The sequence below is a fragment of the Chelonoidis abingdonii genome, chromosome 7 (assembly GCF_003597395.2).
Source record: "Chelonoidis abingdonii isolate Lonesome George chromosome 7, CheloAbing_2.0, whole genome shotgun sequence".
Lineage (NCBI taxonomy): Eukaryota > Metazoa > Chordata > Testudines > Testudinidae > Chelonoidis > Chelonoidis abingdonii.
This window is the reverse complement of record NC_133775.1, coordinates 6,387,131-6,448,078: the sequence shown is the minus strand read 5'-3', so window position 1 is coordinate 6,448,078 and position 60,948 is coordinate 6,387,131. Positions and strand designations below refer to the sequence as shown.

At 42.0% G+C, this 60,948-nt stretch overlaps 3 protein-coding genes across 4 annotated transcripts; 2 read left to right on the top strand and 1 right to left on the bottom strand.

Annotated features, from left to right (window-relative positions):
• Positions 1-838: 838 nt before the first annotated feature.
• Positions 839-24,490, top strand: EFCAB14 (EF-hand calcium binding domain 14). The gene is given in 13 exon segments (XM_032805061.2): positions 839-1,032; positions 1,035-1,050; positions 1,053-1,080; positions 3,351-3,499; positions 6,802-6,947; positions 10,205-10,303; positions 13,265-13,375; positions 14,386-14,478; positions 15,442-15,633; positions 16,707-16,793; positions 18,414-18,525; positions 19,678-19,809; positions 20,663-24,490. Coding segments are annotated over 13 exon segments (1,479 nt in total). The 5' UTR covers positions 839-894; the 3' UTR covers positions 20,839-24,490.
• A 1,133-nt stretch (positions 24,491-25,623) lies between these two features.
• Positions 25,624-26,581, bottom strand: TEX38 (testis expressed 38). Its single transcript, XM_032805062.2, has one exon. It carries the CDS (start codon positions 26,557-26,559, stop codon positions 25,984-25,986), a length of 576 nt encoding a protein of 191 aa, XP_032660953.1. The 5' UTR covers positions 26,560-26,581; the 3' UTR covers positions 25,624-25,983.
• A 6,771-nt stretch (positions 26,582-33,352) lies between these two features.
• On the top strand, positions 33,353-55,467 carry ATPAF1 (ATP synthase mitochondrial F1 complex assembly factor 1). Of its 2 annotated transcripts, XM_032805063.2 has the most exons (8): positions 33,353-33,489; positions 35,459-35,509; positions 36,207-36,269; positions 37,611-37,661; positions 40,478-40,525; positions 44,381-44,476; positions 50,568-50,675; positions 54,176-55,467. In XM_032805063.2, exons 1-8 carry the CDS (start codon positions 33,409-33,411, stop codon positions 54,368-54,370), a joined length of 693 nt encoding a protein of 230 aa, XP_032660954.2. In that variant the 5' UTR covers positions 33,353-33,408; the 3' UTR covers positions 54,371-55,467. The 2 variants fall into 2 exon arrangements, with proteins under 2 accessions (XP_032660954.2, XP_074923690.1); XM_075067589.1 differs by lacking the exon at positions 40,478-40,525 and having other exon boundaries at positions 33,354-33,489.
• Positions 55,468-60,948: the final 5,481 nt, after the last annotated feature.

Here is a 60,948-nt window from a genome sequence, read left to right as displayed (position 1 = left end):
GCTGTGTCAGGGTTGGGTGCCAGCTCCCTGCTGAGACCCTGTCCCATGGAGGAATGGGTGGTGGGCTGCAGGGTGATCTCCCACCTCCATGCAACCCCTGGCCTGTGCGCCCCCCTCCCCTCACTGCTGGAGCCTCCACATTCATTTATTGACAAATTCAATTTGCAGATTTATGAACCAGCCTGCGCAGAATGTGCAATATTTTGGGGCGGCATTCCCTCGGGAGCACGCGCTGCTGTGACGTCGCCATTGCATCACACAATGCAGCCATGATGTCATCACCATCGGAGTCTTACACAGCCCCGCGCTGCCATTGGATACGGCCCAGAGTCCCCTCCGACAGCTGACAGCCCGTCAGATGGGAGATACCACTTGGCCCGCCGCGAGCTGGGCTGGAACCTGCCACTTCCGCCCCCCCCGCTAACTCGCCAGACGGTGCTGCGGGCCCTTTAACGATCCCCCCCCCGCTCCTGGCCGGGCGGGGCGAGGCGGGCGCCGCTGGCCAATGGGAGCGGCCCTTACTGGCAGGTGGGGCCGGGCTGAGGCTGAGGAAAGCGGAGCGGCGGTAGCCGCCCCCTTCTCGGCGGCTGAGGGAGCAGCCATGGCCCAGGCGGCGGCGGCGGCGGCGGCAGCGGGGAAGCGGCAGCGGCCCCGAGCGCAGCCCCAAGGAGCGAGGCCCCGCTGAGAGCCGGACACCGACCGCCCGGGCAGGGACCGGGGAGAGACCAGCCCCCGCCCCGGAAGGCACCGACCCCCCCCCCGGGGAAGGGGGGCTCCTCCTGCGGGCGCGGAGCCGCCCCAAGCTGGAGAGCGGGGGCCCGGCGGCGGTGCTGGGAGTCGGGACCAGCCCCCGGCGCCCCCGTCGCCGGGGCCCCGCCGACGCCGCAGAAGAGGATGAAGAAGCGCAAGGAGCTCAACGCGGCTCATCGGCCTGGCGGGGACGGCCGCAGGAAGAAGCTGCCCAAGAAGGGGTCGGGCCACCGGCTGCTGCGCACCGAGCCGCCCGCCTCCGACTCCGAGTCGAGCTCGAGGGCGAGGAGGACGAGTTCGGGCCGCAGGCACCAGCTCCCGCTTCGCCAAGTGAGCCCCCGCCCCGGCTGGGAGGGGGCGCGGGGCTGCGGCGAGGGGATCGGCGGGGCCTGGGGGAGGAAGCTGGGTTATGTTACGGGATGCGGGGCGGGGGTTGGGGAGACTAGAGGGCGGGGGGGATTTGGGCGGAATTAGGGGGACTAGAGGGGAGCTGGGGAGGGAAGTGGGGTGGCCTGGGGCATTAGGGGGTGGGGGCGGGGGGGAAACTGGTGTATGTTAGAAGGGAGCTGGGACGAGTTGTAATGTGGTTGGGGCAGGGGATTAGTTGGTGTGGTAAGGGGGCTGAGGGTTATTTTGGATGTTATACATTGGGTGTGGAGGGGGCTTAAGAGGGTTAAGAGCAGGGGGGCATAGAGTGGATGTAATAAGGGAGAGGAACTGGAGGTACAATTTGGGAGGAGATCAAGGTTATGAGCTACAGTGTAGGATAGGGGTAATTTTAGGGGAGCTGGTTCTGGGCTGTGAGGGTAACTTGGTCTTATCAGCTGGTTTCGTCAGGCTCTGACATATGAGGAATAACCTTTGAAGATAAAAAGGGGTTTGTGCACTCTTTTGTTGACACATTGTTGTTGCCCTGTTGAGTTGTTCCCTGTTCCCCATCTGTCCTACCCCTTAGCTGATCCTAGTTAGATCCATCTTTGTTCTACTTGGTATCAGTGATTTCAGTTGCTCATTTTCTACCCTTAATAATCCTGGCTCCTGGACTCCTAGTTTTAACCCCTTCTTTACTTGTCTCTTCTCAAACACAGGCAATAAGTCTTAATTATCTGTAGCATGGTTCCCTCATGGTTAAGGTGGAGACCATTCTTCCTGCATAATTTCTGTTTCCAAAAGGTTAGGCTGCCTCTAATAGCCTTCATCCCATCCTTTCTTCCATTTGTCCATATTAGACTGTTTTTGTATCCATGTGTAACTCATTACCCATGTCTAGCAGACATTATCTGGCTGGTGGCATTTCAGATAAAGCTCTCACACAGGCACTGACAGGTCTTTCTAATTTAAATTTACTTCCAAGACTCAGCTCTTCAGTTTTCTTAGTTGCTGGTGGTGTTATGTAAGGCTGTCACTGGCTTCTTCCCATTTTTAAAAATCACTTATCTTCTTCCTGGAATCTGACACTTCTGCACCCACTGGGCAGATTAGTCACACACCTAGCTATCTGGTTTCTGAATGAACCAATCCCCTTCTGTCAGAAGAGGGTTTTGTCTTCCGTGTTTCTAATGCACCAACCACTGTAGTCGTAGACACTGCTTTTATTTTTGATGCTCAGGGAATTATCTTCTGTTTCTACTTCTGAGGAAAAAAAGTTCCTCCATCCTTCCTTGCTTGTCTTCCATCTCAACATCACTGGATGACCACAGTAGCTAAGCTTACTGGATTGTTACCAGGTAGTCTGATGACAAATTGATCCTTAACTCTTCTAAAGTAACTCATTTAATGTCTTTTTAGAATCTTTCATTTTGTAAAAGTCAGTAAGGGCAAAATGATCTTTAGAAAGATTTTCTTAAATAAATTGCATTGTCCTGTATGAAAGAATTCATCCTCATACAACTAGTAGAAACAGATCTGAAATAGCTTCTGGTTTTTGTTACATGTGACATCTGTTGCATGTAAAATATCCATGGAGGTAAATAATAGTGATTAGACAGGTTGAATGGTTATCAGTATATGCACATATGATTTAAATGTTATACTATTAAATTTACAGATGAATTGATGCATAGTGTTGCTGTTATGCTAGGTAGAAACAGAAGATACTTCTGCTGTTGAATAAATTCTGCAGTTAAATATTGAAGATCTTCCAACAATAATTTAAAAGATTTTACATCTCAGGATTACAATACTTTAAAAATATCTATTGTCATGTCATATGATGATTGATCAAGTCCTACCCTTTAAATCTACATTACTTTCCAAACAATTAAACTTTAATTTTGCATTGTAACTCTATTGTAGTAAAGCAGGAAACTCTGGCAACAGAAGAATGACAATTATACTAATCATGGAGGAGGAAGCATGTTTTCAGTCTCATGGATACATTTTACTATGAATGCCATTTAAACCAGATTTTCACTGTCTCCCATTAATCAGCTGTTTACACTTGGAAATGCACTAGGTTGATTCTTATCCCCAGTGAAGCAAACTTGCCATTTTGTTAGGGTGTCAGTTAAGTTAACTTGACTGTAGATCTTCTTACACTTAGAATATAGCTGTACATGTCCCATTGTAGATTCATGATCAATTTTTGATCTTTTACTCAGGGGAGAATACCTGCGATGCTGCAAGTTCTGTTATCCACTATGTGCTTTTGTCATTCTGGCTGCTTGTGTGGTAGCTTGCGTTGGCTTAGTATGGATGCAGGTTGCCCTCAAGGAAGATCTGGATGCACTAAAGGAAAAATTTCGATCTAGTAAGTATATCAACCTTCTTAAACTGAATAACTTAGATGTTTTTTTACCCTAGCTGTTGGGAGAAGGTAAGCTGTGTGTACTATCCTGTGCTTCAGATTGTCACAAGACAAGATCTGGATAGACAAGGTCAGAACCTCGGCTGTCTACTTGTTTTTATGGAGATTTGTATACATCTTTCTTAGAAACAAAACGTGAAAATAGTTCTCAAAAATACCCAGAGGTGTATGGTCTGTGGACTGTTAAAGATTAACATGATTGCAGCACTGTTTTTTAAAAAAAGAAATAAAATCAAACTTTCCAAGTAGTCTTAAGGGATTTTGACACATTAACTTTCATTAACTTTAATGAAAGATGTGTGAAAATCCCTTTGGCTGCTTTAAAATAACTCAGCTTCTTTTCATGTCTTTGAATGCTGCCATTATTTATTGCTTTAGTACAACTTTGGCTATTTCTGGGTATCTTTCTAAAACCTGTAACTCATTACTTTCATTTGAAATTGCTCACTCCAGGACCCATTTTTCTCATCATTATCTTCATCTCTTGTTTAAAACTAATAAGCAGTTGATAATTCTGTACTTAAAGGAACTTAGGTTTACATGAGGCATTCTATTTATTAGTCTGAGTCTTTCTTTGTTCACTCATACAAGGTTGACACAATTGCAGCACGATCAAATCACATCCCTGTGCATAGACCTCCCTCAAACAATTAAGCTTGTCCCCTCAAAGGGATATTGCTGGAAAATCAAAGTATGAACTCTCACAGGGCAAGAAATACAGAACTATCTTGTTACTGTTTATTTGTATTACAGTAGTGCCTCAAGTTCCCAGCCAAGTTTTGGGCCATATTGTACTAGGCGCAATGTACAAAAACACAGAAGACAGTCCCTTCCTCAAGGAGCTAACAGTCGAAATAAATAAGACAGATGAAGATTCTGAGAGAGGAAAATTTTTATTCACGTTTTGCAGATGGCACAGAGGCACCTTGGCAGGGTTAGGAATTGAACCCTGATCTCCTGAGTCTCACTGAAGGGCTGTAATTACAAGACCAGTTTTCCTTTTTGTTCTGTTGAGGTCTATTTTTATTTTAAGAGTTTCATTGTTGTTCCTATTGTACATTCCTGGTGTTGCATTGGGAGTATGCTCAGTAAACTGCTTCTGATAACCAAAACCATCTCTGCTTTACTTTTGTTATAATTACAGAGAAACATAGATTCTTACGGGCACGTTCTTATAACATGACCATATCCCTTAATTAGTGTTTTCCTTTTGATTTAAATGGTAGATGGTGTATTTTTTATAATTATGACTTGTATGCAAAGTGGACATGATGATTTCTGCCATGAAAGCTGCTTCAGACATCGTGTAAGAAAAAGGATTTCACACTTATGATTTTTTTCGGTATGATATTAAGAAAATTCAAATGAAAAATCTCTTGTAACTTCAGATAGGTTTTTTTTTTTTAATCTGACAACTTTTCACTAAAGATACATGGTCGGTGAGGTAATATCTTTTAGTGAACCAACCTGTGTTGATGCAAGAGACAAACTTTTGAGCTACTCAGAACTCTTCTTTGGGTCTGGGAAAGGTACTCTGAGCATCACAGCTAAAAGCAAGGAATCTGTTCCACCTTGTATTTAGCTGTGATGCCTGGAATGCCTTTCCCAGACCTGAAGAAGAGCTCTGTGTAACTCAAAAGTTTGTCTCTTGCATCAACACAGGATTGGTTCAATAAAATATATTACCTCTCACCCACCTTGTCTCTAATATCCTGGGACCAACATGAATACAGTAACACTCTGCCTTTCACTAAGACAGTTTTAGGTCAGTTGTCAGTAGTGATGCTTAGAATTTATATAGTACTTAATCTTCAAAGCATCATTCAGGCTTTAAATAGGTCACTTAAATGCATAATAATAAACACATGAAAATAGGGGAATCAGTAGCATTCATTAATGTGAAAAACTTTTGCAGGGTTTCCTGGAATAGTAAGTAGGAGTGGGAGGACAAGCCATCATATTTCAGTGTGAGCTCTTAAAGTGAAAAGCATAGAAATGCAAAGGACTCTGTCAGAGTGTTTAGGTAAAAACGTTTACTTTCTTTCTAAAGCTATTTTATAAATCCTGATTTACCTATAAGAGCTTCTGAATAAAACACTGTTTGGATCCTGAGGAGTCCATACAGATCTATTATAATCCTTGATCAGGACCCAAAAATGTTTTTTCTTTAAACAAGTTATGAAAAGTAATTTTTTTTAAATAAAAGCTACATAAATATTGGTATATTTTTGAGCCCAAAGAAGTAGGCAGCTAAATGTGGGAAGGCAGCCTTTCAGGATGAGGAAAGTGTGGGACTAGAAAACAGAAGTGTAGTGGGGCTGCCACCCTTTAGGGCTTTAAGGAATATCAGCACGGCATATAGTAATCAAGTACATTTATTTTCCTTGGAGAACCATAAAAAGTCAGTGGGAATGGCTGTTGTTAATTTACTTTTTCTTTTGGGCCCTTTTAAAAATCCCCATCTTAAATTCTAAATAAAAATATAGCTTTCCTGTGGATCATAAATCCACAGGATTCATTGCACTATTTTTTTAAAGGTGTGCTGTTTACTCTTTATTTACAAGTTTCTCTTTAGTCAAGGAATTTTCTGTTTGCCAACTTGTTTTACAAGCAGACTTTTTTAGTGTGTAAGTACATGCGTTTTTTATAAAGGGAGCTTACTCTGTTCAGTACTTCAAGTTCCTTCAAGTGGTATGAAATCACCCTAATCTTTTTGGAATATTCTTCATAGTCAGCAGTCACTCTGTATGTTTGAATCAGGGATTGGGGTAAATTTCATATGCTTCTACGGTGAGAGTACAATTCCTGGCAGTTCTCCTCACTTACTCATTTTGCACAGTTTCTTTATTGCATCAGTTATTGTATATGCTCCCAACTATGATGTAATAAGAAAATAGTGCAAAATGATTGGACTATCTGAAGACATTCTAAAGATTATCAGAAATAACCATAATACAGAGATACTGTAAAGTGCTAACATAGTAGACTCTCTAGTTTTTGGCATTCTCCAAGCATCATGTGTTGGATCCTGTTGGGCCAGGAGCTGTCAATTTAAATCAACACACTATTTCTGGGTTGATTCTGAATATAGGAGGATTATACAGTGGAGGATGTTACTTGCAATGTTCTCCAGCTACTGTAGATGTCACTGCTTATAAACTTGTGTGTTAGCTTGTATAATTTTCACATCTTAGTTTGTTTTGCAGGATTATTCAATTTTTCATTTTTTTTTTTTTTTTTTTTAGTGGAATCTTACCAAAAAACATCATTCCAGGAGATCCCCAAATTAAACGAAGATCTGCTTGATCAGCAGAAGCATCTTGAGAAAATAGAGACTGGAGACATGGGACTAAACAAAATTTGGATAAATATCACTGAGATCAATAAACAGGTAATAGGAACAAATATTTAATATTGAAAAATATTTTGTGAAGTATTTTCAATGTGTTAAATAACTCTGCCTTCTTGACTTTACTGTGTGTTTACACTTCATATGAAAGTAAGAATGAAAATGAACTGTTTGATACTTACAAACATGCTAGCACTCAGTTCTATAAAGACTTAATCTGAGAAGTTATATAGATGTAGGCTGAAATTTTCAAAGCTGGCTAAGGGATTCAGACACTACTCCATGTATTTTTTTCATGGCACATATATAGCAAAATGCCTTAGTCAGCTTTGAAAATTTCAACCTGAGCACAGTGTCATGGATCAAAAATAGTAACTGAATATTATTCATCTGGGAGGAAAAGTTTAAAGGAGATAGCCTAAGGTTGACATTGCTTCATCTTTGTGACAGAGATAATTGTGCAACTTGTCCCTAAATACCTGACATGAGGGCAGCCCCAAGTGTGAGGGGGCTGTTGGAGGTGGGAATTAGCATACCTAATTACATCAGAAGCTGGGGGATGAAAGATATCTAAACCGCAATCTGTCTCCTGTTTATAGTATTGCAAAGGCAAATAAAGAACTCAATGCCTCTATTAGTATATAACATGCTAAAAAAACTGAGTCAGGTTCTTAGCGGGTATCAGTTGTAGCTCCATTGAAGTCAGTGGCACTAGTCCAGTTTATACTAGCTGAGGAACTGAGCCTTTGAGTTTTATCTAATTTTAATTATAGTTTATTCATAAAACGGGCAGATAAGAATCTTAGTGAAGATAAAGGTGTCTTTTGTTGGCAAGATGGAGATTTAGATTCTGTCAGTGAAACTGATTGTTTTCAAAAACAATTTAGCATTGGATAACGTCACTTTGAGCCAGATTTTTAAAGGTGTTTAGGTGCCTAAACATGCAATTAGGTACCTACTGGAATCTCTAAATTTTGAGTGTCCTAGGCACCTATCTGCATCCTTAGGCACCTAAATGCCTTTAAATTTGGCTCTTTGGCACTAATCACTTCCAAGTTTTCAATTATTTTATAGTTGGCCACTTCAGGCCAGTCTGATAGTCAGCCTAATTCCCCATGTATGGAGACATACAAGGGATTTGCTAATTTCCATCACGGCCAGCTTACTGCTAAACCAATATCTTTGCCTTTCCTCAGCTTGGGAAGCTGCACGTATTTTTTTACAGGAGCAGGCTGAATTTATCTGTTTAATAACTGGATTGTTAAATGGAAGGACTTTGTACTTTGTTCACTTCAACTGCAGAGAAGTATAAATTGCTTTTAAAGTGACGTGTTTAGCAAATGACCACAACTTGTCAATATTTTTACTTGCTAATTGACAATTTTGTAGCTTGCATAGATCATGTTTATAAGACAATTTTAATGATTTAATCTTTTTACTTACTCAACTTCTGGTGCATTATTTATAACTAATTTTTGAGCTAAACTATTTTGCACAAATTCTTAGTTCTACTTTCAAAACTTAAATCTGTTAGTCTATAAGTTGTCACGGGACTCTATTTCTTTTCATAACTTAGTTTTTCAGTGTGTTATGTATCTAGCTCCCATTTTTTGTAGCTGTTTGAAGTGCATATTAAGGGAAGGACAGACACAGGAAAGTTGAGCATTTTGTTGTAACAGATACTGTGAATAAGCATGCTAACCAATATGGAACTAGATGATAGTGCATTTCCTGCTTTTAAGCAATTACTGCTTAAGTAATTTTGTTGGTCTGTTAAAGGAAATGAATTGTATAGCAATAGGCAAATACAAATGGAAAAAATTTATTGAAAACAAATATATAGGCTTTAGTTCCTATGATTCTTACAAATAGAGCAAAGTTTTAAATGGAATGTAAGGAGTAGTATTCATGTCTCATGTACTAGAGCTCTTATATAGGCCAACTTACAGTATTAGTTGTGTGTGAGGGCTGGTCTACTGTTGAGGGGGTATCGATCTAAGATACACAACTTTAGCTACGTGAATAGCGTAGCTGAAGTCAAAGTATCTTAGATCGATTTACCTCAGGTCCTCATGGCACGGGATCAACATCTGTGGCTCCCCGTATCGACTCCGCTACCGCCGCTCGCTCTGGTGGAGTTCCGGAGTCAACGGGAGCGTGTTCTAGATGAGATGCGATAAATCGATCGCTACCCGCTGATATAGCGGGTAGTCTGGATGTACCCTCAGTTGTGTTCAGTGTAGTATTCTATTTCTAGTTAATAATTTGACCCCCCCCCATTACACTAGAATCACAGCCCCTCACAATCTTTAAAGTGTGTCTCTTCTCAGCACCCCTGTGAAGTAGGATGGGCTCTTATCCCCCATTGTACAGATAGTGAACGGAGGCCCAGACTGAGTTACAAGCCCGAGGTCACATAGGAAGTCTGTGGGAGAGCTGGAATTGCACCTGGGATTCCCCAGTCCCAGACTGGCATGCCAGCCACTGGGCCATCCTTTTCTGGCTCTTCTTTTTCAGGTGACTGCCAGGTAAAATAAAGTACTTAAAATATCGTACAAAATCATCAGGGTGTACGGTGTCATATCTGAGAGTTCGCTGAACAGTGGAAGTGCAAAAATATCCCGTTTGGACACTTCTGTTAAGGCTTTGCATTTAAAAAGTTTCTATTAATAAAAAGGCATAAGATTCTTTCCTTTTTCAGGTTGCAGTGATATGAATAAAGTAACACAGTAGAGAAGATGTTTCTTCATAGGTCCTATTTTCAGTCACTTGTATCTCATCCAAACAATCAATCTCTTATGCTAGTTCCCAATCCTTATTATTATAATTTAACCAGATGTTAGTGCCACAACAATGACTTTCCGTGTCTGTCTTGTATGCAGATTTAATGTGAAGGAGAAGATAGATATTCTGAATAGTAAAGGAGGGTAGCAATCCATCCAAACAGAAGCAGTCTAAAGAGTGAAATTAACCTGATAGATATACCACAAATTCTCTTTCAAATTCTAAGGTTTGTGGTAAGGATTTCCCTGTGACTTGAAGGGCCCAGGCTGATTAAATTCTTGCATTTGGTTTTATGAGAAGGTGTTAATAGTGTTAGAAACATCAACCATTCCACATCTCCTTGGTGGTGAAGACTGGTTGGGCTAGGGATTCTGCGCACTTCTAAGAAAAATGCATGGCCTCAAACAGTTGCTTGTGTTTAATATCAGTCATAAATTAAAGTAACAGTCATTAGAGGGAAGATTGAAATAAAGTTGCTGTGTTTACCAATTCTAAGTACTTTTCTCTGTTTTTAGATATTGTTTTTGACATCAGCAGTAAATCACCTCAAAGTCAACATCAAGTCTGCTTCTGATTTGATTACTCTTCCTGTTACTGTAGAGGAACTTCAGAAGGTAAGTATTATAAACTGGCTTTTAGTGAACATCACACTAACTCTAAACTGTAGCTGATTGACTAGTTTCCAAATATTTCTGGAAACAGCAGTAACTACCAGAATCTCTCAAAGATCTTATGACTCTGTGAAATACTGTTAGCTTGCGTCCATTTCAGTGGAGCACCTTTAGTGTCACGCTCAGTGATCCTTAATGTATGCTAGAATATGATAGAGAATTTGCTAGACACATTTTAATTGGTAAAACAATAAATATATCTCCCATGAAATGGGTACATCTTTATGTTGATTTTATATGTATATTACCATTTGCACTGGTAATCTTCCTCCATTCACATGTACATGAAAGGCTTGGCTTTGTTTTATAATCCTTGCAACCCTCAATCAATATTTATTTAGCTTTCTTTGGTGGGAAATGGAAACAGATCATTTTTGGAAAACCTTCTTAAACTTCAAAAGTAATGTAATTCTCTGTATGGTTTATTTTTATATTAACAGGTTGAAGTGCAGAAACTTAGTGTCATTTATCCTATAGACTGAAGTGACGATATGAAAGCCCTCAGGGTATCGTGTTTTCAGTATATGCATAGTGAAATTTATTAGGAAGAATGGTCAGTGTACACATACTAATCAGAATTTCCAAGTACAGATCTGCCATTTTATGTTAATGGTTTTCATAAAGCTATTAGCTGACTAAATTTAAATTGATTGGTAAAAGTGTCCTTGGAATCATACAAGGTAAAATTATCCAAGCTACTTTTTATTTTAAATTTTCACTATTTTTAGCTCTTTTTAAAAGTAGCGGACACACACCCCTCTTGTGGTCAGAGTTCTTGGAGAGCAGGGTTCAACGTGTAGAGAATATTTCCAGGCAGTTGATAACCTCCTGAAGGACTAGCTAGATGGAAACAAGTGTAACTGTACATGGCTTTAACTATTATAGTGGTGGTTTCTGTGGCTCACGCCTTAGCTGAACTTTCTTTCAAAAAGAGGAGCTGGCTTGTTCCCTGAGTTAAAGTGGTTGCCTGAACTTTCCCAAGGTCCACATTAGCAGTTTTGTTGGAAGAATATTTATATTATGGGAATACCTAAAGGCTACAGGTGGGATGAAACCCCATCATGCTGACAGTATCCAAGTGGAAGTCTTGCAGTCTACAGACACCGAGTAAAGGTCTGAGATGGGAATACAACATACAAACAGATTAATGTAATGAAGAATTGGCACAGCATGGTTGGTTACATTGTAGGGGTTTTGTTTTTTAATTGAAGTTAGAGATAGGTGTAGGGATTAGGAAAGAAGGGGAAGAGGAGAATATTCATAGCTAGTCACCTGTTTTGATGTGGTCAGGAGACTCTGTTTTGTAGGCATTATATCAGAGATAAGTCTTAAAGTAATCTTCCAGGAGCCCAAGGGCTGCACCTAGTTTGCATAAAACAGAAGATTGCAATCTCCCCAGTTTCCCCATCGCTGCCACCACCACTGACTTCAATATAGAACTCTGGTCTGTAGGGCTGCAGGTTCCAGCATGCAATGCTCCATTTTTGAGCGGAATGACAAGGCTGCATTTCATACTGGAACAAGTGATGCTTGGTCACATCTCACTAAAGTTGAAGGCCCAGGTGACAGTAAGATGGAATTTTGGGAGCTGAACTGGGTTCCAACCCTAAGCTAAGGTATTAGAAATAGTGGCATCCATTTTCACTCTTCTCCTGGATATCCTCTTGCTTGCACTCTTACATTTGGTAAGTGCAGTGTAAAATTGGAATCCTGCCAGGAAGTACATTATGCCTTAACTTTATTTTTACATAAAGTGCTGGAAAAACACTAGGAATTAAATAAAATTGTTTAAATTGTTTTTAGGTTTGACAGCTAAAAAAGTGGTGAAATTCTAACCTTAAAGCTTGGTGTCCTTCACCTCTCTCTGTATGTACATTGCAACACATTGGATCACTCAAGAGGTTGCTGCAGTGCTTAGGTGGTATCATGGTTTTTGAACGCTCTTGTGGAAAAGTGTATGTGGAGCGTCTTAATTTTTGTCTTTGGGTGTTGCTTTGTTTGCTAGGGAAACTGCTACTAACCCCTGAATTGTATTTAAGAATATTTTAAGCCTCCTCCTCCATTGCAGTTAATGTTTCTGAAAGCAATGAGGAGCCTTTTTTTATACTGTTAAACAAGCCTGAAGAATTCCTTTACTGTATCCGGGTTCCCCCTGCAGAAGGGCACTTGGTTGAGGGGAAGTGGTGAAGGCACTGTTGCTGGGAGTCCTGACTTCCATGAGAGTGGAGGGGATGTATTCTGTGTGCTTGTATTGGGATTTACAAGAGGAGAAAATGGTCAAGTTTCCTGAGAGTTGAAGGTGAATAATGAGGTGCCTTAGTGGATATTTACAAGGGAGCTCCTCCACCTGTGTATGAGTTGCTGCCTGGAAGAAGCTTGTTTGAAAATCTAAAAAATGAGTGATAAAGGCTGGGGTTGTTGGCAGAAAGGAGATGAGGTCAACATCTTAATAGGGTACAAGGGAGAACAGGCCATGATGGGCTTAAAAGTGAAGATTAATGGTTCATATTTGGTGTAGGGATGCTGATATTAAAACTGCACACAGAAAAATTAGATTACTTTTCATCTAAGTACTGCTTAACAGCTCAGGAATACTTAGATTCCTGCAGGAGGAGTATGCCCCTATATATCCCCTTAAATCACCCACATGAAAAATGGAAGAATACATGTGGATGGAGGTTATATTATTCTTCCTTGGCATTAAAACATTTTGAGCAAAGACTTAGGATAAAATGACTATTATAGTCTGCAAATGCAAATCTGAATATTCCAGTTCATCACTTAGGTTTCTGGCAATCTGGCTGCGTGGCATTTAATTAACAAAACATTGTTTTGCAAGTTGGTCTTTCAGATTCTGCAGTTGAGGACAGCGGGAATTTATTAGGTTGCTATTTCTGTTTTCAGAGCGTAGCTACTATAGGTAGCACTCTAACCAGTGTTGCTCATGACGTTGACGCTATGCAGGTGACAATTGAAGAACACAAGAAAACCACAGAGAGGCTTCAAAATGATTTGGTAAGGACAGTGCTAATTTAACAGAGTTAAATATTAGCTACATAATCTGTAGTAAAGCTTAATGTGGAACTTGAAAAATAATAAATAGTTAAAGATCTCTGCAAGATGCTGGCTAGTATAATAATATAATAGCTAATAGTCTTCATGTGACATCCATTATACAGTAATGAGCATATTTTCTTGATGCCAAAATCACCATAGTTTTGCAGGACCGGAAATAGTGGTTGCTCACTATGTGTGGGCGTCTCAGGAGGGCTTTACGCCACCTACGTGCTGCAGAGTATAACTTATTGTGGCTTTCAGAACAACAACTGGAGAGCAGTTGGGATTGTGGTTGTGTTGGAAGTGTGCTGGGGTGAACAAGCCCCTCACTTAAATCAAGGTGCATACATAAGAAATACAGGTTCACTAATACCAGCTGAAACTCTCAAATAGCTGAACCTTTAGAAATCTTAATTTACTTTTTAAACATTGTCTTTCTGCCATAGTGGGAACATTTGTAAACTAACTTCTCCTGCTGCAGCAGAAAACACTTCAAGAACACCATAATGCTAATTGATTTGTTCACTTCTACTAATCCTATTTTTCTTTTATAACAGGGTTAACTCTCTAACACTGACAACCAGAGATTTTGTGCAATGTATTGGAAAATAATGGATACTGATTCTAAAACTATGCAGTTCAGTCATAATTTCTTAACTGAAATGTGTATCAAGTGCATGTGTACTTTGAATGCTGCACGTGACAGGGAAAATGGCTGATGTATGGCCACTATTTTAGTGAAACTTAAGTCTGGACCCTACCTATTTAACAGAACAGAAATAGTACACTGTGCTTTGTACTAGCATACTTAAAATATTCCATGCACAACCAACCTATGGTTCAAAATGTGTAATTCTTGCAGGTATTTTAGTAAAATATCGAAGTTATGTCTACAATCTTTGTCTAGCCTTGAGTTTTCGTAGACATAACAAAATATTTATTAACGTAACTTCTGCTTCTTTTGTCAGAATGAATCCATTAAAGAAAGAAGGATATCTTCACTTTCCACCACTGTCAGTCCAAGCATTAGCAATAAAAATCAAACGGAGAATTGTAAACAGGTATTTCTTGCTTTGCCATTAAATGCCAGCAGCATTGCAATGGGTAAAAGTACAATTAATGTTTTCCCTTATGCTCTTCAGTATTGTAATATGATACTATGAAGTGTGATACTATGTTCATGTCGAGGTTGAACTTGAATAGAATCCATGTAAGCCAAATGCAATATTATAATATTTCTGTAATGTTTTCCCATAGTAGTGTTTCTGCATGTAACTCTAGATGGATCTTTATAGTACCTCCTTAAGTGGCATTTTTCATAGCTTTACGAGGAGTACAGTGTGAGTGCACTGCAAAGGCTTAGTGGTGGTTGAACAAGTTAAGGGTGTATCCTGTAGTAGAAGTGTGATTAATGAGTTAAGGACTTGAAATAGAACCTGGCTTTAATATCAGGTGCTTGCCTTTCAGCTTGAGCAAGAGAGGGAGAGGCAGGTGATGAATCATTCTGAAGGTGGTGTAGTACAGAAACAGGGCTTCGGAAAAATGAGTGAACTGGGCATATGAATAGATGAAAATACCTTGGGATGGGAATGAAACCAGTGTTTGTATTTTTAATACAAACAATGCCAACTTCAGAAGTAAACCTTGTTTAAACAATGCCTAGTGCTTAAGCTTTTTGTCTAGTACAGTAATTGTGTCTAACCTAATTTGCATTGAAAAATTAGGTTAATGCACGCTTCAGTTAACTGCATGGCACTTGTAATCAGAGTATTGATTGGCAGCAGTGGGTTTTAGCACTAGGAAATCCAATTTTCAAACTGCAAAAGGCTAAAATGACTCACTCTAGTCTTCCTCACTGTCAGGCAATTCCAAATACACAGTATTTTGTGTGGTTCTGAGGCTCTTTGGAAAAGGATACTTGATTGAACTGGGCCATTCACTGGTTCATTAACTGAAATAATGCTGTGGCAGTGTTTCCAAACAATCGTAGTGGGATAACACAACTTGTTCTCTTTTTATTTCAGGATAACCAGTTCCTGCATGCCACAGTAGAAGAGATAAATGCTTCCTTAGTGGTATACCAAAAGCTCAATGATCTAAAGCTTCTAAGTGTAGATACAGCAATCAGTAATATAACTCAAAGGGTTGCTTGGTTAGAAAGCTCTGTGGTTACTGTGAATACGTTGGAAAACAGAGCAAATTTGTCCACTAGTGCGGTAAGTGCTCAGTGACCACGGGTGCCTACTTGCCTCAGAGTGGCTGAGGGTGCTTCCTGTGCAGCAGTCCCAGTCTGCAAGAGATTAGGGAGGCCTCTAACTGTACTGGGGATGGCCTACCCCAGCGGTTCTCAAACTATGGGTTGGGACCCCAAAGTGGGTCACAGCCCCATTTTAATGGGGTTGCCAGGGCTGGTGCTAGAATTGCTGGGGCAGTGGCTGAAGCCAAATCCCCTGGGTGGCGGGGTTCAGGTTACAGCCCACCTGCCTGGGGCTGAAGACCTCTGGCTTCGACACCCCACCACACCCGAGTGGTAGGATTTGAGCTCAGGCTTTAGTCCTGCTTTCCAGGGTACTGTCGTAATTTTTGTTGTCAGAAGGGGTTGCAGTGCAACAAAGTTTGAGAACCACTGGCTAACATAAAGGAAATGTATCAAGCTAATGCTTTGGGAGGCATAATATTTGATTTTAAAGGAAGTTGCACGTTTCAGCTGCTGTTCAGGTATCCTAAGTGGCAACCTTAAGAACAGTTGTGTGCTGAAATAGAGACAGTTCTTCCACCATCCCATTAAGAATCTAGGCCAATCCCTGAATGCTCCTACCTAGGACTGCCTCTGTGCTAGGGTTTTCCGAGGGTTTGCTTTACAGTAAGGCTATGCTGATGCTACAGTGTGTAGAAATTTAATTGTATAAGTCTCATTAATATTAAGCCATGCAGATAAATTTCAGGGCTGAAATTAAATTTTAGGACTACATAAGGTAAGATTTCCAATGCCATATTTGAAATTTGCATTTAAATACACTGTTTAATCCCATCTTGATCTGCAGGGTCTTGGTGGTTTATTGGAAAGTAGAACATGTGGCCAAGTCCATGCAGGAGATCTTGCAGAAATGTTTCACATAGTGTGGTAACCAGAATTAACCTCTTAATATTAATGTGGTTCTGGTATATATTTGTTGTAAGTTTGATTCTGTCTTACTGCTACATGCCGTCCAGTTTGAAGAAAGCAAACTTCCTTACAGAAGACTTTAAGCAAATATCTAAGCTCTAATACTCTCACCTTTTTCTTCAGGTGGGTAATACAACTACCTCCCCCAAAGTGGAAAGTCAAGGTCAACCAGAGAATGAAACTGCTACAGAAAAAGCACAGAATGCAAAGGTAGGTAAAAAACTAAAATCAGTGTTGATTAGTAGATCATGCCATTAGTCATGTTAAATCACATTTATTTGGTTCACTCTGATACTAATACATATTTTCAAAGACAATGAGGTAGCAGAGTAACCTTCCCATAGCATTGTGTGTGCAGGAAATTAGTTAAGATGGAAGTAAAACTAGTAATAGGGTAAGACCTGCCATCTTGAAATCTGTGGAAGCAGCATGCACATGAGTAAAAACTCCAGGATCCAGGCTTCCAGTAACTACATCTCCCTCTGTAACTTGCCAGGATAGCTGCATTCAACTGGGATATTGCAACTGAAGGAGCATTGATGGAGACTGAGGGGCCAGGGGCTGGGTCGTCTTGGCAGACAGCCCTTGGCACATCAACTCTTTACTAACAGAGATCAAGAATGGCATGGCATGTTTTGTGGCTCAGTGAAAGCCTTCCCCCTCAAGTAACAAACTCTAAAGACTAACTGGGAGCATCTCCAATAGATAAACAAAAGAACACTCTGATTAAGTAATAGCAGCTGAAGTGTTGTGGGTGGGAGTTATTATTTCTGGAAAACAGTTTATTCCTTTGTATTTACTATGTAAATAGTGTTGGAGGGTAGTTGAATGCATTGAATCGTAGAATATTAGGGTTGGAAGAGACCTCACGAGGTCATCTAATCCAATCCCCTGCTCAAAGCAGGATCAACACCACGCATAAACAATGCTTGTGCACTGGTTTAAAAAAAATAACCTGTGATTATCTGAGTGATGCTTGCTGAAGAACAAATACCTTCAGTAACTCTTATGTAATCTTGACTTACATGTTCAGTCTGTGAAGTAAGGGCCAGAGAATAGATACATTGAGTAAAATGTTTGAAAGGGACCGTGTGATAAAACTTAGCTTAGATACTCTTAAAAGGAGTTCAGATGGATAAAATAATTCCTAAGATTCAGTGAGTTGATGTAACTTTTATAAACAAGATCCCAAGTTCAACTGCATGTGGTGGTGGAGTTTTAGTACGTGGCTTAAATCCTGTGTTCGCTATAAGAATTAGCGAAATAGGTCCTATGTGTGACAAACTTGCTCTATATAAAGGTCTGGGTATTTTCAGTTCATTTGTCAGGGATTTAGTAAATTATAACTCCTGCATCCCACTACGGCAATCGTTACTGCACAAATACTTAGAAAATAAGCAGTTGGAACAATGCTGTCCAGCTCTACTAATGTGTCAGAAGCTTATTCTGTGTTATGTTGGGAAAATATAGTAAATGAAGGCTTTAGTCAATGTTTTAGACACGTTAAATTTAGATACAAAATAGTGGTAAATAAAGCACTGGGGAAAAAAAATTTGTTTAGAAAAAATAACGCAAAAGAAATATTTTTGCCGGTTTTTAGATTCAAGTTCTGATATTAGAGACTAATGTGTTGCATAGGAATGAACTTTGATGGGATATAGTTCTCGGAAGATTTTTTTACCTTCATAATCAACTAAACCTAACTTGGCCTGGAATTATGTAGGCTAAAAGTTTACCGATCTGTTGTAAAGTGAATTCTCTTTACCTGCTGTGCTGTACCTGGTGAAGAAAGGTTGCTTATAAGAAATATTTTCCTGTTGCTTTGTGTAGAAAATAGAAAATGTAGATCCTCAGGTGTCAAAACTAAGAGAGAAGCTTCAGCTGATCAATGCTCTGACAAGCAAGCCAGAAAATGAAAAATCTCTTGAGGCATCAGTAAAAGGTGGGAATATTGTAGTAATTGTATAATTCAGAGATTAAGTAACCAAGGTGAATAATTAATAATTTCTTAAGATCTTGGTCAAGGAATATGGATGTTCTTTAAAATAGTAATCGTAAAATCTATTAATAGTAATAGTAAAATCTATGGTACTAAAACAGAACTCTTGCTTAGTGTTCAAAATATAACATGGAGAAATTAAGTGAGGTTTCCCATGGTGCTTAGAAGGGCTCCTAAACTTGTGCTGTGTAGCATTTCCATTTATGTAGATAAATATGTAAAAGCAATACAGGCATGGAATGAAATGATGTTTATCATCAGGATCTATTAAACTATCATACAGTAATTTTATCATTTTAATACTAATTGGTGCTCAGGAGCCAAATTAAGTGTACTGCTTTTTCAATAAAAGTTAGTGCTTTTAAAAGTTTAACATAATGCCAGCGAGACTTACAGCTATACCACTGCACCTCAGTCCTGAACTTCAGTATCTCTGCTATTCCAGTCCTGAGTAATACCAAATGTGTGTCAAATGGCCACTCTTTACTGTAGTAGAACCTTGCTAATTCTCATCTAATTGGTAAACTTGACAGTTCCTTCCAAAAAGTCTCTTCATTTACTGGGAAAGAGATAAGAAGATTAGTGAGACCTATGTGGGAATTGCCATGCCAAATCAGGCTAATGGGCGATCCCCAAAAAATTTAGCACCAGATCTAGAGCAAGAAACCCTGAAGTGGACAATTACGGTATCTAGCCATTAGGAAATTTTGTTCTTTAACCTGCTTAGCTAGAGAGCTGCATATGCCCTGAAGTGCACTCATACTGCAAGTGTTCTTTTCACAGTGTACTAATGTACGTTTCCTAGTATAGCATGAAGTATTAAGCCCACATAAGTATATTTTGTAAGACAATTAGGTAATATGCTATAGGATGGCTTGTTCGCTTACTTGCGGTTTCTCGAAGTTAAATCTCTAATGGGTCTCCCTACTAGTAGTGAGATACAGCAAAATCTTGCTACACTTTGAAACTAGCAAACCACTCTATAGTACATTTGAACCTAGTCTTTGTACCACTGGTCTGTCTTGTTCCAGGCTATTGCTGTTGATTTTAATTGTGTTAAAATTTATAAAACTAATATAAAATAACTTCTAACAGGTGGAAAAATGCAGACTGCTACATCAAAGCCTACAAATCTTCCAAAACTTCTATCAAAATCAGTTGGAGGCAACATGGAGAGAAATGGACACCCAAGACGCTTGTCGTTACCAGGAATTGCCACCATAAAAGGTACGTGTTGGTTTGCCTTTGATTTGCATAAACACTCCCTGTCAGTGCAGACTAATAGACCATGAATAGTTGTGGTATAACATAGCTGAGGCAGAATATGGGACAGTAGTTCTGGAAATGGAACATACAAAAAGTATGTTGACAAGTCCAACGGAGGAAGGATAGATGGAAGAAGACGTGCTTTAGCGATTTGGAGGAGAAGGGGTATTAGCATGAAATGGGAGAAATGTTTTGAGTGTAAGGTATGTCCTGAAAGATACATAAAACAGGGTTGGGGAGAACGAGATAGGAGGAGGAATGGAAGGTGTCAAGGGCACAGGATATAGCTGTAAAATGGAGCAAATTAGTATTTAGATAGAACTAGTTTAGCTCTTAAGTTGGCAAAAATATAATGTTTTAGCTTCAGAAAATGTGCTGAGAATAGCAACACTTGTCCCTCTGTATGATCTACATAACAAGTACAGAAACTTTGAATTAAAGTTTAAATTTAATTAAATTGTCTCAGGGAAGGTAAACTAAGTCTGCATATTTCTATCAGTGTTTGGTTGGGGGAGTGGGTTATTAGAAATAGCGATTAAATGCTTTTGTGTTCAGATTTACGAAGTGGATTCCAACTAAATAAATTCTACACACTTTCAACAGAGCTTACGCTTGCTTTCTGAATTTTCATCATTACTGGCTTATGCTTTGTGTTTAATGTATTGTATGTATACAAAGAACATCTTATAAAGTCTCATGTAGTTTTCCAGGCTTGCAGGGGACCATGCAATGTAGTAAAACAGGAGCAGAACTTGTACTGTAACATTGTGTAATTAAAGTGCTTGCTGCTTAAAACTGTTTGTCCTTCTTGCAGATCTTCAAGATTTGTTTGAAAAGACAGATCAGGGCATTGGTGGAAAGCTATCCTATGAAGATCTCCAAACTCTGGTTGGCTTGGCAATACAAGAGCCACAGAGCTTTAAGGAATTTGATACAGATGGGGATGAAAAATACTCATTACCAGAACTGAGATTAGCTTTAGGTGTATAGCATACATATTTAGAAATGCAGTATTGATGAACTTTACTATAGCTATTGAAAACTGCAAAAGTTATGTCTGCACTTTGCCCAGCATCCTTCAGATCTTTGGAGCTAACTTTATGTACATGTTGCCACCTTTTTAATTTGCGTTCTTTGGATATATTTAAAGATTTTTTTAAAGATTTTATCTATGTCATAATGTTAAGAAGTTCCTTCAAAATTCCAGGAAGATCGTAAACTCAAACTGTTAGGAATCATCAGCCAACATTTTCTTTCCCTTTAAGGGGCATTCTTGTATTTAAATTGGAACATGTGTACATATAGACAAACCCATGTTTTATATTTCACATAGATTTGCCTTAAATTAGAGAGCTGCACTTTATATAGAGCCAGAAGAAATCAGTCTTTTAAAGGTAGGCCTTTTCTGCTTGTAAATATTTGAAATAGAATAAATTATGCATATTTTAGGGAGGGGGGTGTTTTCAGGGCTGTGTTGATGACCATGCTGATTTGTAAACCATAAAAATGCAGATAGTCTGGAGGCAGAGGGTATTTCAGTTTCCACTTGGATTTTAAATGGCCAGTGCATCCAGGGATGGTATTTGAGCTCAAACTGAGGCAGATGCAAGGCATGATTTCTCATGCCATCCTACAGAGGGCTTTCATTTTAAGAGGCAAAGATTGAGAAATTTATTTTTGTTTTACATCCTGAGCCCATCAGCATAATGACATGACTGGGACTGGGTAAGGGACCCAGTTCAGTGTTTCCTTTTAACTTTGTTGCATCTAGGGTTATAATTTGTGGGAGGAGGGCGGCTATAGGGGGGAAACTATTGGACCATTTTAACTGACGCTTAGTTTAAAGCAAGCTTGTTCCCTGAGGCGGCTGCTGGTGGCTGCCATCATGACAAGGTAACTTGCACCCCTGCTACGCTCCATGTACCTGGCAAGCTTACAAGTGCGATATTGATCTCCCTGACTGGTCGTGGTGTTATTTTTAAGAGCTTGACACTCCCAGTTTCTTCCTTCTAATATTGTTTCATGTTATTAGTCAGACCAAGAGCAGTTTGTTTCTAAACAAGCCTCTTTTTGTGCTGCAGTGTCTCCAACAGGATGGGAAAGCCTATAATAAAGAGAACTTGGATGCAGTTTCCTTGCTGCATGAATGTTCATAGTTCTGAGGGTCTTAGATGACTGCGTATTCCTTTCATTCAAAGGGGGACAAAAGGCAGGTGCAGGGTAAGATTGTACAACATATATCTTTTTATTGATGAGTGCAATATACATTTTCTTTACTATAGGTACTGCTTTGACCTTGAAACAAATATCCACACCCAGAGAAGAACATACTAATATGTTCATACTATAAATATTATGAATCTAAACTTGAAGACCGCAATATCTAGAAACTTTTTCTGGAACATGCCAAAAAGTCTTTTGCAGAACATAGTCTCCCACAGGCCAGATCAGGGACAAATTAGACTTTATACAAATCATTTCATGGGCCACAAGCATAATTCATAGCTCTTTTTTTGGTCATTTAAATATTGATTTAGTGGACTGTAAAATATACTGATGGTCTATTGACATGGGCTATCTGGAAGTCTGTTCAGTTAGTTTTATGTGACTTTGAATGGGATGCTTATAACTTTACAAGGAAATATTCTCTGGAAGTAGTCAAATCAGTGAAAGGTTTAGCAAAATGGAACCCTTTCCTAGGTTATCTAGTCTGTTTCACCATCACTCTTCTGTTCTGTTTTGGGCATGTTTGCCCAACAGGGAGATGCTTTCACTGATGTGAAGTTTTGAAATGCAGTATAACCTGGCTTCTAAGACAAGTAGAAGTCAACATTTCCTCCTTTTGACTAGTTTCCTCACCCCTTTTATACACTTCTGTATAAATCCCTGAACCAAATAAAAATTCTAGCAATAAAAAAATAACCATTCTGGTATTTTATTTGTACATTCTGTATCATAGTTGTATGCCAGAATTTGCACGGTATTTTTGGAAGGTTTATTTGTATGAAACAAAACTTAGGTAAAAGGTAAAACTTAGAATTGTCTATAACCGCAACTTTAAATGTTTTCCTTGTTGCAGTTTGTTTTAATTTTGCAGAGCTCTTCTGTGGTAATGAGAAATCTTACTCAAACAAAACTCTCTGGAAAGAGTGTGTGGATCTCCAACCTCTAGTATTTTTATGGCCTGTATATGGCATTGGTACTGAATTGATCAATTATTGAGGCGCTAAGACATGAGACCATTCTGTAGTGCTGGTTAACCTTGGTTAATGGGCATATTGGATACATAGTGCCATCTCTAAGGTCATTAATTGGCATTGTCACCAAGTCTGCAGCCTTACTATGATGATGGAGTAGACACATACAAGGAATTTAACAAAATAGGGTCATTTTAAAAATACAGTGAATTATTGTTCATTGCTGACTAGTTCCTTTTACATTTAATTTTGGCCTGCAGGCAGCCATCCTAATCTCAAAGTATTGCTCAGCTTTCAAATGCTCGAGATTTGTACTGCTTCTCAGTTGCCGCTGATGTCATCAATCCATGTGCTGACCTTGATTTGTTAGGTGAGGCACCAGCAGATTGTTGCTGATAGTCCAAAGACCTTATCTACACTACTGTTGACAAGTCAGTGGTAGCTGCAGGTATGTTAAACACTTGCCTAGAGTTGCTCTGAGCAGGGTGAGATGATTGGCTGGCTGGTCTACATTTCCACCACCTGGCACTAGTGGGAAATCAAGCCAAAAAGTCTAACAGTCTAATCAAGCCACAGTTAGTGTGACTTTTTTAATCATGTTCTGTCAGTGATGGGACTTAATGCTTCCCCCCACAACTAGAACAGCTCTTCCAAAATGAAACAGTGGGATCGTTCATGGAAGATACATGAATCCTAAATTCTAGTCTCTCACTGTCCTTAACTCCATGGATTCCAGTGGCGTTACTCTTTACTTACCCTAGAAAGGCTCAACCATGGTCACTAGGATGCAATACTTAAAGGAAGATGCTGCCAAGAAGTACCAGTGAAACTTTCTTATACCTTGGCTAGTGGAAGCCCAAGCAGGAAAGGGTTAAGTGTGAGAAACAGAGGTGGGTTTAAGGAGATGGGTATACTTTGGGAGAGCAGATGGAGAAATGGACTTGACAGAAGTCTTGGCAGCCGTGGAAGTTTGAAAAAGATTGCTTCTAAGCATTGGGAAAGGGACAGGAGAGAAGGTGCATCACTTTATTGAATGGGCTTTTAAAATCGTTCTGACTTTCATGCTCTTACCTTAGTGATATAGACTTCTGTTTGAAAATACCTATGTGAGAAGCCTCTGGACTCTCCTGTTAAACTAGTGCTAAAGGATTGCACTGGTGTAGGCAACTGGTGTCCAGGATGCTTAAAAACCCATTTTATAGGTTATCCTATAATTGTAAATAATTACCAAGTTGTTGTGCAGTGATTTTTTTTTTTGTAGTTTTGTTTCCATATACATTATATTCTTGCCTGCTAATTTGTTTTTAAACTTAGATTTACTAAACTCAGATTTTAGACTCAACAGTGTATAAGGACCATTTTGTTAATTTTAGTTTACCTGACCTTTCCTGTACAATAAGTGAAATCTTGGCTTTATTTGAATAAAGTTGGACCTATTTTGGAAATGTACAGATCTGTATATGGGGTAAATTAAAGCTGATTTTAGTTACTGAATTCTGCACGTCATCATGTAACAACTGTTTATCGAAATAAAATATTTCATTTTTTTTAGTGAGTACTTGAGTAAATCATTTATGGAATAAACAGCACTAGAGTGATAAGCAGATAAAATAAAAATAAAATAAAAAAGTGAGAAGACATTGCAAATTAAGATCAGCTTAACTTTCCCTGCTGTTTCAAATGTTCAACTTCAGCACATGGGTACTGATGATAAAACCTTTTTATTCTGTTCAGGTTCTTATCCCACCCTTGTTGCCATAGTATCAGAGTACCTTCCATAAGTGCATTAAGCAATGTGACAGACATTTATGTGTAATTTTTTCCTCCATTTTTCCTCTCCAAGGAGAAAATTCTGATTTCAATTAGTTTTTATCTGCTGTGTGTGGTATTGAAGGAGAGAACAAAGAAATGCTTTACACTTGGAAAGTGATGTTGTTTGCGGCAATTCTTTCATCAGTACCTTCCATGTTTGAGATAAAAAGGAGTTATGAATACTTTTTAAAAAATTACAGACAATTTCTCTAGACAAAATTAAGTGTTGTCCATTCAGCTTTCAAACTAGAGGTGGCTGGAAAAAAATTTTTTTCCCGAAAGGGGCATCTCAAACTTTTAAAACATTCAGGAAATTACCCAAAATGTATGTGGGGAAAATTTTGCTCCAGTCTAATATTAACCATGCATATTGTTGATGGTCAAACTAATGTTCTAGCCTAAGTTGATATTCAAACTCCCTCAACCTTCAAAAATTGAAATCCTGGCTGTATTAAAAATCAATGTCAAAACTCTCTGACTTCATTGGAGCCAGGATTTCACCCCTAGTTTATAATGGAACCATGGTTATAACCTTAATTATGGAGAAAATTTCTTCATAATTAAAATAGCAACACAAAACAAGGCTCTGGCATGGATTTGCCACTCTTACCCAATGCAGCCATAGCTGAGGGTATGTGATTTGGGGTGAAGATGAAAAATGCCATACTTGCGTGGCTTTTTTTTTTTTTAAATTCAACCTCAAGAAAAGGGGGAGGGGTCTGCAGCTCAGTAGGTTGCTTATTTTGATACAGTGCTTTGGTCAGGGGTCTGGACATGAAAATAAGAGAAGGTGCATTCTATGCTAATCAGAATGATGTGAAGATGCAAAACAAACTGCGAAGCTGGGCAAATGGCTTTTGTGGAGATTTCATGAGGAATCAAATAGCCGGTTAAATCCTAACTGGAGATGTACATATAGAAGTTGAAATTGGAGTTGTTCAGATTTAATTCCCTCAAAGGGGGAAGTATCTCTACTGCAGCCCCTACGTGTAACAAAGAAGACCCATTTAAGGTGCCTTTTGAAAGTATTCTGGTGACAATAGCTTGTTTTATTTCACTTTAAAAAGTTTTCTTTTATTTCGGTTTCCATCCCAAATGATGGAGTCCACTGTGGGTCTGTCATGAGTTATATCTCACAAGCAGAGTTGCCATTACTGAGGTGGCATCTCACATTTCCTAATGTAACGAGGTCAGGAAGAGAGCTGAATGGAACAATCCTTGACGGAATGGCTGAAAAAGGATAAGAGGTTGAATGATGGAGAAGTGGTGGCAGGCTGGAGAGTGAACAAGCCCATGGCAGTTCCTGAAACACCAGTTTGTATGAACCTGTGAGGGAAGGGAAGAAAGCTCCATCCCTGCCTGTGGTGGTCTCTCTGTCAAAGCTTTTGCCATTTTGCTTTGGGCTAGCACTGGACTCAGGAGTGCATACCTCTGCTTTAATCCCATAATGAGCTTTCTTGTTAGCCCAGTGAACTACTGCATTGGTGAAGAATGTTTCGCTCCTCATCAGTTCAACCCACGCTTTTGCACGTTGCTCCCGCTGGACGACTTTCTTCCAGTGAAAGAAAAACATGCTACTGAAGATCAAGATGTAACATAGCCCTAGGCTCGCAAAATAGAGAGGCAGCCAACCTGAAAAGCAGGAGCAGAGGATAAGCTTTTTGGTGCAGGGATCACGTCTATTAATGCATTTGTGCAGCATCCAGCATGATAGGAGACTTAAGTTTGATTAGGTCCTTTTTGGAGCTATCCTATTTTAAATGATACTAAGTGGTTAGTCATTTGATTTTTTTTTTTTTTTTTTTTTTTTTAACCCACTTCCATTTGGGAGAGAATTTTCCCCTCTTTCCCTTTCTATCTTTTAGTAGCTGCACCTGTTCTGTATGTGTGGATCTTAGTGTTTGAGGCTAGAGTTCAAGCAACATCTGAGTGTTAATTATTCTAAAAATATAATTGGACTAGGAGCTATTTGAGTGAACCTAAACTGCATCTTTAAAACATGTATGTGATTGCCCTGCACAAATGAGCACCAGTTGAACTGGTGTAACCCCCTGTCTGGACATTCTTTCTTTGGCTTAAACTGTTCCTTACTGACTTAAGCTAAGTGTCCATGCAGCCTTTTTTGCAATGGCTTTACTAAATGTGGTTTAAGTAACACCTTTAATCCAACTCTGTATTTAGACTTTCCCCAGGCTATCTGGAAAGCCATGTTCAAATCCCAGAAGTGCCAGTTTAGACTGAACATGCAGTTTGTGTAAAAGTCTTTAGGAAATATTTTTAAAATAACGACCTGTCTACTCTGTGTATAATTATAGAAATGTAGGCCTGGAAGGGACCTTGAGGTCACCAGTCCGTCCGTCCACCCTGCCCTGCCCATGAGGCAGGACAAGTAAACCCAGACCATTGCGGACAGGTGTTTATCTAATCTAACGTGTTCTTAAAAATCTCCAATGACTGGGGATCCACATGTTAAAGACCATATGGTATTTTGGGTAAGGGAAGGGCCTGGTCTCTGGCTCAAAAATCTACCCTGTTGTGCAAAAGTAGCAAGGCTGTTACTATGTGAAGTCCTTGGGGATCCTTCAGTAAGAAATGTAATGTCAGCACAGGCTATTATAGTAAAGGCACCAGGGAACCGATTGTTTTTGGCTAATTGAAAGAGCTGCTTTTAGTCTGTGGGGGCATAAATAGTGCATAGCCAGCAGCAGGGAGACACAAACAGTGGGGTCTGGTTGATGGGGGTTATCACCAGACAAGTAAAAAGGGCCAGTTATGAGCTGGGTGCAGGAATTACAAGGTGAACTTCTGGCATGTGTTCTGAGGAGCTCAGGCTAGACGAACATACTGGGTCCTTCGTGCCTTAAAACCTATGGCTGTGCTGTTACCAAATGCCTTTTGAACATACCAAATCTATCTGCAGTCCATAATTAAAGCTAATAAAATTCATAAATGTTAAAGAATCTAAATTGAAATATTCCCTCTTCAGACAATCACTTGCTAATGTCACCTTCCAAATTTCTGAGCAGCAAGGGTCTTCCTTAAAACTTGTCACAAAATAGCAATTGTACCAGCTTAGCAGTGAGATTCCATTTAACTGTAAGTAGTAGTCTGCAGGCTGGGTGAGTGATCTTATTTGCTAGCCCATTTCACTTACACAATATTATGTGAGGTTTCAGAAAAAAGAACATCTTAAGGAGGTAATAGAAAACTGATGACTAGTTTTCAGATGGTAAATATGGTACTCACAGCTGGGGATAATCATTGTTTACCTACAACGTACTCTTTGAAGAGGTGTGGGTAATAATCACAGGTCTGTGTTGGTTCCTTTCCCTGCTCTGGAGTGGGGAGGAGAGGAGGGATGTTGAAGGCACAAATACACTGAGATTACAGCTGGTGCCTTTGATGTAACAGAACTGCAGCAGCTGAGCATTCTAGATCTCACAATGGAACAATGGTTGCTGCTGCAGCTGCATCAGGAAGAGCTAGAACATCAGCCTGGGGGGGTTTAGGGCACTCCTGGAGCTGTGGGCCTCAATATCTGGTGGCATAAAATAAACCCATTTTGTGACTGTTGGAAATATCTCTTTAAAATGTGTGAAAGTGCTAATAGAAGTGTGAATAAAGCTATGTCTAAACTAGAGACTTTACAGCAGCACAGACGTATCACTGCTGCTGCGCCACTCTAAGGTCTCCTGTGTAGCTGCTCCATGCCAATAGGAGAGAGCTCTCCCTCTGGCATAATTAAAGCACCCGCAATGAGTGGCGGTAGCTATGTTAATGAGAGAGTGTCTCCTACCAACATAGTGGTGTCCACACGGGCTGGTGCTTCTCTCAGTGTAACTCATGTTGATCAGGGTTGTGTGTTTTCACATTTGACCAACAGAAGTTTTATCAACAAAATCACGGTGTAGACAAAGCCTTACTCTATCCAAAGACAGAAATTCCTCCAGCTAACACCGAAGCCAGAGGCTGATCTATCATTGTATACACAGCAGAGACTTGAGGTAGTGTGTTCATAGGCTTGGCAGGATTTGATTTTTGTATATACAGTATATAATTTTGATATCAATGTTTATTTTTAAGCATTTTTTTATCATTTAAATTTTCACAGTTGAGGGAAAGGAAGGCGGAGAGAATTATTTAATGACAGTAGCTGTTGAGATTCTAAAAGTTAAAGCTTTTAAAACACAAACTACCAACAGCGCATATCCAAATATACAAAGTAAATATCCTTACATCCATCTCTAAGTTTAAAAGCAGCATTTTTCCTTACTTTGCTTATCTGTACATTTCAATTGTTATGGAAATACTTTTTGTGGATTTTTGAGTGTGTTTGGGTGAAACTGTTTACAGTCAGGGCTGGCTTTAGGAAGTGTGGGGCCCAATTCGAACATTTTCGGCGGGGCCCTGGCAGGGATGACAAAAAAAAAAAAAAAGCCTTTCATTTCTTCCATGTATTACTTACTTTCCATAACTATATAAACAATACAATTATATATTATGTACATTGCATCATATATGCTGTTGATTGGTTATTAATGACTGCTGTTTCACATGTGTGGGTCCCCATCACTCCCTGGGGGTGTGCACATGTGTGGGTCGCAGCTGCTCCCTGCCCCCCCTCATTGAATCAGGTGTGCAGGGTACTGCCCTGGGAACTGCAGGGCAGCAGTGGGCAGGGCTGACTGGAGGTAGGGTCTGGCTGCAGGCAGAGTAAGGGGTGCGGGGCTGGCTGGAGACAGGGGTGTGTGGGGCGGACTGGCTTCAGGCAGAGCCGCAGGGGGATGCAGCAGGGGTTGGCAGGGCTGGAGACAAGAGTGCGAGACTGGCTGGCTTCAGGCAGGGTGGTGGAGCAGGGGTTGGCTGGAGACAGGGCAGGGGGTGCGGGGCTGGGTGTGGGCAGTGCAGGTCTGGCTGTCTTTGGGCAGGGCCGCAGAGGGGTGTGGCAGGGGCTGGCTGGAGACAGGGCAGGGGGTGCACAGCTGGCTGCAGTTGGGGGGGGTGGGGCTGGTGCGGGCAGGGCAGGGGATGCAGCAGAGGCAGCTGGAGCCCTGGCCCTTTAAATAGCCCCCAAGCCCCCCCTGCTATCCTAGGGCTCTGGGGGTTAAAGATCCCAGGGCTCCCCTGCTTCTACCCTGCCCTGGACCTTTTAAATAGCCATGGGAGCCCTGGGGAATGCATGGGGGTGGCAGGACTCCGGCTGCTATTTAAAGGACCGAGGTGGCAGAGGCAGCTGGAGTCTCGGCCCTTTAAATATCCCCTGGAGCCCCCCGCTACCCCAGAGCTCTGGGGGCTATTTAAAGGGCCTGGAGCTCCAGTTGGGAGAGCAGGGCTGCAGGGTAGGGCTTGCTGCGCTCCGGCCAGAGCTCCAGCTGGGAGAGCAGGGCTGTGGGGCAGCAGAGCTCCCGCCGGTGCTTTGGTCAGGGGAACGGGGCCATGGAAGACCCTGGAGCAGACAGCAATCGGGATAAGTAAAAAAAAAAAAAAAAAATTAAAAAGGTACCTAAGGCGCAGAGCCCTCTTAGGTGTGGGGCCCAATTCCCAGGAATCGGCTGAATCAGCCTAAAGCTGGCCCTGTTTACAGTTACCAGTGATGATGATCTAAATCTTCCAAGCCTACTTACTCAGCACGTCCTCCACTCCATACACAGGCTTATCCTGGCAGAAGCCTCTGGCTTTTTACTGATCATACAGCTAGGAGCCTTTACAGCTGAATCTTACAGCCTGACATAACCCTGTAGTTTTCAGTGGGGGGAAGAGATTTTTCAGTCCCTCACCCAAAATCACTCTATCCCAGATCCACTGTGTGTACTTTGTGAGCAACAGCAGTGGTTCTCAACTTTTCCAGACTACTGTACCCTTTTTCTGAGTCTGATTTATCTTATGGTGTCCTTCCCATGCCCCGCCCTCCCTGTTTAACCTCACTCAAAAACTGATTGCTCACAAAATCAGACATGACATAATACAAAAGTGTCACAGCACACTATTACTGAAAAATTACTAACTTTTTACCATATAATTATAAAATAAATCCCCGGGACTATAAATATTGTACTTAAATTTCAGTGTGTAGTATACGGAGTAGCATAAACAAGTCATGGTCTGTGTGACATTTTAGTTTGTACTGACTTCACTAGGGCTTTTTATGTAGCCTGTTGTAAAACACGGCAAATATCTAGATGGGTTGATGTACCCCCAGAGGAACAGGCACCCCTGCTTGAGAATCACTGGGTAATAGGATAGTCATGTAGCAGAAGGGGCTTGCACAGCCCCATGGGCCCTGCACCCACCTAGCATCCACATGAGGCCCTACAGCCACCTCCCAGATCCACCCAGCTGTTGGGTGGCTAAGCTCTGGGTTCCCAGTGCTGTGTAACGCAGCTCTCCCCCCGTAACCCGCCCCCTCCGGAACCTCTGTTGCCCGGAACCCTGGTACGGGCAGCGCGGCGGAGCCGGCCGGGTTTGGAGGCGGACCCGCTGCATGTGGGGGGCCCACGGGGAGCCGATGGCGGGGGCTCTGCAGCAGGTGTCCGGCCTGTACCGGGGGGCGCTGGCGGTGCGCAGCCGGGCGTGCTGCGGCCCTGGGGCCTGCTCTCGCCCCGAGCTCCGGCTGCTGGCGGCGGTGCGCGGGCCGCCGGGGGGGGCAAGCCCGGCCTGGAGGGGAACCCTCTACGGGCGGTACGGTTGAAAGATCCAGCGCTGGCGCGGTGCGGGGGCCGCGGGATGGAGGGGGCTGCGGAGGAGCGCACCCCGGGGGAGGAGCGGGGCCAGTGAGGGAGATGACCGCCGAGGGGGTGCACCCCCGGGGGATGGGGGTCGCTGGGATGGAGGGGGCTGCTGAGGAGCGCACCCCGGGGGAGGGGGGTCAGTGGGGGAGATGACCGCCGAGGGGGGGCACCCCCGGGGGATGGGGGTCGCTGGGATGGAGGGGGCTGCAGTAGGGTCAGTAGGGGAGATGACCGCGGAGGGGGGGCACCCCCGGGGGATGGGGGTCGCTGGGATGGAGGGGGCTGCGGAGGAGCGCACCCCTGGGAGAGGGGGGTTGCTGGGGAAGAGGGGGCACCCCGGGGGGCCATTGAGGGGAGAGGACACTTCTGAGAGATGAGGAGTTACTGGGGTGGAGACACCCCTGGGAGTTGGGGCTAGAGTAGTCGGGCACTGGGGTTCTGACAGCACTGGGAGCAGGAGTAATGGCACACAAGGGGAGCTGGTGCTTGTTGGGACTTGGGGTTCAGGGGTGCTGGGAGAGGCCTAGAGTTTGGGTTTCCTGGAAGCAGATGGAGCCTTCAGAGTTTGGGGAGCAGCGAGGGTTTGGGGCTCTGACGGGAATGAGGTGCAGCGGGAGCTGTGGAGCACTCGGGTGCGGTAGATGAGACCCTCCAGAACATAGTCTGGGATGTGAGTTTCTCAAAGTTCTAGATATTACAGTGATGTTGAGGGCACATAAATACCTAGTAGATAGAGCTTGACATTGACATAAGGGGGGTTTAGGGAGAAGTTGTAATAATAGAAGTGATATTTGTCTGGGAGGCAGGGTACCTTGTGTAATGCATAAAGGGGTGGGTGAGTGGTCCTGATTTTACATTTTTTTTTTCAGGAAAGTGTTACAAGGGGGTGGGGAGTGGGATCTTGAAAATCACCAAAAAAATATGTTATATAATTTATGGACAGTCCCAAACCCCAAATCTATCACACCTCTGTCATTTGATGCTGCCATTTGACACAAGAATGGCTACACTGGTTCAGACCAAGGATCCCTCTAGCCCAGTATCCTGTCTTCCGACAGTGGCCAGTGCCAGGTGCCCCAGAGAGAATGAACAGAACAGATAATCACCAATGTTCCATCCCCTATCGCTCATTCCCAGCTTCTGGCAAACGGAGTCCAAGGACACCATCCCTGTCCATCCTGGCTAATAGCCACAGATGGACATAAACTCCCAGAGGATATCTAGTTCTTTTTGGGCATGTTCAAGTAAGTTACTGCAAAGCTCTAGTACAGTTTATGTCTGAGATTTGACCTTGGTTCTGACTATTATAAGTACAGCTGTACATAACACCTGGGTTCTAGCCCTGTGTCCTTGATCTGGTTGGATGAACATTTTTTGTCTGAAATTGTTCTACCGCTGTGCTGTAAAATGCCCGGGGCTGTGTCTTTATAAATAATAATCTGTGTTTGAAGCCAAATTCAGCCTTAAAATGCGGCCACACAACTCTCAATTTAGACTACATGGGCTGCATGTATTTATCTGTGGGTATCATTGGCACCAATGTGATCAGTTTAACAGTAAATAGATTTACCTCTTCTACTAGAAAATAGAGCCCTGCACGGATACAAAGTTTGTATCCACATCCAATCCAGGATCCACAAACACGGTGCGCTGATATAAAGCTGATATCTGCAGATTTGCAGGGCTCTAACGAGAAATGCTGAGAATAGAAATCTGTGCTATGGAAAGTTAAGTTTTAAAATGCCAGAACAGTAGTAGCCACTCAAAAGTAGTAATAGTCTCCGTTTTGTTTCAGATCCAATCCAGGTGTTTTTGAATCCCGCATGGAGAAACGAAGTGAAGTGAAAAAGCAGCCAGTGGGACATTCCAAGCAAATGGAATTTATCAAATATATGGAAGAAAAGGCAAGACCAATTTTTAACTTCATTCTGTATTGTGTTTAAATTAGCTTCAAAATGTCATCTTTTACAACTGTAATCCTGGAATGGGAATTACTGTCTGGAATTAAAAATGTTCCTGTTTGCTATTTATATGATGCCTGAAAGTACAAGGCTCACTGCAAATATACTAGACAGGTGCTTGCTCCAAATGGTGATATTGCTGTTAGTAAATGCTGTGTTTGAATCTAATTCAAAGTGTTTGTGATTAGTCTCAGATCCATGAGGGCCAACTCGGTTGACATATTCTCTCACCTTCATTCTCTTTTTATGAATGAAACAAACTATTGAATAGTATTCAATCTGGAATGGGCCTTTATAGGTCCTCTCTGACGTTTCCCAACTTGATGCTGAACAATTAATAAAATGGAGTGATTAAGTAGTTGATTATTAATTACAAAATCAATTTGCTACATTAATTTACTCCTGTTATTGATGTTTACTTGTCCTAATCCAGTATTTTATCTAAGTTAATTGCATTTTAAGCATATTTACTTCTTATTCCCTTCCAGGGACCCCATCTTCTCTTCGTGGGCATGAAGACTAATGCAGAATTAATTATTCTAGAGTATTTTTTCTTTATGTGAAGTATCAGTGCACCACTTACCCAGTCTAGTCTGGTGTATTGATTGTATTGCCTTCAAGTGCACTGCCAGGGTTACAGGACTAACCTTAAATTACCCTTTAAAAAGAAAACCACTTACCATCCTGAAAAATTTTTCTTCTTCCAGCCCAGTTAGGCCTGAAACATTGTTTAAATACTGACTGCTCCACCAGATGACCCACCACCAATCACCACACGCGGAGTGCTGAAATTGTGCTCATTCACGCATTGGGTGGATCACATTAGGACTTTACATTTTTACGAGTTTGAGTTGTGTGGACGTGTACAGGAGTTCAGGTCTGAGTACTGTGGAAATCATCAGCTGCTTGGTTAAGAGCCTGGAGGGACTGATCTGTGGGGAAAGATAAAGGCCCCAAGTAGGATGTATGTCAGTGGTCCTGTTAAAGTCAGTGAGGACATTTATGCTCAAATACCTTGCTGGGTCAGCTCATAAAAAAACTACATATCACTTGGCTAGGCAGAGACTAAAGGAAGACTTATCTTCCTATAAGTATTTGAAATTGTAAACACCAAGAAGGGAGAAGAATTAGGGGTATAGCAAGGAGTAAGGGGGTGAGCAGAGCAAACCTGAGGCTCTGTAATAGGAAGCATTTTCAGTTTTATCTCTTATATGGAGAACAATTTCCGATGTCCATTTTATACTGGTAAATGACCCATTGCTGCCAATAGTTAGTAGCTACAATTTCTCCAGGTTCATTTTCACCACTGTTGCAGTGAGCATGATTTGAAATCTTGTTTTACTAGATCTGGAATATACTTGCTTGCTTTAAAGGGGTTGAAACTAGTTTTGGCCTGTCCACATGAGTAGTTAAATAATTTTCTGTACTGGGTAAGGTGGAGACAGTTGCTGACAAATACAGAAAGCAGTCTGCTGTGAACAGTGTGTAGATGGGCCATGAAAAGTGCTAAAATCTCCTTTGTTTAAGGTTCTTTAAAAGAGACAAGGTTTGGAAGCAATGGGCAATCCTTCATTAGCTATGAGAGTGGGCATGGCATCTGAGCAGGTATTTCCTTCTCTGATTTCTGTTGTTCTTGATTATTTGTAATACTCCTATATGCTTCAAAAACAGCGCAGAGGATCAATGCAGTGGGTATGACCTCATGTTAAAGAAAACCTGTAGGTCTAGTTTTAGGCCTTGTCAATGCCCCTTTAACAACCAAGGTTACTAACTACATAGGTATATCCTTTGGTTTCTTCACTTCCACTCACAGGGCACGTACTGGAAAGGTTTTGTCAGTGGGCATATTATGCTTGCTGGATATGGCAGTATAAATAACATGAAAACAAACAAGGCTTATTTTTAATTTTAGGCAGAAGCCTTGGGCACAAAGGCATCAAAGGAAGGATTCACAAAAGACAAGGTAAGATAAAATGGACCTCCATGTCTGGCTATGATGTGCCTGTGAATCAAGCATGGAGATTAATTTTAAACACTGCATTATCCTTATGCCAGCTGTTGTGTGGGATGCAAGAATCCGAAATTCCTTGTATTATATCTCATTTTAGGATTGTTTTTTAGTGCTGGGGTAGTCTTGAAGTCTTAAAATCCCAGAGTAATTCCTATCCTTGTCTCTGTGAAATATTGGAAGTCTGTGCTATTCTGGGAATCAGTCTTGAATGCACACAGAAATTGATACAAAAAGTTAAGCTCCCTTTAGAGCTTATTGAGGCCTCTCCTAGTTCCATCAGAGGAGATGCGGCAGAGGGACTGTTAATATTTCAGTGCCAGCAATCTCCTTATTTAAAATTGTGAAAGCTACTGACAGAGCACATGCAGGTAATGGTTGAAAGGAAAAAGCACATGGGTCTTGTGGCAGTTAGATTCCTGGAACGGACATTTACCATGTATCCTTATGGACTCTGTTACTTAGCTCGGTATATATTTCCTTTTCTTTTCATTGTAGGGCTGTCTTATAACTTACCATTTTTTTGACAATTAAGTGTGCCAGGGTATGGTTTAAATGAGATGTCATTTCTGAACTTTCTGCAGCCTGGATTTGTCCTGTGTAACATACCAGTGAATTGCCTTCATTGTGAATTCTGTGCTTTCTATTGCAGACACTTGATTCAATACTTAATGTTGAAATGGTGAAAGAGAAAACACCAGAGGAAATAAAACAGGTGATACACTTACATGGAAATGTAACAATTAAGCATCATTCTGGAATTTACTTGGTATTCTGCGTGTGAGGTTGGAATGCATACTAAGAAGAATTGTGAAAATAAAGGCATCTCTTTCAGCCGAACATTAAAAAAATAAAATAAATAGAAACAAAAATAAAAGTTATCTCAGGGTTAGGTAACGTGACATGGAACCTTTCACGCCTTTTGGGTAGATCAGCAGTTCCTATCTCCACCTGATCAGTCAACAGTTGCCTTCCGTGCAACTGACAGCATCCCAACAATTGGATAAGTGTGGTGACTGAATTGCCTGCTCATCAGCTGCAGTCAGAGTTGAAACACATTGATGGGGCATCTTGCGGGAAGCTAATGTTGCCCATGCTGCATGTATTCTGAGGTTCTTCCCAAGAACTGGAGCCCTCTGGTTGTCAGTCTGGTGCCTTTCACTAGCACTAACAATGCTTAGGAGGAGGGGAGGGAAGTAAATTTGTATTAAAAACAGTAAGATTAAAGGTTGTTTCCCTGGTACAGTTGTGGGCATTGCACTGAGATTTATTTTCCTCTTTTTGTCTTTTTAAAAATCTGCTTCCATTCTACATCTCTGAAGCAACCAAACTGAAGCAGAGTTTTTCTGTTTGCTCATCAGATTGTGAGGCAATGGTGTATAAGAGGATACTTTGTGTACACACAGGTCTCCAGGGCTGCACCACACTTCAAGATTTCATATGTTAAAGGCCCTTCTGAAGATTCTGATTAAGTATTAAGGATTTATAGGGAGACAGTGTTGTCTAGCAGTTAGAAAAGAGTTTTGAGAGTCTGGGTTTCATTTCTGTCACTGACTTTAGTAGTGGCCTTGGGCTGGTCATATAAATCACTTTTCCTGTATGCATAATGAAAAGAACTTTATCAAATGCTTTGAAATTTTCAGAAACAAAACACTATGCAAATACAGAGATTCATAACAAATATAAGTACTGTCTTCTGATGGGAAGGATCTTGTGCATTGCTTACTTAGAAATAATCTTTTGCTTGTGTGCTGTGTTTGTGAAAAGTCACATGGTCTGAAGCATTTCTCACCATTACTAAACTGCGGCCACCAAATCTGACCCCTCTGTTTATGGCAGTTGTCTGGTTGAAATATGCATCATTTGATACTAGTAGTCTCAGAACAGAATATATGAGATGATAGCTTTCAAAAATACATGGAAAAACGTCCCCTGCCCCCATGTACTTACAAACGAAGTTTAGTTGATAAATGAATATTTTTAAAGGTGTTTAATATTAAATGCTAGATGCTTGTTTGTGGTGTTAATCATATGTGGCTTCCCTCCTTTCTTACAGATCTGGAAGCAGTATTTTTCTGCAAAGGATACAGTTTATGCAGTTATTCCTGTAAGTAGTTACCTTAACAAAATGTACACCACGAAGATCAGCATAAAAGGCTGTGCAATACAAGCTTCCTTTCCACTAGGTGTCTGTTGCTTGTAACAACTATCACTTAATGAAAGTAAAGTTTCTAAACCCAGTCTCCTTCCTAGGCTGACCAGCCATAATTTTGCATGTAAGGTCAGTAATTTGAAAGTCAAGCTTCTTAGGCTTCCATGGATCCCAGTGGTCTTTGTGTATATTACATGCATAGTCTTCATACTTTCTCAGTTGTTGACTTTCAGAACCACTAATGTCTGTGGTGTCAATCCTTTCTGCAACACTGGGATCAAACCCTTGTCTCCCACTTAGCAGTGTGGAGCAGTGATCTGTTAGACGAGAATAGTTCTGGCTGAAATTTTCCAAAATGGTTTATCCATTTCCAAGAAGAGTCTAGGGGAAAATGTATGGTTTTTCCCATGTTGTTAAATTCTGGCGACCTTTTCTCTGTTGCTGCATGCTTTGGAGCGAGGACTTGAAAATTGGTAGTAAGGTGGCTTTTGTGTCCAGTGTGAGCTTTGTGTGTCCCCAAGGAAATGTGCCCAAATTTGATCAAATCCGTGTTTCAAAGCAGAGCAGATCAAAGCGCACTATGGAACTTTTCATGTGCAGCAGCTGGATCCATTTGGACAGTTAGTGTGTGACAGGCTGCTGCAGGGTAGATTTATACATCCGCTAACCACAGCCTTAGACACTCCTAGCTTTTCAGTGACACCCCATGAGCAGCCTCTCCCAATTCATTCAGCTTCCCCCTGTTTTTCATTTCTAGGCCCTTGGTCTGGAAATGGCTTATTGTTCGATTTAATCTCTCTTCCTGTCACTGCTGTAAACCTGGCTGTTGTCTTTGGGGGGGTAGGGGAACTCCTTATCTGGGCCAGTGTTTTCCCTTTCCTGCTTTGTTTCTTTAACAATCTCTTTTGATCTAACTCCATAGCAAGGAACCCACCAAAAACAAACACAAAGACATGTATCATATTAATAAAATATAATGTAGATAGTTCTCAGTTCATCATAGCTAAGGCTACGATTTAGTCATGGAGGCCATGGCAGTCATGGATTCTGTGACTTCCATGACTTCTTTGGCTTCAGCTGTCAGCAGCTTGCGGTGGGGGCTGTAGCCGGAGCCATGCACCCCTGCCCCATGGCCTGCAGTGGGGGCTGCAGCCTGGGCCCCTGCTCCACGGCCAGGGCTGCAGCAGGGGTCGTGCGCTCCACTCAAGGCTTCCCAGGACCATGCACCACTCCCCCCTCCAGCCCGCGGCGGCAGCCAGGGCTGTGCACTTGTGACTGGGGTTGGAGCCGGGACTGTGTGCCCCTGCCCCGCAACTGCAGGCAGCTCTGGAGTTGGGGGCTGTCTGTCCCCTGTAGCTGGTCAGTCCCCCCTCCCATGGGACTCCTGCTGTCATTCCACCCTACCTAGCCCTGCCCCCCCCCCGGTTATCTTTAGTAAAGTCATGGACAGGTCACAGGCTTCCATGAATTTCTGTTTATTGCCCATAACCTGTCCATGACTTTTACTAAAAATAACCGTGACAAAATCTTAACCTTAATCACAGCTGCTCATTCACTGAGCACTGTCCATCCTGTGTACTAGATGAGGCAGAGGTCCCGTGGAAAAAATGGTTTATGATCCTGTAATGAAAGACTGGATCATGCATATGTGCAAGGGGGTCAAATTAAGCTTGCACAAGAAACTTTAATTCTGACATTTCCTAACTTTTGAGTGCTTGACTTTGCAACCTTCATGTCCTCTTAACATAATGTTTGTGGGTTAATACAATATATATACTTAAAGAGATTGCTGTTGTTGGCAATAAGATGTGTCTCAATTAAAGCTAAGTAGATCTCAGAAGAGGAACAATCTTTTTGGATGCTGAAATGTCTCTGTACAATGTCCAAAAGGAGGCTAGGAGCTTCACAGTTAGAGCCCTGCAAATCTGTGGATATCCACGCACCATTTTTGCAGATCACGGATGGATGTGGATCCAAATTTTGTATCTAAAGCCCTGCATATCTGTGGATATCAACTTGATATCCACGCACCATTTTTGTGGATCAGATGCAGTTACAAATTTTGTATCAGCGCAAAGCTCTATTCATAGTACAGTTGAACAGCACATTTCTCCTGCTCTGAAGATTTTATAATCTAGATTAGCACATAACAGAACAAAGGGGCAAAGAAAACAGCAGGGAGGGGATATTGGGGAACACTTGAACCAATTTATATGGTTATGCAGCATGGTGGAACTCACATATTTCTGGGGAACAATATAACTTATTAAGATAAATATGATGTACGACTCGAATGATGATCTGGCTTGTACTGTAATAAAGAGCAGAAGAGAATCTATAATGTAAGTTCCTATGGGTCAGCAACCTGCCTATTTACTTGTGCATAAAGCACCACTATGCATTCCAGTGGAACTATATTGGGGGGAAAAAAGAATGTGGTGTAGTTCTGAAGTGTAGACATTTTTCAAGAGATAAAAGCTTTGAACTCCCAAGAGTTTGTTACTGGCTTCCAGGGACTGCATTGTCTAGAAGGGGTGCTGATGATACTTATGCAATTGAGCTAACTATAACTTTCCATTTGCTCATTTCTGCAAACCTTACCAATTAAGACAGCCTAACTGTTGCTTAATTGTTAATATTTACATATTTGAGACTGACTGTATATGCAGGTTGAACCCTGTAAAGGTTAATGGAGTGACTGAGTAATAACTGTGTATCCATTATTTTCATGTTGTAAAAGTTAATTAAATGATCTTGTTTCATCTCCAAAGGCAGAGACGTTCGATTTAATATGGAGGCGGTCCCAGAATTGTCCATCAGTAAGTGTAATATATACTGCGTGCATATACGGCTTTAATGGATTTGTCGTAGACAGCAGTTGGAGTAGGAGTTTATAAACTTCTGACCTTTTGTTATGCAGATTAGTTGTCATAACTTGATTGGTAAAAGCCACTTGATCAAATATTTGTATTAACGATCAGTTGAAGACAGCAGGCTGTCAAACCTTTCAGTATAGGCATAATAGGTGAGGATTTCTACAACCAGGCAGTCTCCCAAGCTTAGTTTGATGATGGAGATGTAGCTACATGCCCCAAATTCACCGTACTAGGTGTCATGTGGTTCAGTCGCCTGCATGCCACTCTTTGGAGAAACCTGCCTTGTATGCCAGCTTTATTGACACTTCTGCATAACTATCCACTTTGCTTATGCTGCTTACTGTATTTTCTTAATTTAGTAGCCTTATGGCTAAATGCTTGATTGAAGTTAGTGAGGGTCTTTCAATTGAGTGCAGCTAGTGTTGTGGCAGGCCTGAAAGTGTTAAATATTTTCACTCTACGATGGACCAGATCCCTTCCATTCACAAAGCCCAGTTGACGGCTGCTGGATGGGAAATGGAATCCTGCTTTACAGGCCACAGCACCCGTGGAGCTGTCCTGCAGCTTCACAGGTGTGACAGCTTCTGTCCAGCTGCATGACGTCCGACTCTCCCTGCACATGGCAAGTTCACCCTGTGGATCTGCATCTTTGCAGATTTAGTCCCCTCTCTTGGATTGTTCCCGACCCCTCCCCACCCTGCTGCTGAAGGGGGTGCATAGCGCGTGACGCATGCCCCAAACTCCATGCTGAAGAACCATGTTGTGACAAATAGAATGTAGTTTTGCCCTTTGGCTAACATGATTTGCCATCATGTCCTACAGCACTATTGAAGGAGGCAGTTAGAGCAAGGGGCCGGAAACCAGGATTCTTGGGTTTTGCCCGCAGCTGAACCCCTGACTCATATAAGCTGAAGCAAGACTCTTAAGCTCTGTTTCCCTGCCTGTACAATAAGGATACTCACATTTTCCCAGGTAGCAAGGTTGTTGTGGGTTAACTAATGTTAATTAAACTGATGTGAGATCCTTGGATGGACGTTAAGCTGTGTAAGCACTACTAGTATTAACAGAATTTATACTCTGGTATCACTTGTGTCAGTGACTCATCTTGAGATATAGGTTGTGGGAAAGACGTTCAGGACAAAATTGGGTTGTTATGCACTGCAAAATGTTACTAATGTTGCACTGAAGTTAAATTTTAGTTCCATTAAGGAACGCTGTCTTGTAATTCTGGGCTTGTGTTCAGGTGCATAGCTGGGATATTTTGTTTAGGAGTGACTGACTGTGTGGTTGGTTGTTTGAAAAGTGTGAATTGGGAGTGCTTTGTTTCAGGTGGGCCTTGAGTGGTTGATTGGAGAGAGAGCTTTGAGCCAGGCCAACAGCTTCGAGCCTGCGGCCTTATAAAAAAGCTGCCAGTTGGAGGGCCTGGCTGGAGACCGACTGGCTAAGTGGCAGTTCTGCAGAGAAGGACCTGGGGATTACAGTGGACGAGAAGATGGATTATGAGTCAACAGTGTGTCCTTGTTGCCAGGAAGGCTAAGGGCATATTGGGTTGCATTAGTAGGAGCATTGCCAGCAGATTAAGGGAAGTGAATATTCTCCTCTATTAGGCACTGGGGACGCCATATCTGGATTATTGCGTTTTGTTCCCCCCCCCCCCCGCCCCACTACAGAAGGGATGTGAACAAATTGGAAAGAGTCCAGCGGAGAGTAACGAAAATGATCAGGTGGCTGGGGCACATGATTTACGAGGAGAGGCTGAGGGAACTGGTTTATTTAGTTTGCAGAAGAGAAGAGTGAGGGGGGATTTGATAGCAGCCTCCAACTACTTGAAAGGGGGTTCCAAAGAGGATGGAACTCGGCTGTTCTCAGTGGTGACAGATGATAGAACAAGAAGTAGTGGTGTCAAGTTGCAGTGGGGGAGGTTTAGGTTGGATATTAGGAAACACTATTTCACTAGGATGGTAGTGAAGCACTGGAATGGGTTATCTAGGGAGGTGATGGAATCTCCATCCTTAGAGGTTTTGAAGGCCCAGCTTGAGAAAGCCCTGGCTGGGATGATTTAGTTGGGGTTGGCCCTGCTTTGAGCAGGGATTGGACTAGATGACCTCCTGAGGTCTCATCCAACCCTGTTATATTCTATGACCTTTGTGGTAAATATCAATTATCTTCATTACGTACAAGATGGTGCTTCCTGTGTGATGACAACCCAGAGGCTAAACATGTGGGGGTGCTTAGCGTAGTTGTTTCCAGAAATGAGATGAATGCCCAAGCTATGGAACGGTTGTTTACGGCATGAGTGTGTTGGTACCTTGTGCACAGCTGTTCAAATACTACCTGTGCAAGAGAGTGTGCTGTTGCTTTGGAGAGATTAAGCAGGGGGATGAGGGAAGGAACAGAACAACAAAAAAGAGTAAGAACATTATCTGACTGCATTTCCCCACATGCTGGGTTAATAGCATTGTTTTCCATTGTAAAGTACATGCCTTTACAGTAATTTGTACAATGAAGCATGGCCTAGCATAGTCCCAGTTTGCACAAAGACAGCAGTGAAATGCTTCATGCGTAGCTAGATTCTGGGAGAGGAATATTCTTGTGGTTTCGACAGGAAGAGACTGCACCAACTTGATTCACTAGTAAGGAATGCCTTGGGTTCTATTTAATCTACTGAGAGCAAGGTCAAATGGATTTGGCCTTCCACAGTGAAGGCTATCAAGAGTTTGGGAAATAACTTACCCTTGTCTGTGTTGTGCTGCATCAGCACATGGTCTGGTGTCTCACTTCCCTTTCAGGTCCCAAGTAGTCCTTTCTCTTTGTGTGTGATAGTGTTACAGCTGCAAAGCCTCTGAAGCCAAATAGACCAGAAATCTCCAGGAAGAAGTTGCTTTCAAGCTGCTGTGGGACAGAGTTAGAAAAACTAAACTAGTGTGAAAGCCGTTTGCCTCTGCGCCTCCTTAACTGACATTTTGTGACTTTAATCCCTCATTGCAACATCTGGGGAGAAGGGCAAGAATGTCGGGAGTGCGAGGCTACCGTCTTATTGTACTGTACTGTTCACTGTCCGGTCTTAAATGTCTCAAAACGCTGTTACCAAACATGAGTCCCTCCTATGGCAGTGAATCAAGTGATTCTGAGAACACAGTAAAGTTTAGGGTCATGATTCTTTAAAATCTGAGCTTCTAGAACTATCTACTAGGAAATGTAAGGCCGGTGTGTTATCTGCCTGGAAGATGGATGCCCGCTGTCTCCACAAAGCAGGTAGTACACAGGACGCAGCAGTGCTGACTTCCCTACGCTGCCCTGCCAGTAAGGCTCAACCCAAGCCTTTGTGTGTTTTCCTCACCACCGGGAAGGCTTTCCTGGTGGTGGGGAGGTGCCAGGCAGGAGGTAGGCAGCAGGGAAAGGCTCTAGCAGCTCCCTTTCAGCGTGGTGTGTAGCTACACACCACAGCATGGGCACAGTCTGCTTTTCATGGCAGCGTGTGCCTACACGTCCCCTGCGCTCCACCCTCAGCGCAGAAAAGGCGTAAGCTCTGTCTCCATAACCAGCTCCCTCCTGTGACTTCTATCAGGGTTGCCAGTTAGGTCCCATTTTGTGCAGTGGGGATGCCCATTAGGGTGATCAGACAGCAAATGTGAAAAATTGGAACGAGGCTTGGGGGGTAATAGGAGCCTATATGAGAAAAAGACCCAAAAAATCGGGATTGTCCCTATAAAATCAGGACATCTGGTCACCCTAATGCCCATTTACTCTGACGTGGGCTGGGAGCACATATAACGCTGACTGTCTTTTTCTCTGCAGTTCCTATGTGCTTTGCCAAGGAAAGAAGGCTATGAGTTTTTTGTGGGGCAGTGGTCAGGGACAGAGCTGCACTTCACCGCGCTTATAAACATTCAGGTGGGTGTATTTTATTGTATTAGTCTCCAGGGTTAGGTTTGAAACTCCAGCTGTATTAGACTCTGAGTGACATCTGGACATAGATGTATCTTTAAACAAAACTACAAAACCCTGCACAGCGGAATCATTCCATAAAATACCATGCAAACTATTGCCTGGTTTCCTCCAGCTCCATGTAATGCAGCATTTATAGTGCTGGTGCATGATTTTAAATGAGTCATTCTAGTTCTGAGATAATGTGTTTCTTCTTGGTGTTGTAAATGAAAGAGGTTGTAATTGTCTCAGAAGTTTCTTGGGCCCTAACTGTTTTTATTCCATTTGATTTGCCATACTAGATCAAACAACTAGTCTATCTGCTCTGGCGTTTTGCAGCCTTACCCAACCTGTTCATAGTCAGTCTGCTCAATTAAGCAAGGTTTCCTTTCACACACCCACCAGCAATCAGTTTATGCATGACGTATTTGACTGCTCTTCTCTTAGCCTGTGCATATGAGTCCAGAAAACCATCCCAACCTTTTAAAAATCCATGCATGGGATTTTTTTCTGACTTGCAAGTTACAGTTCCACATGCTTCAGGCTTCAGATTCAGCAGGCTAAGCAGGCTCAGTACATGGATGGGAGACTCCAAGATTCAGTTTGTGACATTCATTCCTCTGAGTCAGAACTCGTTAATCCCTTGTTTGTCGCCTCCCACAAGCTTTCTTTAACTATATCTGTTAGCAAAACACCCCTGAGACCCAGTGTGTTAAGACACCTCACTCTTCCTTCAAGTCTTTTCTGGATTTGCTTCTTTTACATTTGCTTTCCGGTTTGGCTTCCCCCCACACCCCCCTCCCCGCCATCGTGCCTTATTTTGTTCCCTTTAACCTTTGAAATATTTTAATAAATAAGTTTAAAAAGTGTGGGGAGAACCAAAGGGCCAACAATGTACTTAACGTAAGCTTCTCTCCTGACTGTTGCATTTTGTTATCACTCACTGATCTTTGTCTAGCTTAGATTGTAAACTCCTCAACACGAAGGACAGTATTGGGTTTGTGAGTAAAGCACATGCACTCTTATAGGTACAGCTATAATAATCCCTAGCTGTGAGATAGCACTTTTCCTCAGTAGATCTGGAAGCACTTTACAAAGGAGATCAGAATCAGTTTCTCCATGCTGCAGGATGGTAGTGCACTGCTGGAAGTGCCATATTTTCGGACTTGAAACCAAAGAGCTGACAGTTTTTGGCCACTAAACATTCCTTGGTAAATTTTGCAAGAAAATAGAAGCTAATCCTGATTGGTCACTCAGATGCTGACACTATAAACGGCCTCTCCATTTTTAATTGGATAAGGTATTCCCTTCTGATTCTCCACTGAAGTAGAGTGATGTGTGCTGTAAAACATTTGATGTGCTTGACCCCAGAGAAAGCTTCATTTCTGTAGCAGATGACATGTTTCCTGTATGTGGTTTCTAAATAGTTGTGGGATCCTTGGGCATGAAATGTGCTGTATAAACATAAAATTGAATGATCACGTTTGACCATTTGCTGCATTGGATTCCGTAAATACATCACATATGACGTAAAGTAGTACCCTAGACATGGAAATTGTCACTGCCATTGTTTTTCCAATTTTGGCACTATGCCTCTGACTCTCAAGTAATAAAAATGTTGCCAATTCTGATGACTTCATGGTGACTTTGATAAATTTGATGAAATAGGTATATGGACCCTTCAGTGGTATCATATAATTTAATATAGAGGATATTAAGCAGTTCTCTATTATTTCCTTGGTTCTGTATTTACCACCTTATGAAAATGTTTGAGTCATAAATAAAATGTTTATAAAGACCCTGGCTTTTAACCCCTCTGATTTAATTCTGTTGTATACCAGCATAGTTATTCTTGTTCATTTTGGACAGGCTTTCTAATTTCTCTTCTCTCTACAATTAGTTTGACACCTATATATTATGTACTTAAATTATTACCTAGAATAAACCTTTTCTAACACAAAAGGTATTGTCCCCAACGTGAGGTAACTCTATTTTGGATTTCATTGTGACACGTAAAGATGAATGAATCACTGGACTGGAAGCTGGTCGTTGCCTGAGGACCAGTGGTCATGACTTGATTACATTCAGTATGGGCAAACAAAGGAAAATCCCAGCCAGTAATATATATAACTTGGTGCTTTAAAAGGGCTAATTTTCCAAAGATGAGGCAAATTATCAGAGAAATTGATTGAGGGGAAAATTTAGACAGAAAAATATGAATGAAAATTGAGTTATTTAAGAACAGTTTGTTAGATAGCCAGAAAGCTATGATTCCACGATCAATAAAATGGACATTTTTGCCTTAAAACCATTCCTGGGTCAGTGGTGAAGTGAAGGCAGCAATCAGAAATAAAAAGGCAATATATAACAAATGGAAAAGGGACGGGGGGCAGAGGGGGAGATAGCAGTCAATATACATTAGAAAGTCTGAAGGATAGAAAATTGATCAGGGAAGCTAAAAACATCAGAGAAAAATGGCTGGCAATGAGAAGGAGGTTTTAAGCATGTTAAGAACAAAAGAAATCACAGCAGTGGGATAGGCCCATTACTAGATTTAGATGGTAAAGCTGTTATGGTACAGAAAAGGCAGAAGTGCTCATCAAATATTTCTGGTCTGTATTTGTAAAGAAGCAGGATAATGTACTCCTATCACGTGAGGATGATGAAGTACTTTCTAGTCCATTCGTGACCAAGGATGTTACATCTACTAGGGATACAGATTTTTAAATCAGCAGGCCCAAATAACTTGCACCCAAGAGTAATGAAAGAGCTGGCTGATGAGATTGTTAGTCCTCTGATGTTAATTTTTAATAAAGCTTGGACTACTGGGGAAATTCAGAAGACTGGGAGAGGGCTAATGTGCCAGTTTCCAAAAGGGAAAGAGGGATGATCAGGTGTCAGTCTCAGGCAAACTAATGGAAAAGCTATTATGGGATCTAATCAATAAAGAATTAAAGGATGAGAAGATAATTAGTGTCAAGTATCAGAGGGGTAGCCGTGTTAGTCTGAATCTGTAAAAGCAGCGGAGAATCCTGTGGCACCTTATAGACTAACAGACGTTTTGGAGCATGAGCTTCGTGGGTGAATATACCCACTCCTCAGACGCAGGTAGGTGGGAAACTCCAGGGGTAGGTAGATAATAAGTGCTAGCAAGCAAGCTAGAGAAACGAGGTCTGTAGTGTCAATCAGGGAGGAAGGGGCCCTGTTCTAGCATAGAGGGTGAAAACCAAGGAGGAGAAAACTGGTTCTCGTAATTGGAAGCCATTCACAGTCTTGTTTAGGCCAGAGCTGATGTGCAAATTTGACGATGTACTGAAGTCAGCAGTTTCTCTTGAAGTTCTGGTCCTGAGTTTTTTTGCTCCCCAGGAGGCCAACTTAAGGTCTGCTTATCGTGTTGGCCAGGGAGGTTGATAGTGCTCTCCTAAGGTTTTTGTAATATTTAGCCATGCTGATATCTGATTTGTGTCCATTTTTCTTTCCGTAGAGACTGTCCCAGTTTGGCCGATGTGAATAGCCAGAGGGGCATTGCTGGCATTTGATGGCGTATGATTACATTTGGTGGGAACGTGCAGCGTGAAATGAACCAGTGATGGTGGCTGATCTGGTTAGGTCTGTGATGTGTCGCTGGTGTAGATAGTGGCAGAGTTGGCATCGAGGTTTGTTTGCATGGATTGGTTCCTGAGGAGAGTACTATGGTAGGTGTGCAGTGCTGTGAGAATCGTTTGCAGGTTGACAGGTTGTCTGTGGCAAGACTGGCCTGCCACCCAAGACCTGTGAAAGTTGGGATCATTGTCCAGGATGGGTTGTAGATCCTGATGATGCGTTGGAGGGGTTTTAGCGGGGGCTGTATGTGATGGCCAGTGGAGTCCTGTGGTTCTTTCTTGGGTTTGTATGCAGTAGGAGGCTTCTGACGAACGTGGGCCTGTTGATCTGTTCTTATTTCCTCGTGCGGTATTGTAGTTTTGAGAAGGGTTGGAGTGAGATTTGTAGGTGTTGGCCTCGTCTGAGAGGTTAGAGCAGATGGGTTGTACTCAGTGGCTTGGTTGTAGCAGACAATGGATCGGGTGATGTGCACGGGATGTCCACCAATGTAAATATACGCCCAAAATGCCAGCAAATGCCCTGCTATGTAATCATCGGCCAAACTGGACAGTCACACGGAAAAGGAATAAATGGACACAAATCAGATATCAAGGAATATGCAAAAACCTGTAAGCACTTCAACCTCCCTGGCCACACTATAGCAGACCTTAAGGTGGCATCCTGCAGCAAAAAACTTCAGGACCAGACTTCAAAGAGAACTGCTGAGCTTCAGTTCATCTGCAATTCGAACATCAGCATCAGCTCGGACTAAACAAGACTGTGAATGGCTTGCCATTATCAGAACATAGTTGCTCCTGCCCTTGGTTTTCACACCTCAACTGCTAGAACAGGGCCTCATCCTCCCTGATTGAACTAACCTCATTATCTCTAGCTTGCTTGCTAGCATATATATACCTACCCCTGGAAGTTTCCACTACCTGCGTCTGAGGAAGTGGGTATTCACCCACGAAAGCTCACGCTCCAAAACGTCTGTAAGATAATTAATGTCAGTCAACATGGTTGTATGGAAAATAGATCTTGTCACAGACACCCGATTTCATTCTTTGAGGAGATGCCAAGTGTGGTTGATAACGATAACTTAGTAGATGTAACAGACATAGACTTTTGTAACACATTTGACTTGCTGCTCTGTGACAGTCTGATTTAAAAATTAGCACCGTACAGTATCATTAAGTCACACATTACATGGGTTAAGACCTGGCTGACTGCAAATCTCAAAAAGTGGTTTTCAATGGGGAATCGTCATCAAATAAAGATGTTTTTAGTGGGGCTCCAGAGGGAGCAGTTCTAGGCCTGACGTTTTCATCAGTGGTCTAGAAGTAAGTATAAAATCACCACTGATAAAATTTGCAGATGACACGCAGATTGGGAAAGTGATAAATAATGAGGAGAACAAAGTAGTCGAACAGAGCCATTTGGTCAACTGGACCCATTCAAACAAATGTCTTTAATACAGCCAGTTGCAAAGATATATATCTAGGAACAGTGAATACAGGCCATATCTACGGAATGGGGACTGTCTTGGAAAGCAGTGACCTGAAAAAGATGTAGGGGTCATAGTGGACAAGCAATTCACCTTCAGTTCCCAGTGTGATGCTGTGGCAAAAAGGGCTGATGAGATCCTTGGATGTGTAAACAGGAGTAGTAAGGAGGCGTGCAGGGAAAGGATTTTACCTCTGCATGTGGCATTGGTCAAACTACGCCTGAGTAATGGAATGGGGTCCACTTTTTAAAAAGGATGTTGAAAAATTGGAGAGGAGGCAGAAGAGAGAGAGAGAAAATGATTCACGGGCTGGAGAAAATGCCTCACTGTGAGTGATTTAAAGAGCTCAAATCTGTTTAGCTTATCAGAAGGGCAACTGAGAGATGACTTGAATACAGGATATACAGGCTTTCACAGGGAGAAAATACCAAGTATTACCAAGTGCTTTAATCTAGTTGGGGAAGGCAGAACACAAACCAATGGCTAGAAGCTGAAGCCAGCAAATTCAGATTATAAACAAGGCACACATTTTTATCAGAGAGTGTTTCTAGGGTTTATCACTAACTACCAAGGAAAGTGGTGGATTCTTCATCTCTTGCTGTCTGCAAATCAGAACAGGGGGCCTTTCTGGAAGTTATGCGGGAGCTGAGCACAAGTTATTGGGCTCAATACAGGAATAACTGGGTGAAATATAATGGTCTCTGCTATACAGGAGGTCAGATTAGATGATCTAATCGTCGCTTCTGGCCTTAAACTCTGAATCTGTTGGCTACAGACACATGGAAGTGCAAATAATTGACTCTTAATTAAAACGGCCTCTCCTTGACCTTGCTAGGAGGACAGTGGGGAGACTCTGAATGAGTGAGTCTATGCACGCCGTTGATATTCAGATTCTTTATTAGCAGACTATTAAATATGCAATAAATCTAGAGGTTTTTCTAGTTTAAGAAGTCTCTCTCTCATCTCCTGCAGACCCGAGGTGAAACTGCCGCTAGCCAGTTGATCTTGTACCATTATCCTGAACTCCAGAAGGAAAAGGGAATAGTGTTAATGACAGCCGAAATGGACTCCCGTTTCCTGGTAAGAGAATCCCTTATTGTTTCCTTAGTGTTCTGCTAAGATCTGATACTCTGGCATTTCTTTAAAAGCAATTAAAGCTAAGTCCTGTAAAGCCACACTGAGCAGAATGATCAGGTGATTTTCTGAATGAAAAGCGCTGTTCTTCCATCCTTCCTCTAAAGCGATTAGCTTAATGAAATCTACAGCTATCCATTGAATAACTAACTTAGGGAAAGGCGGAGAAATTCCCAAAGCCTGCAGACTGGGTGTCTATGATTGTAGTTTATGCCATGTCTAATTCTCCCCCCCCCGCCAGCCCATTCTTGACGTTAGAATAATTCAGAAGGATAATTCAGAAAAGTGCAGAATTTTGGAGTCTCCATTTCTCTTTTTTAGGGAAGGGGATTTAAAGAATAATAATAAAACGTTGGCACGTCCCAGCAATGTTAAAACACACTTCTTAAAATTAATGCAGATGGACAAATCAGGAGGCCCCTTTTTTAAGCCGGCATTGGATTTTCCTTGTGCCTTCCCGTACCTCCCCTGAGTGAGGATGTACTGCCACTTGGATAGCTCTCGTAGTACATGTAATGAGCTTATGGGACTCACGTTGCCAATAACATGAATAGCATGTGTGCAGAATGCTTTATTAGAGGAGGGCTGTTAAAGAGCGAGAGTTTAAGGTTGTTTCATGTTTGGAACAATCTGTGAAAGGAAGTGATGGATTCTCCATCTCATGAAGTGTTCAGATCAATACTGGATGCCTTTTTGATAGATGTACTTTAGTCAAACAAAGTTATCGGATTCAGTGCTGGGGTAACTGGATGAAATTCTGTGGTCTGTTCTATGCAGGACGTCAGACTAAATAATCTAATGGTCCCTTCTGGTCTTAAAATCTATGAACGTAGATACTTTACCTCCACATTTCCACAAACTGGCAAAACAAATTGTGACATTTTACCGTAATGCACATTTTCTTTTCCTCTGATATTTGTTGATTTTCAGTCACCCCAATGTTCTGTTATTGACACATTTCTAATTTTAACTCCGTTACCAAAGTTTTGTCTGTGAATTATATTATATAGAAGTATATTATATCTTAATACTAGAGCGAGGCAAATACTCAAAATAAAAACCTTTCAGTGAATGCTTGTATGAATTTTTAAACAAATTTGTTTCATCTCTCTCTGCCTTCTATAGTGTTTCTATGAACCAATTTTATATCCTCATTCCACTGTCTTTACTCGTGAACAGGATCCCCTGCTGCTATTTGTTTTTTTTTGTAAATGGCCTCTCTGAACATTTCACAATCTCTTTATTAGCATTTTGCTCACTATACAAACAGGCATCCACTGTAAGACATACAATGCCCACTAATACATAACCAGGCAGAGAGAGAAACGTCTGTTTTCTCTTGCTATGAAAGGAACCTATTGGGGACGCGTCACATCCTGGTTACCTGCCTTAAGAACATAATTTTCGGTATAGACATAGATCTCCTTAAATATTATCCGTACACATTTCACAGTGATTATGATGTCCAGTGGGCTGTCGGATCTCGGTAAAGACCTCATATGCCACCCTTCAGTGAATTATTATGCAGACATCTGACACGGGATCACTGTAAAACTCTGTGTGGCCTCTGTGGCCTCTGTCTGTTGGTACCAGGAAGTTCCTGGGTCACAAATGTTCATAGAAATAGTAAGTGTGGAAATTGGAGAATATTCAAGGGAAATGGAATTTTAATTCAGAGACCATGCTATGGGCAACATAGATGGAACTGCCGCCATATGACGAGAGATTAAGACTGGGACTTTTCAGCTTGGAAAAGAGACGACTAAGGAGGGATATGATAGATGTTTATAAAAACATGACTGGTGTGGAGAAAGTAAAAAAGGAAGTGTTATTTACTCCTTCTCATAACACAAGAACTAGGGATCGCCAAATGAAATTAATAGGCAGCAGGTTTAAAACAAACAAAAGGAAGTATTTCTTCACACAACTCACAAGTCAACCTGTGGAACTCTTTGCCAATACTATAACAGGGTTCAAAAAAGAACTAGATAAATTCATGGAGGTTAAGTCCATCAATGGCTATTAGGATGGGCAGGGATGGTGTCCCTAGCCTCTGTTTGCCAGAAGCTGGGAATGGATGACAGAGGATGGATCACTCGATGATTCCCTGTTCTGTTCGTTCCCTCTGGGGCACCTGATATTGGCCACTGTTGGAAGACAGGATAGTGGGCTAGATGGACCTTTGGTTTGACCCAGTGTGGCCTTAATTATGGGTTAAGCTTGATTATTAGTTACTCATCCAGTCAGGAAACTGAGGCATGTGACCCTGAAGTCCAATCAGAATCAACCAGCACAGCTTGGCTATTGGATATTCGTGAATAACTGCTGCCAAGTGGAACATTTTGAATAATTTTCTGTGATTAATAAAATTGAGGAAATTCCGGTCTCTTATAGTTTCCAAACAGGTGAAATTGGTTGTTCTCTTTGGGCATGTCTGCACACGGAGTTGAACCACTCTCACTTTTATCTGTCTAGTTAAAGCGGTACTTTAGCGTGGGTGCAGTTATACCAATGTAAAGGTTCCTTACACCAGTATCGCTTACTCCCTTATGGGAAGGGGAATAAGTAGGGAAGCCACTTGTCTAGCTTTGAACCAGACCGTCCTCATTTGGGGTGGTTTGTCCTATGTTTAGCATTGAGACAAAACCAGACATGGTTTTGTCTGGTATTGAATGGGAACACCATCTTTAAGAGCGTGCCACTCCACCCTCTCTGGTGTGACCTTGAATGCACCATGCGGGGTGACCTTCCACCCACCAGGCATGCGAGATCATGGTGGGCAGGCAGGACTATACCATTCCCTGAAGTACCTGAATGTCTAGTTGACTGTGAATGGCCACCCTAGGAATAAGCCTTACTAGTATAAAGCACCTTTATACCAGTATAACTCTGTCCACATTAGGGGTTGTACTGGTATAACTATATCCATAAAATAAAATCTCATCCCTAACTGACAGAATTTTATACGGCTATAAAAACTGTGTTGCTCAGAACTTTGTTATGAGTTCTTTGCCTAGCTGTGTTTAATACAGAGTATTACTGCAAAATGTTTACGGAGGAAGTCTGACAAGGAGTGGAGGGGAAAGTTAAGGAGAACTTATTCAGAGTCTGGGAGGGAACGGAGCATGAGAGAGGTGGTGCAGCTGTGGTTCCTGAAATGCAGAGCTATAAGGAGATCAAGTTTAGTAGGAACAGCACAGAAGTAAGTAGTTCAGTGAGAAGATGGATCAGGCTTGTGGAGAGCTTTGAAAAACTAGAACTTTGTATAGAGTTAGGAGCTGAGCAGGAAGCTTGCTAAGGTAACAGAAGCGGACTGAAGAGGGATCTGTGTGCAGCTTTTCAGGAACCGCAGAGCTTTTTTTGAAAGGGGAACTTACTTTAATGTCAGAACTGCTGCTTTTGCTATTTTGATAAATTCTTTTTCTTTTCTTTTTTTAACCTTACAGAATGTCCCTGGAGCTCAGTGCCTAGCCAATCAGGTACAGCTTTTCTATGCGACGGATCGTCCAGAGACCTATGGATTAGTGGAGACCTTCAACCACAGCCCTAATGAATTTAAGTACATGGCAGTTATAGCAGAGCTTGAGCAGAGTGGACTTGGAAGAGAACTGAGACCTAGATGGGACTCTGACGAAGCCTAGTGCCTGATTTGCACAGCATCTGGGCCAGACGCAACTGAAATTACTCATTGGAAAGGGTCCTTGACACGAGAGTTTTTTAAATTGGGGGCAAACTCCACTTTTTATATGGGGCCTGTTTGCTACAGAGTTGATCTGGACAAAAGAAAGATTCAGGGAGTGATATTCACCCCTGACTATTTTGTATCAGTGCAAGGAAATTTGGCAGCCTAACTAGGGCCGAATGGGAACGACGCACCTTAACACAACCTCATCAAAACAGCTCTTTCAATACCTTATGCCTGAGTGCGGTATTCCTTTGGAAATGATAAATCAAATGAGAGTAGGGAGGCTACTTACGGGAATACGTCAGCCACTGGAGAGAGAGCACAAAGGATGTTTGTGTTCAGTAACAGCTATTTGGAAGTTGCCCTCCACTATAACTGCATGGGTCAGTGCTTTTTATCTTGTATGAAGATTGTAAATTCCTCTCTTTCATCCAGCAGTAAAAGGATAATGCATCTGATCATCTAAGATAATGCATCTGATAATGCATCTGATGCATCTGATCAGGCTCCTCTTTGTTGATTAACATGTGGGATTTCCTACATATAGACACACTTTGCTGTCTATGCTAGTGCAGTTAAGGACAAAAAAACACTCAGCTGACTTAGATTTGGCTCTGGGAACGTCAGTTTTTTTAATTGAGACATGAACTTCATTCAGGTGCCCAGCTGTTAGGTCATGGTACTGGAAATCATTTCACCGATGACAGGATGTGATAAACAGGGGTTTCTTTTTGCATATTGGACTTTCTACAGTGGTCCAGCAGATAATTAAAATAGTTTTAGAGATCATATTAGTTTATTGTCCGATACCATCTAGACAGACAGCTATTAAACATGTCAGCATTTCAAAAAGGTAAAATGTAGCTTTCGTTTATCATTTGGGAAAGACACTGTACACAACGTTAAAAATAGTCGGGAACAGAGCTTTGTGATTCTGTTCAGGGTTACTGTGGGATAACTCGTATGCACTGAAGTGAATGTATCACACATGATATAACCGAGCAGCAATTAAAGTGAGTCTGCCTTAATAAACCTTGGTGATCTGTGGTGAAACTAGCACCTTTCCTGCAAGGAGCTTACAAGCACTGCCTGAAGTCCTGTTGTTTGCAAAGACAGTGGTAAGCTGCCACTGAATCCTTGAACAAGGGCCATAATGATATGCACAGTGAGGATGCAGAAGCTGTGCACAGATCATTGAAATAAATGAAAGGCAACCAGTGTTTTTCTGCAGTTGTAGCTTCGGGGGAATAAAACTGCAGTGTTTCTCAAATGGATTTCAGCACACACGTACACCCCGAGCAGTAATTACTGGCTTTAGCACATAACTGCATGTTGGTAGAGTCCAGAGCACCTTGCAAACGTTGTTTACTCCTTCCAGCACCCGATGAGGTAGATAAGCATCTGTCAGAGTGGGAAATAGCGCTGGAAAGGGTAAGTGACTTGCCCTCAGCCAGAGAGGGAGCAGAGATCAGAGCCAGGATTGTAACCTGCGCTTGACCCATTATTAGAATTAGGCAGAGGTGTGAACGGGGTTGAACTATCGAGTTGTGTGCATTGTTCACTTACGTACATAGTTTGTTACTGTTATCTTCCCCCTACACACACAGCTGCTTCTCTGCTGTTGGGCCAGCACTTGCTCCCTTGATTCATACTGTGCACGTGTAGTGCTCCCTACTGCTGGTGGAAGGAGGTTCAGGTATCTCCTGAGAACTGTCTGACTCTCTCCCTAACCCTGGACCCTATGTAGCATGACACGTGCTTGGGTGATTGGCAGCAGGAATCAAACCCAGGATTTAAAACTCAGCCTCTGAGCTACAAGACCTTGAGCTCAAGGCTGTAGCAGGTTCCAGTTTCTGCAGTCCACCCCTAGAGGGGGACAGAGAGCCACACAGTAAGTGTGTGTTACCCATCATTGTAAGTCTTTCTTTTAACCAACATTGTAAATAGTTACAAGGTACGAAATTGTTCAAGGGACTTTAAAAAGCTGCAAATGTAAAGCAAGAGGGGAAGCATTTCTTTATGCTGTGTGTGGTTACCTCAGCAGGATGTCAGTATTGCAATCACTGGGGCAGCGCTTAAATAAAAAGGGCGTGATAATGTCAACCGATAATAGCATTTGCAGCTGTTCATGCTAAGATAATAAGGTAATCAGTGTTTATGGTTTCAGGGAAAGAGATGTATAGATTCATAGACTCTAGGACTGGAAGGGACCTCGAGAGGTCATCGAGTCCAGTCCCCTGCCCTCATGGCAGGACCAAATACTGTCTAGACCATCCCTGATAGACATTTATCTAACCTACTCTTATATATCTCCAGAGATGGAGATTCCACAACCTCCCTAGGCAATTTATTCCAGTGTTTAACTACCCTGACAGTTAGGAACTTTTTCCTAATGTCCAACCTAAATCTCCCTTGCTGCAGTTTAAGCCCATTGCTTCTTGTTCTATCATTAGAGGCTAAGGTGAACAAGTTTTCTCCCTCCTCCTGATGACACCCTTTTAGATACCTGAAAACTGCTATCATGTCCCCTCTCAGTCTTCTCTTTTCCAAACTAAATAAACCCAATTCTTTCAGCCTTCCTTCATAGGTCATGTTCTCAAGACCTTTAATCATTCTTGTTGCTCTTCTCTGGACCCTCTCCAATTTCTCCACATCTTTCTTGAAATGTGGTGCCCAGAACTGGACACAATACTCCAGTTGAGGCCTAACCAGTGCAGAGTAGAGTGGAAGAATGACTTCTCGTGTCTTGTTTACAACACACCTGTTAATCACTTGCAGAGGGTCAAGAAGGAGTTTTCCCTGCAGGGACAGAGTTGCTTTATGGATGCGTGAGCGCACCCGCAGGAAGTGGGAAGCCATGTGGCAAATGAGAGTTGACTTCCTTCTGAAGCATCACTGGCTGCTGTTCATTGACATTTTTCATGGAAAAAGTTTTTTTCCCCACTGCGAAGTGTGTGTTCTGTCAAATTGACTTGTTTGCAGAAAAACGCTGCTGATTATTTTCTAGATTTTTTTTTTTTTGATTTTTCAGTTGAGAGAAACAAAATGAAAAATGTTACTTCGAAGTGACACGTCAAAAGGACATGTTTGGTTTCACCACTTTGGCTTGTTTAGCTTTGACCAGACATGCTGATATTTCAGTTTTTCATTCCGATCTGGAAAGTAATTTTGAAATGTCAGCATTCCCCACACAAAAGGAAAGGTCTAGTTTTTGACCCACTCGGCTTGTGAATGCAGTGCTTATGGCCGGCTCTCTCACTTTCTGTTACAAGGTGCAGTTCTACTCTTGCTGCATGGGACGGTCTGTCAAGAGATTGTCGCTTTCTTCCAGTGGAAGCAACAAAGTTTCACTTTGCCCTTCTCCCTGGGACCTTCCTGGTGAGTTTCTCAAGGTGTTTTACAAACACAGTGGACTGAACCTCACAACACCCCTGTGCGGTAGGACAATGCTACTGTCCCCATTGGATGTATGGGGAAGCTGAGGGACTAGGGTGACCAAAGGCCCTGATTTTATAGGGACAGTCCTGATTTTTGGGCCTTTTCCTTATATAGGCTCCTATAACCCAACCCCCCCACACACACTGTCCCGATTTTTCGCACTTGCTGTCTGGTCATCCTATGAGGGACAGACCACATGACTTGCGCAAGAGCTTGCTTTTTCCTGTTAGTTGAGAATAAAACCACCTCTCCTTAGTCCCATGCTTTCGCTGCTAGATTATCCTTCCCTTTCCTAAAATAAAATCAGGTGTCAGGCTCAATCCAGCTTTGAGCAGAAGAGAGGTTTATTATTTGTTAGAAATGTGAATGCGGAGGAGGATGAGTCATTGCTCTGTTTTAATGAGTTCAGAATCTGAAGGGATCCAGTACAGAAGAGTGGGGCTTTGGAAGCATTTTTAATATTGAAACATCTGTGTTCCTGAAATATTCTGGATGGGAAAACCTGTCACCAACAGACAAGGCAGCGGGGAAAGGAATTTGCACTGCCAAGGATCCTGCATAGGGGTCTGTTTCAGAAGGTATGTGTGCACTGAGACGATTTTGAGGGTGCTTCCAGAGGGGTTTGTCATTTTATTTTCTCCATTTGGAAGCCTATCTCATTCCTTATTTCTTTACACATCATCTGTTTGCCCATCACTTCATTGTGGGACCCTTTCCCCTCTTCCCCTTTCCAGGGCCTGACCCTGCATAAATGCACCACCTGCTCTAGAACTGGGACCTGATGATTCAGGGCCTCTCCCCAGTAAGCTGAGGAGATGTGGAGCTGGGCAGTTCTTTCCCCACCATGCAACAGGAGCAGTGTTACACAGGGGGTAGAGTGGTGAGAGCTTCACGACTCCTGGGTTCTGTTCCCAGCTCTGCCACAAACTCGCTGGGAATTTGGGCCAGGCACATGGGCGCTTTTGTAGCTGTGACCCTGTGTGCCTGAACTTACCCATCTCTCAAATGGGTGTGGCACCGTGCAGACCTGTTATGAGATTTAACTGTGCCTCCCAGAGCACGGCCCTTGCTGTGTATGTGTCTCAAGGGCTCCAAGAGAGCGGGGTCTCTAGTGACAGCTGTTTCCTTCCCACCCCACAGCCTGTGGTCTGACGCTGTCAGCTGAGATGCTGTACAATCAAACTAAAGCCCTTTGCTGGTTACAAGCCACCCAGTTGTTCAATATTAATAGGCCCCTTTGGGGGGGTCAGCATCTGACACGTCATGACCGTGCCTCCGGCTGATTCTAAATAGAAAATCAGTAGCTCTTAGTCCTTTGAAAGTGCAGCCTGTGCTCACTCCGCTGTTTCGGGTTTGCGTGGTGAGCGGTGGTAGAAATTGGCATCAGAGCTTTGTGGAGATGAAAGGCCCAGTAGAAACTCCAGGCCTGATTCTTCCTGCCACTTACTCAGGCACAGAGCTTGAGATTGATGGAGTAAATGGTGGAGTTTAATGCCATCTCTGTACCCTGCCTTTGTGCTGTGGGGTTCTCAGCTGTGGGTCTGGTAAGGAGCGGGGGTAACTTTGCAGCCTGCTTATGAATCACATAGAGGATTTCTGTTTAAAGTCTGTAAACATCAAGTCTCATCCACTTTAAAGGACTTTATTTGCTACCTTTAGTGTATGATTTAAAGCCACAAACATGATACCAGGTTGAAATTAGACAGAGGTTTCTAACCATCAGAGGAGTGAAGTTCTGGAACAGCCTTTCAATGGGAGCAGTGGGGGCAAAAAACCTAACTGCCTTCAAGAATGAGCTGGCTAAGTGTATGTAGGGGATGCTGGGATGAGGTTGCCTACAAAAGCATGTCACCGATCTGTGACACCTTGCCCACATGCTCAGGAACTAACTGATTTCCATATTTGGGACTGGGAAGGAATTTTCAACCAGGTCAGAATGGCAGAGACCTGGGGGGTGGAAGGGGGCGTTTCCGCCTTTCTCCGAAGCATGGGGCATGGGTCACTTGCAGCTTTGAACTAGTGTAAATGGTGGATTGTCTGTAACCTGAAGTCTTTGAATCTTGATTGGAGGAGTTCAGTAACTCAGCCAGAGGTTAGGGGTCTATTACAGGAATGGGTGAGTGAGGGTCTGTCCTGTGATGTGCAGGATGTCAGACGTGATGATCATAGTAGTCTCAAGTCTGAGTTATTTCTTCCAGAAGTCATCCCATCTGGATTTAGAGACATGGAGAACCCACCTCTTCCCTTGGGAGTTTGTTTCAATGGCTAATCACTGTTGCTGTTAAAAAAATCTGTGTTATTTCTAATGTGAATTTGTCTGGCTTTAACTTGAAGCCAATGGCTCTTGTTCTGTCTTGCTCTGTTAAATGAAATAGCCCTTTAGTAGCTGGTATACTCTGTAGTATTTTCTCACTGTGAAAGTACTTAGACACCATAATCAATCACCTCTTGATCATGTTTTTAATAAGCTAAATCAAGACCGGATGCCTTTCTAAAGGATCTACTCTAGTTCAACCTCGAATTATTGGACTCAACGCAGGAATCATGGGGCAAAATTCTATGGTCTGTGTTATGCAGGAGATCATACTGGATCATCATAGCAGTGGCCTTAAAATATCTGAAACGCCTGCTGTGAACATTAGATGGCTTTTCTGTATTAAATACACTGACCCTGGAGTTCTGGTGAGAGTGGTGTTTGCAGTCGGGGAACTGAAAAAAAAATTGCAACTTAAAAATAAGAGTAGCACACCATAAAGTCACCAGAGGGCAGTATCACCAGCTGTTTGGGAAGGACCACAGGACCCAGATTTAGAAGGGGCTGATTCTTCTTTTCAGGCACTGAATGTTTCTTATTAAATGAATTTCACAATCAGAATCTTCATGGTCCACCCGCCACAGATCAGATATGCTACTGTGGAGCCTGCTGATATGTTTGATAGGTAAATAAATGGATATGGTTTAAATCACTGAATGTACAAAGGTCAAAGGAAAGATCAGTTAAGTTAGGCCAAAACATAAAGAGAAATCTACAGCTAAATGGATTTTAGACTGATCAGGAAAATGTTTCTGGTGGTGGAGTTGAGAAAATGCCCCAAT

What these genes read in the sequence shown, in the direction of transcription:
- TEX38 (XM_032805062.2), bottom strand. Translation starts at nt 26,559, where the DNA reads ATGCTGCACAAATGCATTAATAGACGTGATCCCTGCACCAAAAAGCTT.
- ATPAF1 (XM_032805063.2), top strand. Translation starts at nt 33,409, where the DNA reads ATGGAGAAACGAAGTGAAGTGAAAAAGCAGCCAGTGGGACATTCCAAG. An exon ending in AAGGATTCACAAAAGACAAG is followed by an intron (nt 35,510 to 36,206) that starts GTAAGATAAAAT and finishes TTTCTATTGCAG; the next exon opens with ACACTTGATTCAATACTTAA. An exon ending in CCGCGCTTATAAACATTCAG is followed by an intron (nt 44,477 to 50,567) that starts GTGGGTGTATTT and finishes CATCTCCTGCAG; the next exon opens with ACCCGAGGTGAAACTGCCGC.